Source organism: Leiobunum rupestre, chromosome 7 (assembly GCF_980474605.1).
Source record: "Leiobunum rupestre chromosome 7, qqLeiRupe1.1.hap1, whole genome shotgun sequence".
Lineage (NCBI taxonomy): Eukaryota > Metazoa > Arthropoda > Arachnida > Opiliones > Sclerosomatidae > Leiobunum > Leiobunum rupestre.
The window spans coordinates 5,147,938-5,220,026 of record NC_143390.1 but is presented as its reverse complement, the minus strand read 5'-3'; the positions used below and the strand labels follow the sequence as shown (position 1 = coordinate 5,220,026).

General features: G+C 38.1%; 4 protein-coding genes across 5 annotated transcripts in view; 1 reads left to right on the top strand and 3 right to left on the bottom strand.

The window, feature by feature from the left end:
* The window catches only part of LOC149933957 (G2/mitotic-specific cyclin-B-like), a 3,861-nt gene extending 2,688 nt beyond the window's left edge, over positions 1-1,173 (bottom strand). Inside the window, exon 1 of the mRNA XM_090181154.1 lies at positions 523-1,173. Coding sequence (XP_090037280.1) covers positions 523-1,032 — 510 coding nt within the window. The 5' untranslated portion in view covers positions 1,033-1,173. The remainder of the gene's footprint in view (positions 1-522) is intronic.
* A 9,113-nt stretch (positions 1,174-10,286) lies between these two features.
* Positions 10,287-11,633, top strand: LOC149933956 (uncharacterized). Its single transcript, XM_090153383.1, has one exon. The coding sequence runs from the start codon at positions 10,287-10,289 to the stop codon at positions 11,631-11,633; it is 1,347 nt and encodes a 448-aa protein (XP_090009509.1).
* Positions 11,634-24,788: 13,155 nt separating this feature from the next.
* LOC149933954 (uncharacterized) lies at positions 24,789-56,956 on the bottom strand. 2 transcript variants are annotated; one of them, XM_090154127.1, is made up of 4 exons: positions 56,793-56,954; positions 37,004-37,201; positions 28,807-28,935; positions 24,789-24,999 (listed from the first exon to the last, which is right to left on the bottom strand). In XM_090154127.1, exons 1-4 carry the CDS (start codon positions 56,838-56,840, stop codon positions 24,934-24,936), a joined length of 441 nt encoding a protein of 146 aa, XP_090010253.1. In that variant the 5' UTR covers positions 56,841-56,954; the 3' UTR covers positions 24,789-24,933. The 2 variants fall into 2 exon arrangements, with proteins under 2 accessions (XP_090010253.1, XP_090010254.1); XM_090154128.1 differs by lacking the exon at positions 28,807-28,935 and having other exon boundaries at positions 56,793-56,956.
* Positions 32,528-36,996, bottom strand: LOC149933955 (uncharacterized). The gene is made up of 5 exons (XM_090154129.1): positions 34,342-36,996; positions 34,188-34,275; positions 33,877-34,120; positions 32,675-33,012; positions 32,528-32,615 (listed from the first exon to the last, which is right to left on the bottom strand). The coding sequence occupies exons 4-5, from the start codon at positions 32,960-32,962 to the stop codon at positions 32,565-32,567; spliced, it is 339 nt and encodes a 112-aa protein (XP_090010255.1). The 5' UTR covers positions 32,963-33,012; positions 33,877-34,120; positions 34,188-34,275; positions 34,342-36,996; the 3' UTR covers positions 32,528-32,564.
* Positions 56,957-72,089: the final 15,133 nt, after the last annotated feature.

Here is a 72,089-nt window from a genome sequence, read left to right as displayed (position 1 = left end):
CACCCTATATATTTCCCCGTGCTTCTTCGCTTAGTGCGTTAATTGTTATTGGAAAACCATTAATTTCCGCGCCGTAATCTAATTGGATAGCAAGAGATGGTATGTTTTGACACCAGAGGTCGACGGCGAGAGCATCGTCAAAATGTTCCACGAAGTGGAAATCTGTACGGAAAACAGCGTGTGACCAGTACTAGCGCGTATTTTCGTTACTACAATGACGTCCGCAGCCATTCGTTTTAATTAGATTAAGTGTGTCAGTAAGTCGAAAATGGCGTGGATATGGGGGAAGCTCACCCAACCTTTTTTTGAGTTGGAAAATCGTTAGTGAATTGACACAATCGAAAATTTTAACACCCTCTTCGCGGTTTAGTACTTTTCCCCCAGCTATCCTCACCTTCGGCTTGAGTTGGCAAAACGCTCTTGTCCCCTTCCCCAATAAGCGATTCTTCGCTGTGCCCCTGCACGAGGTCGCGATGACAATTATGGAAATTTCTCAATATGAAAATTTTGCGAGTGACGTACCTGAACGAGCCAGTCCACTAGAATGCACCTCATCCGATTGGAAATGTAAGTCTGCCTCTTCAGGGGGTTCTCCTGCACTACGAACCTAGCTTCCGCTTCTTGCAAGTACTCGTAAATATCAGTAACGTACTCGTTGCACGCGAAAAGGTGCTCCGCCGATCGTATTCGCGATTCTTTCTCCGCAAAAGTCTCTATTTGCATGGGCTCAACCTCGGGTTCGATGGCGTCCTCGAGCCCCTCCGCATCTTCAAACAAATCTTCGTCGACTTCCATAACGCTCTCCAGGCTGGACACGTCTTTGAGTTTCTCGTCAGTACCATTCTTTTTGGACAGCGAGTCCCACTGTTTCAGGACGGTGTTATCGGCGACTTTATGAGCTTCAGCGAGAATGGTTCTATTGCGAAGGCATCGTCGAACGTACACTGGGTCCTTCGCTTTAGCACCTCGTCTCGTGAACGAATTACCAATGCTACCGAGAACGACTCGCTCGATATTTTGCAACGATGCCATTATTACGAACTAACTATCACGACTAATAGAGTTAAAATTATTTTTTTTTTAAATACGTACTCTGGAAATGACAGAGTAGCGACAAATGGACGTCAGATATCGTTAAGCCACGGGGTCAAGTTTCGTGGATTGCAATTAGTAGGAGAAAGTAACCTTTGGTTACGAAGTTTTTTATTTTCCACGGAAATGTTGCTTACCTGTTTTTTTAAAGAGGGTTCACTCTTTCTGGACCAATAGGAAGACAGCGGAGGTGTAGAAGTGACGTCACGTTATTTTAAAATATTTAGCGAAACGATTCTATTGAGAATTTTCTCCAAAGTTTTTGTGACGTATTAGCATCTCTTTTTAGTAGTCTCCTTATAGTATTTCAATAAATAACCCTTTGAAGTTCAACCCAAGTTAAATGTATCTCTGATTTCGTTGAATCTCCGATGCAACAAAGTCGTGGCTAGCTCCTGGGTGTGACCTATTTTCGTTGCCCTGGTAACAATTTAATGTTGGTCATGACATTAAGACGCCCTTGGTGGTCACGTTATTATTTCTCAAAGAGGATAGTATCTTGGACGAATTATTCGCAGTATAGTATTTTACCTCGTGACCAGTGACATAGAATAACGTCATGGGGGCTGTATTAACCCCTGTAGCACATGAAGTCGTTTTAGGGTCGGGGTACGGTCGACCAAATGCCGACCTAAAAACGCCCGAACGTTTTTCGACACTAAAACCGTAAATCCTTTTTTGGGACTATTCATACTTTACATTTAATTATTACCCCTGTAGCACAAAGAGTCGATTTAAGGTCGCGCTTTGCCAATTAACCGCTCAAAACTGTGAAACTTTGCCGATTTAATAAAACAAATTAAAATATTTTTAAAATAACTTCCTTTCTGTATTATATTTTTTTCGAAAAAGATTATATATTCAATCTGAGAATGTTTCCTTATTAAAAATCTCTCAGCTCAAGAAGGTTACATTCGTATAGCTAAATATGTTAGGCTAAGATATTATTAATGAAGATTTATTCGCTACTCTTACTAAGCCCCAAGAAGCTCTAGAACTCTGTACTCTAGATTCAAGAGTTTTGCGATTGACGGAAATAAACTCATTGTTTCACTCCCGTTCATGGGACTTGACCAACTACATATATGTATATAGCTATTTATATAGCTATATTTACGGTTTCATATGGTCATTTTCAGTCACTTAAAATATCAAAAAGTAAGTCGTTTCGACGTAATGATACAGTGCACTCTGTTAAATAAGTCTTCGGCCGGTGGGATTTTGGCACTTATTTGCGATTATCTCAAAAACTATGAAAGATAGCAAAATGAAACCAATTTTATTTTTAATATTTTATTAATATCCTTCATACCTATGTCTTGATTCACGTGTAGCATTTCCATATCCGCCGGAAACGCCAAATATCGTTTTTGACAACTTTTTTAATAATGATGTTACGCCCCTGAAACCTGCATTTTTACCTCTCCGAGGGGACAAAGTCCCCTAGGAGGGGTTATACAACGGTCGTGTCTGTCTGTGGGTCTGTGGGTGGGTCTGTGGGTCTGTCTGTGGGTCTGTCTGTCTGTCAGGACTGCGAACGCGTTCGCATTTTCGGTGCAAAGTGTAATCACTGCGTACGCAGTTTCTCAAAGGGTTGGCAAAACCACCGGGTGACGGTGAGCGTTAACGGATGCATTTGCGGTTTGGTTTGGATGGTGTTTTTTCGCTCACCGTCGTGACGGTTTGGTGTATTACGTTTTTGTAATGTTTATGCGTAGGTTGTGAGTGTTGAATTTGTTGTGTTTGTGTTCTGATGGTTGTGCATGTTGAGTCTGTTGTGTTTATATGGGCGTTTTCTCTCCAATTTCTTCTTAATGACTTTGGGACGGACCGTGTGCTGAGTGTAATGCTACCTCTCAACGTCCAATGGCAGGGTTTCCACCAGTTGTACACGGTATTCATCTTAGTATCAATTTGCGATCGCATCGGGCGGGATTTGAACCCGAGACCTCCTGATTGACAGGCGGACGTTCTACCACAGAACCACCGACACTTGTTACGCCTTATTGGAACGGTGTGGTTATATGCCGGATTAATAATATTGATTAATTAGACCCTTTTACCCCTAGGACATTTCGACCCTAAATCCAAAGGTCGGCCGACTTTAGTGTTTAGTACCTTTTGCCGACGTCGACCCGACTCTAATTTGCTACAGGGGAAGGCGGGGATTCGCTACGAGGAAGCACCGAATAGGACCTAACGCGCTGTAGTTAATACCATAATTCGTTATTTTGCAATAACACATGAAATAACAAGGTATTAAACACCGCACTTTTAATAGTAAAATAACATTAAAATATTTAGCATTGCGGAAACGATAGGGGGCGATACCTTTTGGTGTAAAACGTGAAAAAATCCATTGTGTTTTCCATGGAGTAGCCAAATGCATTAAATTTATCTAGTTAATTGCTCACTCTTCAAATAAATCACGGTCCGAAACCAGTCAAAACACAACACTCGAGAAACCAATGAAAATAAAATTTGATGCCATAATTTCGTGAAACCTGACTGTCGAAAATACAAAATAATTGGGATAAAAAAACTTCGCCTACTTCAGCAATAAAATAAATTAAACAATATTAATACGGTGTTACCAAGTGGAATAATTTGGTGTCACGCGTAGGATGGTTTATCATTTCACAGAATTCTTCGCAGTTGGCACAACAGAATTTTGTATCCAATGCTTCAGATTCCATCCAATTATCTCGTTTATGCTCACTTCGAGCCGACTATTAAAACATCGGTACCATATAGTGATAAATCAGAAATTTTTAGTTAGAATGTCACATTTGACCAACTGTACATCTTGATGTCGGTATTCAAGCATTTATTTGGGCTTCTAAACAGAAACTAAACCAATAACTTTTAAACATTGTATAAAATATTCGATTCGCTGAGTCGTTCAACTGGTAGTTTCAGAAGCGGTATTTCGCAATCTACCCACTGTATTTTTTCGTTACCTAATCTATTGTTTTCCGGATAGAATTTTTGACTTTTAAATGCAGAAAAACGACCATATTCCAGGAATAAATGAAGCATTTTGAAATATTTTTCAACTCAATTTCTTACAAGCAATACAATTACTAATTTGTAATAAATTTACTTAATTTTTTAAGATTTTGCACGCATTAAGTTAGTTGGAAGGTTAATGAAGATCAGTATAAAAATCCAGCCCACTTAACTCCCGCTGGGATCAAGTAAGTGTTAAGTTAATGAGAAACTTCTCGTTTTCCGGAACCGTAATTGGGACCATATTAGGTTAACTTTTAAATAAAGGAATAGCAAACAACGTAATACTTAATCTAAAAATTAATTAACTTTATTTTCCATAAAATGTTAGATTAATGGGATCCCTCACTCACAACAGGGGAAGGCATTAGGGGTCACAAAAAAACTGGTTTTGAAGCACACTGCAAGTCTGGATTTTATGTTACCCCTATGCCTCCCCCTGTTGTGAGTGATGGATCCTTTTAATAACTTGCAAATCTGACTGCGAGCTTTTCGAATGACAATTTAAAACAAATAATTTGTAACTCTTCTTATAGGACCTACGCCTCCATTTTCTCTCAAACTTTTTTAAATCAAGACTTTTGCCCAAATCCGTTGCTCCGTCGGAGTATCAGGGTGCTAGAAATTATATGCTTTGACGGAGAAAAGTTCCAATGTAAAAGACTGATTCACTGATGTGGAATCTGCTCTCTATAACTCAGTCTGAGTAGCACAAAGGTCAGTGCCCCCGCCAGCAGTAGGCACAAGTAGGCACGTGCCTATGTTCAAAAATTTTAGACCTATTTTAGGGGCCTCTAAAAGTTTAAAAAAATTGCCTCTGGGGCCTCCAAATGTGATTTTTAAATTTTATTTATTTTTAAAAATTGGTCATCTAGCCCCCTAAAAAAATAACTCCCATTCAATAGGTAGGTTACACGAGGGGGAGTCTTTTTTTTCGTTGCCTTTCCCCAGTAGTTGAAGTGAGGTAGAATATTAAAAAAATCTGGCAGTAGAAAAATCGTCTGTTTACGTCGGCCATTACGCTACCGCGGCGCTCGGAAGAGTATTTTTCGTTTGGCCGAGGCCTAGGAACTTGAACAGTTGCAGTTACATTGCTGCTAAGATTGCTAATTTCACTTCAAAATGCCTCTGCGTTGTGTTATAAACGGTTGTATTAATAAAACAAGCCAAAAAAATCTGAAACTGGAATAAGTTTTCACAAAGCTCCAGGTGTAATTAAAAATCAGTGTTCAAAAACTTTGGAATATTCAGTTAATCGTCGAAAGAAGTGGATAAATTTCATAAATCGTAAAGACATCACATTTGAAACTGCAAACAACAATTCTATTGTTTGCAGCAAGCATTTTATTAGTGGTAAGAATAATTTAAAAGAGAGGTTCAATTAAGTCTAAGGTAAAATACAGTTTGAAAATGTTTTACGTAGGTCAGCCAGCGAATTTAATGGAGATAAACAACCCAGATTGGGCTCCTTCTCTAATTAACCGAGAATCTGAAGAATTTTCAGTAGCCAAGTCAAAGCTGGAAAGATACGCTAGAAGTAAGAGGAGACTGTTAATGGATAGAACCAATGCTACTTCTGCCAGAACTTCAAACAAACACCTTGTAATATTAGAGCCTGAGAACGTTTTTGAAGATGAGAGTAGTTTAGATAGTTGGGATAACCAGATTGACCAAAATAGTCCCCCATGCAAATTTCGATCGTACAAATTCAGCACACCTCGTCGCAAATTTATTTCTTCAGATCTAGAGGCATCAATCATTGACAATAACAACCAGACAACAAATGTAGTGGTATAGACAGTTTCATGATTGTAGATCATTGCGTAGACCTTTTAGATAATTCTTTGAATGAAAACAATATTGAAAACATTTATATTAACAATTTGGATAACGTAATCAATGATGAAAGTACCAGCAGTAAACCAGAAACGGATATATTTCTAGTTCTTAGAGGCTCATCCAGTGAGACTAGCCCAGATAATCCATCTGTTGAGTGTAAAACTATTTATGTTATTTAATAAAGCTATTATTAAAAATAACATAGTATTTATTTAACATGATATTTACAAGTTTGTTCTATACAAGATTGCATGGCTGTCTGCCCAGCTGCGTTGGTAATGAATGCGCTCGTGTATCGGTAACGCCCCCTCCTTCACTTTACATGATTAACGCTAACAGCGCCCTCTATATAGAGGATCCCTCAACATCTCCCCCTTTTAGTCCTTTTCGCAATGAAAGTAACATTACATCAGATAATCTGACTGCCACACTGGTTTAGTTCTTTGGCTCGTTGGTCTCAATTTTGGCAATTGATTGCTCGTTGTCTGGAGGCGCACTCGCACATCTAAACCGTCCGATACTGCTGATTGATCATGATGAAGCTCTGCACTTCGCGTCCCTGGTATACTGTCATTTGATTCTGCCCTTGGCTGGGCTAGCTGCGTTGACTGAACTGACTGGACCGGTTGAGTCTGGTGTGACCGAGCTGGCTTGAACGGTTGCGCCGGAGGAACAGGCTGGTGTATTCGGGCTGGATGAAAAGATTGCATCGGTTGTCCAAGTTGTTGTGCTTGGACAGGTTGCACCGTCGGTATTCTTGTCCAATACCTCCTATCAGGATGAGGGTGTTCCATCACTTGAGTGTACGTTTGACTAGCTTGCCTCACACTATGAGGTAAATGTTCCGGTGTAGTCTGCTCCTTCTGATTAACTTCAACGCCCTCTTTAGGTATCTCAACCTCGGATTCCAGTGTTACTTTGAGAAATTTTCTGTTTCTTCGAAACAGTTGTCCTTTAGTTGTTTTCACTAGATACGAACGTGGTCCTACTTTTTTTTCTACTATCCCCAGTATCCACGGTGTATGTCGTTTATTTGGATCTATTCGCACTTTTTGACCATTATATAGTGGGGGAAGCTCTTGAGTTCCTCTGTCGTAAAATTTCTTCATTTGCAATTGCTTATGCATTATTCGTTCTGGAACGTCTGGAATCACTTGAGGCATTAATAGTTCATTGGACACTGGTAACAGACCTTGAGTTCGTCTAGCATAGAACATTTGATTAGGACTGACGCCGTCTTCTTTTGGAGTATTCCGCCACTCCAGCATGGCCAATCCAATATCTTGTTTACTATACAACGCTTTCTTCACTAGGCGCTTGGCCACTTTTACCGCCGATTCTGCCTTTCCATTCGACTGACTATGATATGGGGACGTTGTAATGTGGGTAAAGCCCCACTGACGAGAAAAATTGTCGAATTCTTGACTGACAAAGTTGGTCCCATTATCTGTCACTAAGACTTGAGGTACTCCATGCCGCGAGAAATGTTGTTTAGTGGCTCGAACTAGTGCGAGTGCTGTCGTCGATGGCAGTACGTCTAGTTCCCAGTAAAAACTGTAATAGTCCACCGTTATTAGGTAATTGAGTCCATTCAGAGTGAATATATCTTGCCCCACCATTTGCCAGGGGCGTCTAGGTATTTCATAAGGTCTCATGGGTTCTTGACGTTGTTTTACCATGAACGTATTACACGCACAACATCGACCCACATATTCTCGAATCGCGGCTGACATACCAGGCCAGTACACAACATCTTTTGCTTTCCGGACTGTGGCCTCCGGCCCTACATGACTATAATGAATTCTTCGTAAGATGTCTTGTCTGATGGATCTGGGAATTATAATTTTGGGTCCTTTATATAAAATTCCGTCGTGGACTACTATCTCGCCCTTAGCTTCCCAGTACTCTCGGATTTCCGGTTTTACTTGACTTCTAGCCACTGGCCACCCTTCCAAAACGACTTGTTTTAGCTCCTGCAAAACTCCATCTTTATCTGTGGCTGCTTGAATATACTTTAGCGTCTCCGTACTGATTGGTAAATATCGAGCCTGATCCGTCTCAGCTACTTCCTGGAGTACTGATTCCACTCTATGTACCGTTTCTTGGTCCCTATGGTCCGCCTCTGATGCTACGTCGGGTAACGAAGCGCGACTGAGCATATCCGCTATTACTAATGTGCTCCCTGGATGGTATTCCAATCGTAATCTGTAATTCTGGAGCTGAAGAATCATACGCTGTAACCTCTTTGGCGCACTTCTGATTGGTTTAGAAAAAATCGGTACCAATGGTTTATGGTCTGTATGAACTGTTGTTAATTGCCTCCCTCCTATATATTGGTCGAAGCGAAGACATGAAAACAAGATCGCCAGGCACTCTTTCTCAATTTGCGCATAATTGCGCTCAGTCTCTGTTAATGACCGTGAGGCAAATGCCACGGGTTGACCTTCCTGGTAGAATACTGCGCCCAATCCAGATTCTGAAGCATCACATTTAATTGTCACTTCCTTCTGTGAATCGTAATACGCAAGTACTGGTGCTTGTGCTATAAGTTGTACTAAATGCTGTACTTTGAGCTTGTTGCCATGTAAACTTGGTATCCTTTTCTAACAGTACTCGTAACGACTCACTAACTTTCGACATTGATGGTAGAAAACGAGCTAAGTAGTTCACACTACCTAAGAATCGTTGTAAAGATTTTTTATCTGTCGGTGGTGGCATTTGAACTATTGCCCGTACTTTGGCAGGGTCTGGGAGAACACCTTGAGCTGTAATGAGATGTCCCATGTATGTAACTTCTGTGTTTACCAGCCTCATCTTACTTGGATTTAATACCAACTTTCTGTCTTGAGCTCGTTTCAGTAAAGCTGTTAAATTCCTGTTGTGATCTGCAATATATTCTTGCGGCGTGTCCCCTCTTCCTACCACCAAAATATCATCCGCGATGTCTTCCACACCGTCTAAACCGTCTATTAATTCCAACAGTCTACGTTGAAATTCTTCGGGAGCGGAGGTGAGGCCAAAAGGACATCGTTTATATTTGTATCGACCAAATGGGGTCCAAAATGTGGTTAGATTCGAGCTTTCAGCCGTAAGTTCAATTTGGTGGAATCCGTCTTTGGCATCGAGTACCGAAAATATTTTTGCTCCCTTCAGTCGTGGTAGTACCGTGTCTAATGTAGGCATCTGATATTTCGGGCGTCGTACAGCCAAATTTAAGTCGTGAGGATCCAAACATATACGCAACTTGTCATTTCGATATACCAGTACCAAACTGCTAATCCAAGCTGTAGGCTCAGTCACTTTTTCTATGATCTTTCGTTGAATAAGTTCGTCTAGTTTAGTTCGCAATGGTTCGAGAAGCGCTACTGGGACTCGTCTCGGGGCATGTTGTACCGGAATGGCATTCGGATCGACATCAATATGGTAAGGCTTTCCAATACTGCCGATGCCCTCAAACACTGCGGGAAATTTCTCGCCAGTTGCCTCTGTAATTGTCCCGCCTGGGATAAGTGGAGCGATTCTTCTGCACTTGGTGAACTGAGTCTGTATCCTCCGGAAACTTTGTTATCCTGGCCCCCTGGGAATCAATTTGTTGTAATTGGGCTCGGGATCGCTCACCTATGCGAAGGGCATTCAAAGCTTGCTCCGTAGTGACCACTGTGTCTTCACGATAAAGTTTATCACGGGTCTTTAAATCCGTTGTGCTCAGAACAAGCTTATCCCTGACAAACTCATCACTCATAGCAGTGGTATAGTTGCAATCCCGCACCAACTGCCGAAGACGCACATAATACTGATCTATTGTTTCCAACGGTAATTGGGATGCTGCTAAGAAAAGTGATCGTTCATATAGTACATTTACTTTTGGTTGAAAATGGGCTTGTAAAGCGTCTAATATCTTCTTATCTATTTTCAGATCATCCACTGAAATAGGAAGACTTTTCATAATTTTTTTTTACATTCCTCACCCATACAGGAGCGCAGCAACGCAACTTTGAATTCGTCACTCTTGGTAGATAAATCCGTGAACGTTAAATAATCCTCGTAGCCTTCCCGAAATTCGACGAAATTATGTGCTAAATTTCCTTTGACAAGCATCGGTTTGGGAAAAGGGCCGCGTGCCTCCATGATAGCACGAACGGAATGTAGACGTGGAAAAAATTTAAAAAATATACGGGAACCTTGGGCCTTGGCAGTGAATTAATAAACGGAGCAAAGTATGATTTGAATAAATTATTGAACTTCCTTGCCTTGTACTGTGATACTTTGCCGCCGTCCCACTTCTGACACCATATTTATGTTATTTAATAAAGCTATTATTAAAAATAACATAGTATTTATTTAACATGATATTTACAAGTTTGTTCTATACAATATTGCATGGCTGTCTGCCCAGCTGCGTTGTCAATGAATGCGCTCGTGTATCGGTAACGCCCCCTCCTTCACTTTACATGATTAACGCTAACAGCGCCCTCTATATAGAGGATCCCTCAACAAAAACACAATGGCTTGACAACCATAATAACATAGCCACCCTAAAGTCAACTGAATGTCAGACTGAGATGCCTAAAATACCAATTATGAAATCTGCTGAATGTCAAACTGAGATTAAGAAACCCATTTTGAAATCTGCTGAATGTCAAACTGAGATTAAGAAACCCATTTTGAAATCCATTGATTGTCAAACAGATTTGTCAATGATAGATATTCTGAATTTAGAGAAAGATAACGAATTTTGCTCCCTGGAACTCTCGTCATTGAGAGAAAAACTTTTACAAACTGAAATTTCCGAACGTGCGTTTACAGACAGAGATGATTTAGTAAAATTTTATACCGGCATACACACATTCACTCTTTTAATGAGTATATTTAATTTCATTTCATATTCTATTCCAAATTCTTATCGTAACAGTCTAACAGCCTTCCAAGAATTTTTGTTATTTTTGATGCGCTTACGTTTAAATTTACCTCTGCAGGATTTAGCTTTTCGTTTTAATATTTCCCAAGCTTCTGCTAGTCGTATCTTTGATAAGTGGTTAGAAGCTAGCTACAAACGACTATTTAATGTAATTAAATGGCCGGAGAGGGAAGAATTGCATAAAACAATGCCACCTGATTTTAAAGATTCATATGGAAATCGAGTGGCTGTCATTATTGACTGTTTTGAGGTTTTTATTGACAGACCGTCATCATTGTTATGTAGAGCGATTACCTGGTCACAATATAAACACCATAATACAGCAAAGTTTCTAATTGGTTGTACACCTCAAGGCACTGTATCATTTATTTCTGAAGCTTGGGGAGGGAGAACTAGCGACAAGTTTCTTACTGAACATTCAGGATTGTTAGATAAATTATTACCGGGTGATTTAGTGCTAGCTGATAGGGGTTTTGACATTTCGGATAGTATTGGTTTTTGTGGGGCCCAATTAGCTATTCCAGCTTTTACAAAAGGGAAAAAACAGTTGCCTGCTCTTGATGTTATTAATACTAGAAAAATAGCCCATTTAAGAATTCATGTCGAAAGAGTTATTGGCCTCGTCAGAAACAAATATCATATCCTTCAAGCCTGTTTCCCCGTTGAATTTGTTTCGGTTAAATTTGGAGAACGTGTAACACCCCTAGATAAAATAACCCGAGTTTGCTGCGCGCTGACCAATTTTTGTAAATCTGTAGTTTATGTAAAACCATAATTTTTAAAATTGCCATTTCAATAATTAAAAAAAATCTTTCAATTTTTTTTGGCTTTATTTATAATATTTTCTAATGCCATAAGTACCTCAAATCATCAAAATAAATTGTAGTTTCGAATTTGCATAGTTATTTTTTGGATTTTTTATTATTTCGGGGCTTAAGCTGATTACGCTCTTTCCTACAGTCAGGACAAAACCACTGCTTGGTTCTAGGGGCATGCTTTACCCCGATACATTCAAAATGAAACCATTTTTTTAAGCAACGCTTATTATCACAAAATACCATTTCTCCTGATTCTGGTTTCTGGCAGTAACAATATAGCTTTTTGTCGCAATCAAGAGAATTTATTTTGTCATCTGTTATATCCTGCAAAACCCTTTGAGTCGTAAACCACCTAGAAATTATTTTTGGTAAGATAGCAACCTTGTAAAGTAGAGTAGCTTTCTCCTCACATTTTAGGAAAAAATTATCATCAGGAAGGATCCTTAAGACCACTACATCCCGTGTGGTCCAAAAGACAAAATCACAGTAATTCGCCCTAGAAAGCTTTATCTGCAACTGAACCTGATAAAAATATTCATGAGAGTCTTTTAATTCTACATCACCCTTGTCATTATACTTCAGGCAAGACAAATGCTCTTTCTGGTTTAGGATTTCTGGAACTGTCAATTCTTTAAACCCAGTGGTGTAGTTCTAAATAAAAAAGAACCGGGGCGCTACCTGGGCACGGCCAACTTCGGCTGAACCGGACGCTATAAATGTACGTCCAACTTCGATTTTTAGCCTGATAGAAACTGGCCGTACCTAGGTAACGATTTGAAATTGTTATGGTATTTTCCTGCGGGCAAAATTTATAATAAATTCAGTTTCACACACCCTTTAGGCCTATTCGAGAAAAATGATTTACGAATTAGAAGAAGTCGCGCCCTGGCAAGTTGAAAAAAAGAGGCAGGGCGCGCCCTGGCAAAATGGAAAAACCAAGGTGGGGCGGCGCCCTGCCTTTGAAAAAAGCACCGGGGCGACGCCCTGCCCCGACTACACCACTGTTTAAACCTAAAACTGCATTTAATTTCACTAACTCCAAAACCACAACATTTGCAATTTAGGACGCCATCAGGGGATGCTCCTAAGTGCGGATAATTAGTGTTTATGAAAAATCCACAATCAGTAACAGTTAAGCCAACGTGATCCGTCTTCCATACCTGAGAGTAGGCTTGGTTCCTGGCTACATTGTCGTGGTCTTTTCCCCATTTAGTTGCAGCGTTTGAAAATTCAGACTGCTTGGGATAACAAATAGAATTTATCAAACTAATCGAAGGGTTTGCGGGGTCAGAATGACATGCACTTTTAATTTGTGATGCTGTGATCCGGCCTTCCCTGTAACGAAACCAGTCAGCACTTTTGCTTTGATTTTTGGTAGCTCTTTCTATTTTGGTAGCGACATCTTCAGAAATGGTCAGTTTTGTAAATTCTTCCTCGGCTTTCTTTAAAACGTCTGGCCATTTTAAATCCAAATTTTTAGAGTTGTACAACTTTAAAAGGGGGGTGGAAAGGATGTTCAAGTTAGTAACGTACGAGGCGTTATATTTTGGTTGGATGATTAAAATGGCAGAACCTTCGTTGTTTTGGAAACACTGCGAATATAAAACGTCTAGCTCTCCGTCAGTTGCCACATCTACTTGAAGACGTTTCCTAACATTTTTCTGAGACTGTTCTTTAGGACTAGATAAAGACTCAATATTTTCTTCCAGCAACTTTTTCTTTCGTTTCGCTGAAGAAAAGTCCACATCTTTTAGTGGTAAGTAAGGAATCCCCTTGACATTGGCTGGTAACCATGAATTTTCTTTACTTGTGCAAGTGGTGCTGTCTCTAATGGAGACACCAGTTTCAATGCCAAACAGAATTTCGGCAACATGCGAACAAGTTTATCCGCAGCCAGCCATACAGGTACAATGAGCTGTAACTATTTCGCCATTAGGCTTAATTAAGAGCCATACTTTTAATGGAGATTCACTCGCACACTGAGAGTGATTAACCTAATAAAATAATATAATTTTAATTTATTATACATATATGAAAAAGTAGAAACTGAATCCCGTACCTTGCCAAGCATCAAAACATTTCCATTTGGTAAAACCTTCGGTGTTATGTCATTGTGCACCCAACCACGGGTGAAATAATTGTGCGCGTCTAAGGATTTATACGCTTTCATTTTCTCACATGTTACAAAATTCGTGGTTAATACCATATAATTAACAATATCCATATTTTCTACGTTGGGCCAGAGATCAACACTATAACCTAAACTTAGGCCTTGGCTATCGCCAGAAGTTCTCAAACTATCTAAGTTTAATTCATAAGGGTCAATATTACCGCATAAAACTATTTTCTTTAAATACCTATCTTTTTCTATTTTCGAAAGTCCTTCGGCGTACCCCTCGCAAAAACATTTACTTTTAGAGATTTTAGGTGGCATCACATAAGAATTACGCTTAACCGCGGTAGAGTAATGGCCGACGTAAACAGACGATTTTTCGACTGCCAAATTTTTTTAATATTCTACCTCACTTCAACTACTGGGTAAAGGCAACGAAAAAAAAGACCCCCCCCTCGTGTAACCTACCTATTCCAATTTCCAAGAGTCCTAAATGGCCCTAACAAAACGTTCCCTTTTGAACCACCTATACTCGAAATCAATATTACTTGAGTACACAAACAAAGGCAGCGAACTCTGTGGTTTCTGCTTTTGGTAGTGTACTCTGTTAACATTGATATAGAGTATATGACAAAAGACTGGCCCGGGACGGGGAAGTCCGTCGTGCAAGGAAAGCAGCAAAAAAAAAACCACCTGTTCGCCTCAGTGATAACTTAGCTCCAACCAACACAATAAACATAAGCTTAGTTTCTAGGAATTCTACAAAAGGGGGCATAAAGTGTGAAACTGGATTTCTTTAATACGACTTAAACCGTTGCAACGCTTAAACGAAGGGAAATCCCAGTGGAAGTCGAAGCGTAAAGCATCTTACCAGTCAGCTAATTAGCTATTCTAGCTAAATTATTCAAAAAGCCCTTTTCAAGGCTAATTAGCTATTCTAGCTAAATTATTCAAAAAGCCCTTTTCAAGGCTAATTAGCTATTCTAGCTAAATTATTCAAAAAGCCTTTTTCAAGGCTAATTAGCTATTCTAGAAAAAATATTCAAACCGCTTTTTCCAGGGCTTTGATATAGCTGGTATTATTAAAAAGTCTGTTTGAAGACTACATAGCTTTAACTAAGCTTTATTTTCTTAAACCTTTTTAAGGTTATTTCGCTATTAGTATATAATAGTAGCATTTTCAAATATGAGTACCATAAATTTTTTATCTGGGTCCCAAAAATGAGAAAAATGGAAAAGGGAAGATAGTTTCGTTAGTAATCAGAAAGGTGCAATGGCACGTTTTTTGAAATCGTCGGCGCAAAGCCATAACTATAGTTCTGAGAAAAACCTAGTCAAAGAATTGGGAAAGGGTTTAGAATCCTTGGAGACTGATAACAGTCACTGTTTTAGTAATACTGCTGAAGTTCTTCCAAACGTCAGTACTGATATGGAAATGGAACTGACTCATGAAGGAGAAATTGCAGAAGTAATTGCAAACCCCAACTCTAACCATGCACAAAATACATCAAACAACGTGTCCAATTAGCCTTTTCAGTTTACATAGAGCCACGTAGTGGCAAATGAGAAAAGCTCATGAACTACTGGATTTTCGTCTGCTAAGCAGACGGTTTTTCAAAAAAGCGTCTGCTTAGCAGACGAAAATCCAGCAGCTTATGAGCTTCTTGCATTTGCCACAACGTGGCTCTATGTAAACTGAAAAGGCTAATTCAAAATAAATGGGCTTACACGCGTTGAATAACTTGGATATTAGTCTAGATAAAGATTGCCTTCCAGTTCAGCCTAAACTAAATCCTTTTCCTAAAAGATTAATTGGCGGTAAAAATCGAGGTTTCAATTCTTCTTGGTATGACAAATATCAAATGATTGAATATTCAGTTGCAAAGGATGCAGTCAGAAATACATGAACCGAAATTATCAGCGTCCTATTCCTCTAACACGGGAGGCAAGTTCCCCGTTTTCCCCCATCTTAGTGGCCGCGTGCTACCTTCCCCTCCTCGAAAAGAGAACCTCCCCACCTCCGCGGAGAAGGTTTGAATACGCTACCTGGCGACGGCCGAGCGAAACTTTCTCGAAAAACAAATAAATGAAATATGCTGCTGGGGAAAAATTACAAGTGCATCATGTGTCAGTGGAAGAAAGGCTGTCACCATTAGAAGCAACGTCCTAGGAAAGAATAGCTCAAACAAATATCATCGTAATCAGTTGTTATTAGTTAATGAAGCCCAGTTCACGACTAATAAAAACTAGACTAACTTGACTACGTTAAGAATTATAAACAATAAATATTTGTATTATTTTGTTAAAATAATTGTACTTGTTTTATTTGAAATATAAAACTGAATAGCAACGTAAATGTAGCCTTACTCGTAAACGAAATCATCATTTTTATTTCTTATTTCTACTAGCTCTTTTCTCGTGGTTTATTTCAGTTTCTTCTTCTTCCGTAGCCTTCTGTTTCTTTGGTCTTCCCATATTCTTTACTACTGCAGGCCTAAATATTTTAATCTGGGTTTCATATATCTTAAGTAGCTCCATTAAGTAATTGGTATATTTTCTAATTCTAATAAAACTTAAGTATTTATCTGTTCTTTCATACATAAATGGTCTGGTAAGAATAGTTAAAAAGGTTTAAATTTACTTACTTTTAGCTGCAGCTACCGCGTTCCACAGTTCCACTGACCTCTATCAAAAACAAAACACGGCTAAGCCTACGTTTGCAGACCACGTTGCTCACAATTTTCTTCGATGAAATAATTTATCTTAGCCTCACTAGATGGCGGTCTAGTTACCCGTGGTGCATTCGAAATTTTCTCTGTAGTCGCGGGAGGCGGAAAATTAACAAGGTCTCCCTATTTAACCCTCCCCTGTCACACGGGGAAATTGCCGCCCGATAAAAATTTGTTCGCTGATAATTTCGGTTCATGTATTTCTGATGCAGTGTATTGTTTTTGTTGCCGTCATTTTTTAGGCAGTAGAAACACTGCATTTCTAAAGCGATTTTCGGATTGGAAAAACATGGGGACACAATTCGAAGAACACTTCCCCTGTAGCATTTTAGAGTCGGGCCGACGTCGGCTAGTGTCTTAAAACAGAAAGGTCGGCCTACTGTCGGGCCACCCCACTCTGAAAGGTCGAAATGTCCTAGTAGAAAAGTAGTCGGCCGACCGTCGATCGACAAAAAAATTCGACTCACTTCCGATGTATGTCCTACTCAGAAAGGACTATGGACCGACTCAGAAAGGACTATGGGCCGACTCAGAAAGTACTATGGGCCGACTCAGAAATGACTATGGGCCGACTCAGAAATGACTATGGGCCGACTCAGAAATGACTATGGGTCGAGTCAGAAATGACTATTTGCCGACTCAGAAATGACTATTTGCCGACTCAGAAATGACTATTTGCCGACTCAGAAATGACTATGGGCCGACTCAGAAATGACTATTTGCCGACTCAGAAATGACTATGGGCCGACTCAGAAATGACTATTTGCCGACTCAGAAATGACTATGGGCCGACTCAGAAATGACTATGGGCCGACTCAGAAATGACTATGGGCCGACTCAGAAATGGCTATGGGCCGACTCAGAAATGACTATGAGCCGACTTCAAAAAGGCATATTTCCGACCCGGAAACGACGTTGGGCTAACTTCATATACATACAATTCCGACTGTGAAACGACGTTGTGCCGACGTCAAATTAAATCGCACTTCGGAAATCCCACTTAATACCAATTTGATGCCTTAACAGTAATTTAGCTGAGATTGAATCGATAATAATTTTCAATAAAAATGAGCTATTTATATTAATAGAACTAATCCAAACAATATACAAGTCTGAAAATCTTTTGGCGAAGTACACAGAATTAATATAGTAGTGATATAGAAAAGAAACATTTTAATTAAGCTTCTAGATTTTAATACGTAAAAACATTTACAATTCAAATACTTTTAACAAATATCATTATCTTTTGATGTTGTAGTCTATTTTATATGTTATTTATACAAAGAGTATAAAAACTACGTAACCTAGAGATATAATGACATCTGCGTTTTTGTTTCTGTAACGTATTATCATACCCCTAGACATTCTTATATCCGGAATAGTATTGAACGGCCAAAACGAGAATCATTCTTGCCTTTGCTGAAGCTTGGGAAACCCAGCACTAAAAGTAACTAACCCATAATTAAAATACACTATTAGTAGAGTTGTTTAAAATTAGCGCCGCAGCCTATGAAGCTATAGCGCAAATTTAACTTTTTTTGTCATTCTTTTAGAAAATTCTACAGATGGCGCTAGCTAGCTACAACGTTTTGATAATGTACTCTATAGCATTTGACGTATAAGCATGGACCCTGTATTTCTAACCGGACGGGGAAAGCTGTAGCTTCCACCGTACAAAATCACCTGCCGCCGCCACCGTCTCTCTGTAAAGGGGGCATAGGCCAGGCGGCAGGTAGTTTAACAAGGAATTTTTTTTATCGCTTTATTAGTATAGGTCCTATTTAATAGATAAATGTTTCCCCCTCGGGGGAGGTCTGCGTTGGCCGCCATCTTTTGCCGATAACATCTGTTCTATTAACATTTTTGATATACTTCCAAACGGTAGTTTATTCCTTGTGCTAATCTCTACAGAAAAGGCATGACCTTTTCGATAAAAGTGACGCTTTCGGAGATAGAGGCCGAAATATATGTTAGATCGAGATGACGCTAAAGCGCTCAGCAGGACTCAGGGGCGTAGGAACCAGGGGGGGCAGGGGGGCAATGCCCCTCGCTAGAATTTTGGTGGGAGGAGCAACTAATGTTATTGCCCCCTCCAACTTTTTGCTCTGTTGAAATCTTCAAAAGGCTCAAATGCCTATTTTAAACGCATATAAAGCTTATAGAACCAAAACTGTGTTTAATTTTCAGTCTTTTCCGATAAATTCACATAAAAGTAAAAATTACACTTGCACTCGGAGAAGCTACACTCCATTAAAAATTCAAAACCATTCTTTAGACCCCTTTTCATTTCTCTTTGCCCCCTCCAACTTCTAGAACGTTCCTACGCCCCTGGCAGGACTAAAATTTCAATATCTCCGCTTACTATAACTGAATAGCTGTTGTTTTCTAATATTTCAATTGCAGTTTTTACAATAAGCAAATCGGCATCTTCATCGGCTTGTTTTGTTACAAAACCCTCAAATTCAATAAGTCGACTGTTATTTTTATCGTTGATAAGATTTTTTCTTGGGACATTGTAGCAGTCATTGTCTCGTTGAACTGTACATTTGCACAATTTCGTTGACAAAATTAACATCACTTGGTACAGTGGAGAACAAGTCGTAGAAAACGGATTTTCTCGTTTTTATCATTCCAGCTAGGAGCAACAAACACAAGGAGAACGCAACCCGTCAAAAGTCGTGGATTTTCTTGTGTACGTTTTTCATTGGCTAGACGCTTTAGCGCCTGCTGCCGTCGGAAGGGGAAAATTCGGAAATTGTCTTCCCCCCCGCCCGTAAAACGTTCAGCGTAAAGGCTCGTGACGCTCGTCCAAAGAAATTCGTACACAACCCTTCCTTAGCGTGTTTAAAGGCTAGCTGCGTTCTCCTTGTGTTTGTTGCTCCTAGATTCCAGCTTCATCGAAAAGCGATAGTGGATACGGGGGTAGTTCAAATTGGAAATATTACTGTAACTCTTTACCCCCTGTAGCACATGAAGTCGTTTTAGGGTCGGGGTACGGTCGAAAAGTCGCTTTATAGTCGACGACCAAATACCGACCTAAAAACGTCCGAACGTTTTTCGACACTAAAACCGTAAATCCTTTTTTGGGACTATTTATTTCAGTTGGTTTACAGTCGTATGGGATGAAACCTTTAAGGTCGGCCGACCGTCGGCGGACTCATTTACCCCTAGGACATTTGGACCTTCAAAAGTCTATCTCGCCGACGGTCGGCCGATTTTTCCATTTAAGTACAAAAGCCTACGTCGGCCCGACTCTGATTTGCTACAGGGGACCAGATTTGCCATGGAAATTCTCTGAAAGAGTATTAAAGGGTCTATTGGAATATCTTCATTATTAATAGTTACTTTCGACGTTACTGCACGTAGAGGCATTACTCTGCCTTTTCGCTTAAGCTTAACATCATGAAAGTTGTTACCAATTAAACTTGACATGGAAGATTTGCCAATCTCATATGCGTTTTGAGAATTAATCTTTTCGTCCCCTTCTACTACCGTGCTTATAGACATAACATTTGGCCCAACAGGAAAGGGATAATGAGTAGAAAACCAATTCACAAATTTGTTAACATCTCCACCGTCTCGTGTTATTCGTGATATTCGAGCATCAACATGCTGTTCCGCGGTGGCGAATGAGACTTGGCAAAATTCTTAAATTTTCTCACTTAAGTCAAGAAAAACAGGCATTGCAAATATTCATTTTGTCAAAACACTGTCTGTGATCCCACGTCCGTGTGTGAGACCACCAGTGCTCTTCATTAATCTCATCAGTGTTTGCTCTATTACCATATCCGTCCAAATCCCTGACCAGAACTTGTCTGAACGTCTAATGGTAAAGTGCCCCTCGGTTACAAATTGTTTGTATTCTAATGGAGTTAACCTTAACTTTATATTTTGACATATCTTGAAGATACAAATGGCAAGATTTTGCATACCAAAAATGACCACTGGCGTGGAAATAAGGAAACATTTTTTGTATGCATTCAAGATGTAATTGCCAGTTTCCAGTTCTCTCTGCCTGTATAAATTGTTTTAACAAAGTGACCATGTGGAAATACTGAACCCATAATTTGGCGGTCGGCCCATTTTCACTAAGAGTAGCTAATTTTTTAGAGAAATTTCGTGCTATGTTTTTTATAGTTTCGGAATCTGATTATTCAAAGAATGTTGGATCTCCAATGCAAATAAGCTTCCTGTACCTCTGAATCTTCTTCAATGGATAAGTTTAGTGTCTCAAAGATAACTTTGGCCAAAGCTAAGTGCACTAAAACATGTCCCCTTAAACCCTAGAATATGCATGACCGGTCAACATTTTTTTGTAGATGTTGCAGCTTACACGACACGCAGCAAATCTTGCAAACCTCTTCCGTCCATAATGTACCCGATTGCACCCATACACGACATTTTTAGATGAAAACCACCAAGTCTGATAATAACATTGCTGAGTTCGGAACTGGCAATTCTTGACGCTACTATATCCCGAGCCTTGATATACAGAGGCTGATCGAATGTTACAAAACAGCAACCCTGGTTTAAAGATCTACATTTCTCGGATGCCAACAGGAGTACGGTAAAAATGGTATCGTAATTACTTGGTGGCGAATTTACAAAAGGAAGATATGCCGGATTTTGAGTAATTCTCCATGTAACCGTTCCAGCCTGTAATTTGCGGCACGTCTTTCCATTTTGCATATACCCACAAAAATCACTTGATAACTTGATAATTTGTTGTCGAGAGGATTTATTTTATCCAGATCTTCAATTTTTATATCCTTTAAGCCTTGATTTCCGGTTTTTTCGAAGGGTAATAACGGGATATGCCCAAATTCTGCAATGTTTTGCGCGCTGTAGAAATTATGATGTCATTCACGTACTTTTTAAGTAGTTTATTTTTTAAAGTTTTGCCTGTAGGAATATAACCTTGAAAATCTTTAAGAGTATCTTTTAGCGAAAACTGACACTCGTCTCGATTTGATTCAACATAAGAGCAAATGTGCTCAAATGCCGCTTTGACGTCTTTATCTTCTGGACGACCCACGCTTCCAGTTAACGAGCCTGAACTCGCCATAAACCGTTTCATACATGAGCCATGGTATCGACCTTCGGCTGTAACCAAATCAGCTACTGCAGTAATTCGGAAAGTAACAGCCGAAGCGCAGGAGTCATTTCTTTTACTAGCCGTTGCCAGGAGATTATCTTTAAATTTAAGCGTTTCAATGCAGTGCACTGTATCGCGTTTTGAAACGCTTTCTTTAATTCTTTTTTCATAAAATCGTCCGACGCCATTGAATTGGGAATAGTACCGCTAGAATGACAATTTCAATCTGCCTTCCGCGAAACAAAGTTTTTAAATTGAGAACTCTGCCGTTTGTTGGTGGCGCCATCCTCTGTTAGCGGTGGGAACTATATCCTATACAATTGAATTAATAGTACTAATGTACTTTGAAAGTGATAGATGACGCCACCCGTATTATGATAGAGTTGACGGCTGAGTGCGCTGACTCGAAATTACAGAATTTGTTTCGCGAATCCACGACTCCCGAACCTGCTTATGTCATTCTAGCGGTACTATTCCCAATTCAATGTCCGACGCGTCTTCACCACATAGTACACAATTAACCTTAAAATCGAATTCTTGTAAATTTGATCTTTTACGAGAGCTTGGGCCAGTAGGGGGTTTTTCAAACGATTTACACATACAATGGATAGTTGTGCGAAACTATTTGCTTTTTGTTTTACTTTAAATTGAATTTATTTAGACGACAACACGGCGACATCCGCTCTTTTTTACATGTAGGCCTATTTATATCAGTCAAGATAATACACTTTTATATCGGGGCATTTGTGTTCATAATTAACAAAGGCGTTTCGGCGCCGAAAGCTCTAACGGAAACAAAAACGCATAGAGCATGCACGATTTACGAACCTTGATCAAAACGTAGCAACGGACGGGGTTTCTCGGTGCAGGTCGGCCTTGGGAGGGAAAGTGTAGCTACTCGGAATTTATTTTCTCTGATCCTCACTCTCGATTGTAGGGTGACGATACCGAGAAGGCCTGGCGCCCCTGCCGTTGTGTTGTTACTCACCGCTGCAGTGTAAAACAAGGCTAAATTGGGTGATCACGAATGATAAACCATATTTGAAATAAGCCATGCGTCTCCCTTTATAATGAAATAGTTAATCAACTTTTTTTGGTTTTATGCATTTGTAATTTTATTATTTGAACCCGTTTGGAGCTTCGCCGTATCTGACATTTCCATGGTCCAATGATTGATACGGTCCCCTGACAAGATAGGACTCCAATCTTGTCAGGGGACCGTATCAACCTTTACTGGGCCCAAATGTGGCCCGCGGGCCATAGTTTGTGCTGAAACTGGCCTAAATAAAACTTATGAACGCGTGAGATGTCGTGCATACTTAATTTTAAGTGAAACATCGTTTTATGGCGAAAAAAAAACGCATTTTCAACATAGTGGTGTGGCCTTTATCTACGAAAGGGTCACTTTTATCGAAAAGGTCATTAGGATTACCACAAGGAATAAACTACCCTTTGGAAGTAAATAAAAAATGTTAATGGAACAGATGTTATCGGCAAAAAAACGATTTTGGACGCCATTTTTCTAAGATGGTGGCCAACGTAGATCTCCCCCGAGGGGGAAAAATTTATCTATTAAATGGGCGCTACTAATAAAGCGATTAAAAAAAATCCAGATTTCCAAGAATAATTTCCTTATTGGGCATTTTTTTCTAGCTGTCGCCTGGTCCGGTTAGAGATACAGTGTCCATGGTATAAGTTGCTGAATTAATCTTTAAAAATCATTCTTAAAAGCATTACTATATTTTAAAACATAAATAATGTTTAATCCCGAATTAACTTTACACGATTTTGGAACAAAGCTAATTTTCTAAATAGTTTTTAAGAAATAACGTTCTTAGATAAAAAAAAAATATTAGGAATGTCAGGGTCACACCGGCGTTTGAACAATCTGGATGAAAATTGAGGAGATCCACATTTGCCGTGCCTCGACGTGATAGCAAATCCGTTCAATTATATTCCGTGATTTCTCCAGCCTATTTTCGGAGCTGGCGACTCGCTAGTGAAATTGGAACGCCGGTGGGTTTCTCTAAGCGTGGCTCAATCAAAATGCCACAATCGTATTTAACCATGGACACTGTATCTCTAACCGGACGGGAAAAGCAGCCTAAAAGAGGTACCTCCTCACTGTCCGTTTGCGTCCTACTTCGTATTAGCTGAAATAGTCGGCCGTACCAAGAGTAAATAGGAGGAGAAAGTCTACCACTGCCTTCAGATTTTACCTTTTACCATGCTTGACACCCTTTTTGAAGAGCTAGTGATCACGTGATATTTCTAACCAATAAGGATAGCACATTACGCGCGAAGTAGTGCATTTGTGGTATTCCGGTCCGCGCTCAAGATGAAAATTTTGAATTTTATTCCCTGGCAACCATGTCACCGCCTCGCGATTTCAAATAGTCTCTCAGTCAAATGCTGACCATTATTTTCTTCGATAACGGTTGATTTTTATTAATAATTACTATATCAATTGTAAAAGAAACAAAAAAGCTCGTAGCTATAGCTATTATTTCAGTTAAACTTGCAAATTGTTAGGCCTTAACATCGTAGATTTACCAATTAGTCCCGATCTCTGCTCTTAGATGGTGCCACGCTCTCCACGATTTAAGTGAGCGTTATTCTAGTTACGGTTTATTACTTTTCAAAAGTCGTGTTATTATTTTTAAAATGTCCCATTTTAGTTTCTATCATATATCTACTCTATTTAGGAACTAAACTAACCAAATTATCGAAAGCAAAAGTTTAATATTCACGTATTTTATAGAGAACTATTTTTCATCTTGCCGGAGTACAACCGATACCTTTGTGTCCCTGTAAAGAGGCGAGGGGGAAGTCATTTCCGAGGTCCAAAAATTTTACCCCTCAAATAAGACGTCGTGCTGTTGGACCCAAGTGCCAGACTTTCTCCCCCTATTTACTTTTGGCCGTACTCGATTAGCAGGGCCGTCAAGGTCATTCGAAAGAATGTAAACCCCCATTTCAAACGGAACGTTTTGTCGACCACGTGACGAATTATATGGCCTTGACAGCCCGAAACTTTCAAAATTCTTGAACCTCCCCCCCTTTACAGAGAGACGGTGGCGGCGGCAGGTGATTTTGTACGGTGGAAGCGACAGCTTTTCCCGTCCGGTTAGAGATACAGTGTCCATGATTTAACGGAGATTTAAAAAAAAATACATTAAAGGTGAAAAGAGTGATTTAATACATTAAAATTATGAATAACATTCAAAATATTATTTTATAAAAACCATTTGTGATGGTACTTTAAAGGACTACAATTTTGGAACGTGCCCTTCGCGACCGAGTGATATTGACGAGCAAGTTTACATGTGAGAATGTGAGAAGAAAGCTGTCAGTCCGTGAGTTAGACTTCCAATGATTCCGAGCGACTGAAATATTTTAAATGCAGATTAAAATACAAAGATAAAGAAACAAAAATTAGGCGTTCGTATTTAAATTTTAGAACCATATGATAATAATAATAATAATAATATTGCATAGCGTACACAATTCCGAAATCCTATATACAGGTGAAAACATAAGTAACGTAAGAAACATAAGTATGACACTGAACGATTATCTGTCGCGGAGTAATTTACGTAATAGGTAGTTTCGGATGAAGTAACTCGGCACACACTTTTCGATGGCAACATTACTGCCAGCTAGGAGCTACAAACCGAAGGAGAATGCAGTGTTGTGTACCAATTTCCTTGGACAAACCTTTACTCTGAACGTTATACGGAAAGGGGGAAGATAATTTCCGAATTTTCCCCTTCCGACGGCAGCAGGCGTCTAAGCAATGAAAACTGCACACAAGAAAATGCACGACTTTTGACGGGTTGCGTTCTCCTTGTGTGGGGTGCTGTGTTTGTTGCTCCTAGCTGCCAAGCTGATAAATACGGGTGTAAACGCGTTTAGGTTTTAAATTTGAAAATAACTACCTTCAGAAACTAAGATGATATTTATAATAGTCCTGCTCCCGGGCTATGCGTCTGAAGAATAGTAACATTGGTTGCTCTTACCGAGGTAATTATTTAAATAGTCAGTGCCGATACAGACTATTATTAAAAACTAGTATCTGGAGAATTGACAAGTGGCACACTTATGTTATTATGTTACTTCTTGTGGAAATAAATGTTTGTAGCTCAAAGGTTTTGATACTGTAAACAATTTTTTTATACTCCATATGAACCTTGGGATTTAATTTGCAAAATATTCTTCACCAGCTGAATAATTGAAGGCTTTCAGGGTTTTAAAAAACCCGGGTTTAAGAAAAAAACAAACAAAAAACCCAGACCCTGCGGGTTTTATTGTTTTTTTTTTGGTTTTTCTTTTGGGTTTTATTGAAATTTAGGCCAACAAGTTAACATTACAAAAATCGATGTATTTCGACTCACGATATTAATAAAATTTAAGACATTTCTAGTAAAAAAGTATATACATCTTTTAACTAAATACGAATAAACATGTATTAAAACTAAAATAAGTGTGAACTGATTCTTTCTTATACAAAAAACAACAAAATTAAAAAAAAGTAGGTTTTATAGTGGTTTTTTTAAGTGGGTCGTACCCAATAAAACCCGCGGGTTTTTTTGGGTACGAGTTTCTTATTTCGAACCCTGAAGGCTTTTCATTTGGTTATTAACAATGTCCCCTAATTCGATTTTTGTCACCAAAAAGAATACAAAATGCGTTTTCGTCGCTTTTTTGTGCTAATATGCAAACGATGGAAACTTCGGAATCTCAAAAAAAAAAAAAATTCGGCGGCGGGATCAACATTTATCGGCGTCGGCGTCGGCGGTGCGCCAAAAAGTAAATGACTCCCAGGCGGCGGTTCGGCGCCAGAAAAAATGACGGTGGCGTTGGAACGGCGGTGCGAGGCTCTAGTATCAGATTAAAAAAACTGCCGTAGATGGCGCATCAACAATGAAGTGGTGTATTATTTGAGCGGCTTTGTGCCATATGTACCGATAATACGTTTCGGATTTAGATTGATCGTGGTCATTGTGAATATTTATAAATCCAAAAGAGACATTATAATCCCTATCTTTAAATATTGTCTTATACAGGGTGTCCACTAAAAAACGATTCATGGCGAATATCCCAGAAACAGTTTTCTCTAAGAATTTAAATTTTTTATGTTATGTAGCTCGTGCAGGGGGCTAAAGAAGATTGGATGACCTTGAAGACATGATTCAAGGTCATCCAAAAACTATCTCGAGAACCGTAAGTGTTAGAAATTTGTTTATAATTAGAAAAGTGTTCTCCGTCACGTTTTATGTCTACATAGCGTGCACATGCTCTTTTTCGACCAATAGAAAGTCGAGAAATTTTTTACCAAAATCACAAAGGTCGTAAAAGGGAAAATTGCAAGACAACGCTAGACTCCAAAACAAATAGAGCTACATTATCGAAATTTGTTAGACAATTGCATCATGGTAGGATATTTTAATATTCGGAAAATTGTATGACCTTGAACCATGTCTTCAAGGTCATACTAAAATTATTTCGAGAACCATTAGGTTGATAGAACAAATGACAAAATGACGGGGAATACTTTTCTAATTGGAACCAACTTTCTAACACTTACGGTTCTCGAGATAGTTTTTGGATGACCTTGAAGAAATGGTTCAAGATCATTGAGGTTATCATTCTTCTTTGGCCCCCTGCTCGAGCTACGTAACATAAAAATTTTATATTCATAGAGAAAACGGTTTCTGAGATATTCGCCATGAATCGTTTTTTAGTGGACACCCTGTATAAGACAATATTTAAAGATAGGGATTATAATGTCTCTTTTGGATTTATAAATATTCACAATGACCACGATCAATCTTATTCCGAAACGTATTATCGGTACATATGGCACAAAGCCGCTCAAATAATACACCACTTCATTGTTGATGCGCCATCTACGGCAGTTTTTTTTAATCTGATACTAGAGCCTAGCGCCGCCGTTCCAACGCCACCGTCATTTTCACACACCCTGTATAAGCCCCGGTTTTAGAAAATACGAAAGTTAAAGGGCAACGCAAGTGGTCATGCAGGGGGGGGGGGAAATATGTTTTCTTCAACAAGCCGTAAGTAGGTTTTCCAAGGATGATTTTATATAGCGCGAAAGCCTTATTCTCCTTGGTGTAGCCACGTGGCGCAATTTCGCTCTCATTCGCGAATTTTTCGATTTTCTTCGCTGAGTTAGCTCGCAATCAACGAACCCAGGAATTTAGGCCTAGCTTAATTTATTTATTATGGAGAAAAGAACTGGGTTAGTTTCCGAGAGTTGGACTTTGATATTTTCGATTTAACAATGTTTTGGAATAAAATTATTTGTGAATTGAATATTTTTAATAATGGAAGTTGAAACATTAGGCCTTGGACGCGGTAAATCTCTGCCGCTAGCCTCACATTGGATTAAGAAAATTCAACACCACACACACTCCTATATCCCGTCTCCCTTAACAATTTCCCTATCATTATACCCCGACAGAATATTTATCTTTTTTTATTACATTTATTTTGTAGAAGTTTAGGATCCGATTTGTCGGTAAGCACGGAGACTTCACTTTCCTCGGTCATTTTCGCGACTAAAGAATGCATGGATTTTGCGTAAAAACCGCGAGAGGCGCATTTATACAAAATAAATTCGGCAAATATGGTTCTGCTTTTTACAGAGGGAAAGGCTATGGCAGATAGCGCATGCGCAGTCGTTCTTTTTATCTATAAGATAATTTACCCCCCTGCATGGTAAGTAATGAATCAACCAGAATTTCTTTCAAAAGTTCCGTATCTCGACGAGCTTGACTGATGGGAGCGAATAGAATCATTCGCAAATTGCATGTAGGGAAACAAACATTCAGAGTTAAGCCTTTAGAAATTCGATTTTAATGTTTTGTTCAATTAACTATAAAAACTAAACAAAAGTAACATTATTTTAAGCTATAAACAAAAGTTTAACTAAGGGAAAAATCGACATAATAAGAAACACGAGAAATAATGTTTGGATAATTTAAAATTTCTACATTTCATACTGGTGGCGCCATTTGGTAATGAATCGAATATTTTAAAATTGGCCTCTAATGGCGTTATTCCCGTGAAAGTATCTTCTCTGGTGATAAATATGTATCGGTGTATAGCAGTACGTTAACTAGCTAAAATGCACTCTGGAAACGAACTGTAAAATAATCATTTTTACTTACACCTCCAGCTTTAAGAATCGTTGAAACGTCTTTAAAGCCAGTGAAAGAAAACGTTCCCGCAACGAGGTTTAGAAGTGTGATACTGCAGGAGAGAAGAGTGGCGGCGAGAAAAATTTGGTGCAACACAAACTGTCAAATAAAATCGTACATATACACATTACTGAACTTTCGTCAACGCAAAAAAGGAACAAAATTTAGAAAGAGCGCGAGTTATCAATCTGCCTCTAAACGCTAAAAAAATTTACAAAACATTTAGAAAAATCTGATACGTCACTGATAAATAACGTAACAGACTATTTTGTTTTGTTCAGTCAAGCTCATCTTGTTAATTTACATAGTTAATAATCAGTTAAGCTATAATACCCAATTAACCACACAGGCCTAAGTCAACTAATGACTTGTGAAGCCAATTACCGGTGTCCCCACAAAGTTTAACAGCGGGTAGACGTGATTGGCGCTAGTAACGTTAATACCTAGGGCTTAGCGTGTGTTAGCATACGATTTAGTTCACGCTCACTTTAATTCCCACTCGGATCAAGGAAATTTTAGCAGTGACGTCATCGTGCGTTAGACAGCAGCCATAGCGAATTTCCAAAGTGTAACCATTTCGGGGGCAAATTTAGAACAAATTTTGAATAAAGGCCTAAGTCATCTAACGACTTTTAATTAAGTTTCACCCCGTTCTATGCGTAGGAAAGTCCTTCATGCCAGGCGAGCCAACAGCTCCCTATACTCCATATTACCGTATAAATAATATAATTATATGATATATCCGATAAGTAGGTAACGTAGTACTTTATCCGGTTTCATCTGTTTGTTTGTCAGTGGCGTCGCTTCAGTTTCTAGCCCTAGTTTCTAGTGTATCATATATATCTTAAGAGGGAAGGGCACATCTCCCTATATGCTGGATATGTTTTTCATTTGTAACATGCACCTTCGCAAGCGCCCGCTGAGTTTTCAAAATGCTTTTTGGTATACGGTGTTGGGTATACGGTTGTGACTTCTTCTCGCGTTATCCACGTAAAGCTTACTCTTATATTTTACTCTTGTTGCAATCATAAGTAACAGAAAATCTCTAAGTTTGACATTAGGGATTTTTTTTACTAAATCCTTTCTTCACAGTGACGCGAAATATGTTTTAAATAGCGCCCCTCGGTAGCGGCGCCATGAACTAATCGAACAAAACTTCTGTTAAAGTTCTATTCCGGGAACTTGGCGCCCGATTTTGAGTACCGCCATATTTAGGCTTAATGGGTCCTTTTGATGACCATTAGAAAAATTCAAATCACAAATAGGGTTACACTTCCGGGATATAGAGTTGCTAGTCGTTTTACGGATTTATCTTTGGTGAATGCCTACTTAGAGGTATTATATTATTTATGTTGAAATTCATGTAATTGTCCTTTCGGTACAATTTTACTCGATAGTTTCGATAGTTACATTGTTGTGCACTTGGCGTTTCAATTCGCTAGCGAAACGGGTATAGGTGGCACTGCCGTCGCTACCCCTGCAGCTTGGTTTTCCGGCGTATAGTGGTAATCAAAATTAAAACCAATCCAAGAAATATGGCGGTTCACATTAACGCTAGAGGTGGGAGAAGTTGTGCGGTCCCTTTTTGCAATAATACTGCGCTTAAAAAACGTAAAACTGAAGAAAATAGTGAAGAACCAAAGCCAGGATTATCATTTCATAAATTCCCAAGTTGTAAGAAACTTTTAAATGTATGGTTAACAAAGATAAAGTCGGGGAAAGGGCCTAGTAAGTGGGCCCAGATTTGTAGCGCCCATTTTACAGATGATGACTTCTTGGAAAGAAATGGTGAGATGCAAATAATATTAATTATTTTAAAATAAATTAATCGGAAAACTCATCAATAGATGGTAGATCTGTAAGAAGACGTTTGAAATGTAACGCCATTTCCTCCCAAAAATTGCCATGTAAGCCAATTAAAGAATCAACCGAAGTTAGAATAAAAGAAAGAGCTCAACGTTACGTAAAGCGTTCTAAAGGTATTCTTATTTTATGGTAAACTTTTGTGAAATAATAAATAGAATAATAACATAAATTTAATTTTAAATCAAGCAGTTCTATGTTCAACATCGCCAATAATAGATTACATTGCTCCAAAGGTTGTTGAAAGCGCAAGTGAACCAGCTCCGGATGATAATGTTTTGTCATTATCGAACTTAGCTGTGCTATCTGAAGTAACAACTGAAGCTCAAGGAAAGGACAAATCTCACAAACCATCTAGAGTAACGAATGCGTCTATTGGTGTTCAAGTTTATTTGGACCATGGAAAGTATTTTGCTGGGTCAAGAGTTGGAATTTCAAGCAATGGAATGAAAAATGCTGGTTTTCTGTCTCTTACTGGCATTGGGAAAGAACTATTTGAAAGCCTTTCAAGTGAGGTTTTAGGGCTTGAAAACCAGAGCAAGCTCTCTAATTTTCTAATGCCTGTAAAAGATAGGGTGTTGTTAACCCTAATGAAGCTTAAGTCAAATTTGACATTTGACGCTTTGGCTTCATTATTTGTCATTTCGAATCGAACAGTTTCAACATATTTCAAAAGAACCCTTTGTGCCCTTGCTGAAGTTTTAAAGTAATTTATCTTTTGGCTGGATATAGAAAATATTAGAAGTAACTTTCCTAAATGTTTTAAAGAGTTTAATAATACTCGCATTGTGTTGGACTGTTCAGAGACCTATGATGAAGCCCAACACATTTCACGACAGAGTGGCAACCTACAGCCATTATAAAGGAACTCACACAATAAAAATTATCATTGGAATTTCACCTTCTGGCATGATCACGCTCTTTAGCGACCCCTGGGGTGGAAAGGTAAGCGACAAGGAAGTCACCATTGAGAGTGGGGTCGTAAATCTTTGTGAACAATTTATTGATGGAATTATGGTTGACAAAGGTATGCATAAAAGTGTAATATGTTAAAAAAAAATATTTTAAAACTCATTTCAACTTAAATTTAGGCTTCCTTATTGAAGATGAATGTGCGGCCAATGGAATAGCTCTACACATCCCTCCATTTTTGAGGAAAAAAAACAGTTTAGTAAGGAAGAAAGTGTAAAAATCAAAAAATTGCATCCGCTCGTGTTCACGTGGAGAGAGCCATTCAAAGAATTAAATTATTTAAAATTTTAAATGATAAATTTGACCTTGATTTAGTTCCCTACTGTGATGAAATTCTGAAGGTCATATGTGGATTAGTAAATTTACTAAAACCAATTCTAGCAGATGATAAATTTGATGACTAGTTTAAATCTTATTTAATGACGATGGTGATTATTTTATTAATTTTTATGAAATAAGTTTAAAAATCTTTTAATAAATAAGACTTCAAGTAAAAATTCATTTACAACATTAATTGATCAAATTCCTTTTTTTTTTTTATATAATACTAATTGGCACAGTGCAAAATAGGAACTTTTTGTTTTAAAAATCACTTACTCTTGACTAGTAATGGTAAATATAATTTGAAATAAAAATTGAACAATTTGACTATGTTTTGTTTCAAATAATCTTCGTCTCTTTGAATATCAATTAAAAGATAGCCCTTTGGAGAATACAAGAAAAATGAGCATGTTTTTATGTTTAACACATAAAGGCCAAGCTGAATTTGTGCATAGTAGCCTCTGCAATCGTTAGTTGGTAAATAAATTCCGTCTTTTCCAATTTTCAAGAAGTTTAATTTGTTTTGAGCGACAGCATCTTCAATTGATATTTTCTTTGCTACATAAGGACGCTTAATCTCGAGTAATTTTATCTCTCCATTTTCCATATATAATCCATCTGGACTAAAAGCTAGAAATGAATTTTTTAAGTTAATTAAGAGGCCATATTCCAATACTTGTACTTTTTTAAGCCACGAAAATTTGGCCCGAGCAACTTTCTCCATTTTGTTCCCGTAGACTACCGAAGGCACATTTAGTTCTCTACCAGACAAACGATTTTCTAGAAGTTTTGAAGCAGTATTTGCTTTATTTTTGGATGACAAAATCTTCTTAAAAGTAGTTCCAGTTAATCGCACTTTTCTTCCCTGTTTCCACTCGTCTGATTTTTGGTCTAACTGAGCGTGCATTTTGGCTTCTTCTAAATCTACTTGAACAAATTCCCTAAAGAACTCGGCTTCTTCAGTTGACATGTTATGAGTAAAATTGTTCTCGTAGTGTGCTGGAACATTAATGGTATCCCCTGAAAGGTTACCAATAAAATTATTTATGTCCAAATCAGACGGGTCAATTTGGCGCCGTTTAGTAGGATTGTCAATAATTTCCCCATTTTCTTCTATAGTTGGAATATTAGATACAGTTCCTGTACCTACTAAGTTTTTTTTTTGGTTTTGCATTCCAATTAACAAATTCTTTTAGACTAGGGGGTAAATGCCTTGCACACATTGGCTCGTAAGGGAGACTAGATAAAATTCGTTCTTCACAATTTTCTAAGCTGCTAATGCAAAAAACAGGTTTCACAACTTTTCTAACGCAATCTAAATCTTTAATTTTTTGTGAATGATAGTGAGCTTGCACGTTAGCCTTCATTTTTCCCCATTTTTGAGGTTTTGATGTACAAGAGATCTCATTAGGGAGCTGGTCTAACTCTTCATACCGATTTATGTAAAATAGACCTGCTACACTGTGTTTACAAAATCCAGAGTTTCTAAAAAATTATTTTAAATATGTTAGGGTAACTGCGCTTAAGGAGGCAGATATCGCGTACACAAGCTCTGGGTTTCCAAAGGCGCTTAAAAACTCAAAAAGCCAATCTTGGGCGGTTGACCAAACTTTGTCTATGGAGATTTTGTATGCATCAGCAGAAGTTCCCATTTTCGTATTTCCAGCGCCGCTGGAAACCGAGCTTTTGTATATCAAAAAATCTCAAGTATAAAGAGGAGAGTGAAGCTTGAGCAACATGGTACTAAAAATAGCTAACTGCTATGCCTCAATCAATACTTTAACTAAGGGTTGCTTTGCTAATTATTATTATTATTACATTTTTGGGATATGATGTTTATTCTTCATCCCACCACAGACAATGATTATAAATAAAAACATTTACCCGCTTTTACAGGAGCAGTTGACACTTTGAATTACATGTTTTTTATCTTCCAATTTCAATACTAGCTTTAAGGAATGTGGTTCCCCACTTGGTGCGCTTGACTGAATTACAAATCCTTCGATTGAAATTAGGCCATCTTCTTCGTGAGATAAAAAAAACTTTAAAGATCCTTTTGGGCTTTCTCTAAACATCCGTTCTCCTTCTTCCCCAATGTATTTCCAAATTTCAACCATGGTGAGATTCACTTTTATGGAATAAATAGAGGTTAAAATAGGATAATATAATAGAATACCAATTAAATGTTAGCATACCTTTTTGAGATGTCATCTTTTATTTGAACAATATTGCTCCAAGGCCCACTCTAACAATGTTTTAAGTAAATCCAAAACGACTTCAAATCTTAATGACAGTATATAATTAGAACCAAACATTATGTCTTTAAACTTGACATTCAATCCTACTTACCAAGAAAACACTAATTCGCTGTTAAAACGTATATAATCCCATCTCATCAGTGGCACACCACTATTTGCTGAATGCTGATCAACACTATATAGTTACGCGCAGTGTGGATAGGGGGCGCTGCCGGAGTTTTCGTTAGCGATAGTTTCGATAGTTACATTGTTGTGCACTTGGCGTTTCAATTAGTCTTTTCAATTTACATAAAGCCACGTTGGAGCTAAGCCTCGGTCAACAAAACCGACTGTTTTGACAAATCCCGTTTAGGATATTAAACCGTTATTCGTTGATTTTTAACATCATGACTGTCTTCCCTGGCAATTTTAACCGTCACACTTCTTATTATTTTGATTATTATTGTGCATGTTACGAGAAGTGTATGAAAATATACAATGATACAAAGTCGTCGACACGAAAAAATGAAACGCTAATGCAATGGAGCCGTGTCTTTACGCGGTTTCACCATGGATATGTATTAATACTGCGTATTATGGATTCCAAACTCTGAGAAAAAGTAACCAGCAAATGTCTTAATAGCAGTCAGCGCCATCTAGCAGGGTTTTAAAAAACGGACCGGACGTTTCTCCAAAGTGAGCCGGAAGTTAGGCAGGAAATGTCGTCTGCTCGCTAAACCGCGTGTATGATTTCCAAAGCTCTAACTATATTAACGCGAATTATTATAAATGTCTTTAATTCATCTATTCCTAATTTTATTACACTGGTGAAACTTAAGGTAAGTTTATCAGACTTTAGTTAAACAGTGAAATTTTAAAGAAACATTTACAAAGAATTTTTATCAGGACTTGAAATGAGTAACAATGAAGTACCATCTACAACTCCTAACGCTAACGGAAAGAGGTTTGAATTTTCGGTCATGCGCCGAAAATCTAAATTAACGTATTAATACATATCCATGGTTTCACCTTTAACTTAAGTTTGTAAATATAACGCGCTACAATATAGCAAACTCCAAAACTTTTCTATCGCCGAAAAATGGCTTTTCCAACCAATAGACGAAGCCGTGAATACCCATAATTCCGCCATGGACTAATTAACAACAGTATTAACGCGTTTAGCAGTGTTGCCAGGCAAATATTTTTTATCCTGGTGATTCAAACGTCATAAACTGGAAACTGATTTTTGAAATTTCGCCATCTGTCGGGAAACATTTTTAACGGCTTTAGCGGTTGCGATTTGAATTTTCAGATTGTTGTTTACAAAGGAAGCTCCAAACGTGTCTCATAACCATCCATTTTATCACGTTAAATAAGTATTATTATCAGAGTTGCCAGATGGGCGGTTTTCCGCCCAAATTGGGCTGCTTTGCGGAGGCTGTTGCGGGGAAAAAACCTTTGGGCGGGAGGCGGTTTTTTGGGCTGGTTCCCAAAATTCGAGGCGAAGTAACGGGGTACCGGTTTTCCCCCTTTCAACCCCATCCTTCATAACGGGAATCAACGTTCCTAGAAAATATAAGCTGGACCCAGCTTTGCAAAGTGTGATGTTTTCAATAATTTTCCAAAATTATTTTCAAATAACGCGCCAATTCCAGTTCTAAAGCAGAAATTGGTAATTTTTCTTGGGCGGGAATTTGGGCTCTTTTGGGGTTAATCCGATTTTGGCTTGTGCGGGAATTTGGGCTTGTTTTAAAGTTGGTTTGTGCGAGATCTAAAATATTATTCTGGCAACTCTGATTATTATTGCTATTACTTTAGTATAATTGGTATTGTTAAATGTTTCCACCTCCGATTCTAAGATATTTTCTAAATTATTCATCATAACAAAGGTAAACAACTATTAAGCCATGGTACAATCATTTATATTTATGAATAATATTATATTATGATAATAATAATTACCGTAACAAATTTGGGGATTGCTTCCAGACGATAAGCAAAATATTTTACTATAAGTATGATCGGAACAGCTCGACATTCTAATTTTTTACGACACTTATTTTGAATCACCAGCCTATACAAGCATTTCCTGTTATGCTCACGAGTACTACTAGAGTGCGTCGATGCTTGTTCTTTTTACTTTTTTCCCGTGGCGGACCGTCCCTGTTGTTAATTAGTCCATGATTCCGCTAAGCATTTATTTTGGAAGAATACACTCTTTTTCGCGCCTTTATTTTACGCTTCTTACTTGCCTCCCGCTCGTCGGCCATTGCCTCTGCCCTCAGCGGGAGTCTAGCATCCACTCTTTGGGTATTCGTAATGGGGGATGGGGCTGAAAGGGGGAAAACCAAACATGGACGCGCCCAGGAAAATACCGCGAAAAAGAGTGTATATGAAAATTCTAAATTTAATTTAATTTTATTATTGCATAAGTGTATACACTTTGTATTTTCTATAAAGTAAACTCCTGTTATCAAAATAAAATAGGCATAAACAGCCAGGACTATGTATTATGAAAAATTATTTGGTTAGGGCCTCAAAAAGACAAACCAGAGAGTTTACGCAAAGTCCCGCCGGAGTCGCTAGCATCGTCTGACACTTGATCACATTCCAACCCATATTTCAAACTTTGAGGAGTCTTCTGATTGGTTGGAGCTCTTAGGGGGGAGGAAACTGCGGGCTTGTATCTCTGATTACTTGGAAATAATTGGCATAGGGGGAACCATCTTCATATTTGAGACTTACGTCTATTTACTTTTGCTATTATATATTACCAGTTTATTTTGCAACGTTGCAGTTCCATCTCCTGTGAACGAGGCGATGATAGCCAGCAAATGAAATACCAGAGACATAGTAGCGGCGAAAAAGACGCATATGGAACTACTATAGCCCAATACAAGCCAATTTCCATTGATAGTACCGGAAGAGGTAATGGCGTCTCCGATTACTCCCATTATACAGGCATCTACAACCTAAATAGTATAAATAAATGAATATCATGCATTAGCAGTTAGTTTAATCATGGACACTGTATCTTTAACCGGACGGGAAAAGCTGTAGAATTTTGAAAGTTTCGGGCTGTCAAGGGAATATAATTCGTCACGTGGTCAACATAACGTTCCGTTTGAAATGGGGGTTTACATTCTTTCGAATCGAGTAGGGCTGACTATTTCAGCTAATACGAAGTAGGACGCAAACGGACAGTGAGGGGGTACCTCTTTTAGGCTGCTTTTCCTGACACTCTCGCGCTGTTCTAACGAGTACTTGCAATTGAAATGAGTAGTTTATTACCGAACTTAGTGAATGTCTAAAACTATGTTTTTTTTGGGAATAAGCAATTTTTTTTGATTTTATGTCGGTAAATTATGGCATTTTAAGTTAGTTGTTGCTGTTTTTAGAATTATTTTGCGACAAAAAAGTTAGTATTTTAAAGTTCAAGTCTTCCGAAAATAAATCTTGCTAGTGCGATTTCTGTAAAAAGCGAAACCGATAAATGTTAATGCATGCCGCCCTTACAAAGGCTTAATTCACTCGAAAGCAGTTGCGCTCCTACGGCAGCTTCGGATTTTTAGACAATCCTCATTTTTTAATTCTTCCATTTCACCTTAAAAAGATATAATAACTTTATCTACTATAACGTTGAACTTTAACATTCGAGGCCTAAATGTTACTCAATAAGTCAATTTGAAAATTGCTCCACTCGTGAATAGGCCTTTCACTAACAATTGTAAATGCCACTCTCTTTTGCTACCCCCCCCACCCCACGCGCATGCGCTCCAATCACCGAATAAAGTAGTCAGGTGTTGATGTTAGTTTTATTTGTAAGCAGTGGTGTAGTCCTAAAAAAAGAACGGGGGCGCTACCTGGGCCAACTTCGATTTCGCGCGTAATCGACGTTGGCTGTACCTGTCGCTATAAATGTACGTCCAACTTCGATATTTAGCGTGGTCGAAGCTGGCCGTACCTAGGTAACTATTTCAAATTGTTATGGTATTTTCCTGCGGGCAAAATTTATAGTAAATTGACACTACCTTTATTCGAGAAAAATGATTTACGAAATAGAAGCAAGGCGCGCCCTGGAAAGTTGAAAAAAGAGGCAGGGAAAAACCAAGGCGGGGCGGTGCCCTGCCTTTGAAAAAAGCACCGGGGCGACGCCCTGGCCCGACTACACCACTGTTTGTAAGGCTAAAGTTGATAGCGCGCGCATTTTTTTCTTTCAGGTGGCGTATGCGAAATTGAACGAGCCCTTCTGCATTGAAAAATTAAGCAGCGAACGCTTTAAAATATAAATCTTTTACAAATATGTCCTGGCTCTCTAAATTACTACATCTAGGCAAATCGCTGAACAGGTTTTATTAAAGCGCATATTAAGCGGAAACCAAAAAGGTGTTTTCATAAAATACAGGAGGTACCATGTAAATGTTTTTCTAGGTCACTAGCTATAGTTATTTAAGATAGAGAGCGTGAGCTCGAGTCGATAAAGATTTTAAAATTCAAAGTTCACGTGCGAAACGCGCTTGTCAATAAAGTACTAAAAATCTTAAACATTTTGTACTTTATTTTTTTAAGTTTTATTTTATGGACACACCTATTAAATAATATAACCTACAAAACATCTGGGACTGGAGCTCGTGATCCGGCTTGGATCGTGTTTTACATGATATTTACCAAGTAATGACATAATTCCTTCGTTTCATAAAATTATAATCCAATAAATTTCGATCTTTATTACGTCAACTTTCTTCTAAACAAGTCGGCCAAGGCCGTAATATTAGTTCCACATGAATGGATGAATTAATTAATTATTCTCTAAGCCTTGGCGCGTGGCAAAAGGTTTAAGCATAACGCCAGACGTAAACTTCTTTATCTGTATTCTAAGTTTGAGCTCCGTATCTCAAATCCAATAGGAACTACGAAGAAAATTCGCATACGCTCACTAACCCTTGGCGCGGGTTAAAAGAGTTAAACATAGGGTCAGACTTCAGCTTCTTAACTGTATTAAAAGTTAGAGCCCCGTATATCCAATTCAGTCCAAACTACGAAGAAAATTCGTGTAGGAATCCTTGGCGCGTGTTAATATGGTTAAGCATAGTGCCAAACGCAGGCCCCTCTCCACCATTGGGCTAGGTAGGGCTAAGCCCTAGGGCGCCGCGCCCAGCAGGGGCGCGGCGTTCCCTCGGAGGGGCGCCGTCTATATAAAAAATACTATAAAAATAAATAAAAGGGCGCCTAATATAATTAGCCGAGGGGCGCCTGAAAGCTAAAGACGGCCCTGTCCAAACGTAACCACCTTTACCTATATTCAAAGCTTAAGCCCCATATTTCAAATCCAATGGGAACTACGAATATTATTAATTTTTCTCTAAGCCTTGGCGTTTGTCAAAAGGGTTAAGCATAACGTCAAACGTAAGCTTCTTTATCTGTATTTTAAGTTTGGGTTCAGTATCTCAAATCCAATAGAAACTAATCTATTAATAACGCTTTACCCGGGAGATTTTTGGGAACTTTCGTACTCTGCGAAAATCAACGCTCAAAATCGGAAAAGGGGGGCTGTTGCGCCCCCTGTTTACCTGACTGAGCTCAAACTTGCACACAGTGCAGAGGTATAGCAGTAATATAGATTAAAAATTGAACATGATTTACAAGTCAGTCGAATCCAAAATTATAAGACTGCGTAATTGTTTTTACATGGGGGGGGGGGCTCTTGCGCCCCCTGTTCACCTGACAGAGCTGAAACGTGCACACAATGAAAACGTATAGCAGTAATATAAATTAAAAATGAAACGGAATTTATAAGTCAATCGGATCCAAAATGATAAGACTGCGTAAAAATGCTAAGCCTTCGTTAATTTAAATTTAAGTCTGGTAAAATATCCGTAATGCCCATCCTAATAGCTACATTGTATTATGACGGTTGTGGGTGTTAAGTCTGTTGTGTTGGTGTTTGCTGAGTCTGTTGTGTTTGTGTGTGTTGAGTCTCTTGTGTCTATGCGGCGTTTTCTCTTCAACTTCTTTTTATTGACTTTTGGGACGGACCGAGTGCTGAGTGTTATGCATCCTCTCAACGTCCAATGACAGGGTTTCCACCAATTGTACACGGTATTCGTCTTAGTATCAATTTCCGATTTATGTGCGCCGGCCGGGAATCGAACCCGGGTCTACTGCGTGGAAGACATTTACTCTAACCACTAAGCCATCGACGCTTGTGTTGTTCGAAAACCGCTTTGGCGAATATCCTTTACGAAGTTATAACGTTAGGTACTATAATTTAATCTACATCATTTTAAATATTTATAAATTATATTAATCTTATATTTAATTAAATATTTATAAATTATATTAATCTTATATTAAATGAAATACTTATAAATTATATTAATCTTATATTTAATTAAATACTTATAAATTATATTAATCTTATATTTAATTAAATATTTATAAATTATATTAATCTTATATTTAATTAAATATTTATAAATTATATTAATCTTATATTTAATTAAATATTTATAAATTATATTAATCTTATATTTAATTAAATATTTATAAATTATATTAATCTTATATTTAATTAAATATTTATAAATTATATTAATCTTATATTTAATTAAATATTTATAAATTATATTAATCTTATATTTAATTAAATATTTATAAATTATATTAATCTTATATTTAATTAAATATTTATAAATGATATTAGTCTTATATTTAATTAAATAATAATTTAATCTACATCATTTTAAATATTTATAAATTATATTAATCTTATATTTAATTAAATACTTATAAATTATATTAATCTTATATTTAATTAAATACTTATAAATTATATTAATCTTATATTTAATTAAATACTTATAAATTATATTAATCTTATATTTAATTAAATATTTATAAATTATATTAATCTTATATTTAATTAAATATTTATAAATTATATTAATCTTATATTTAATTAAATATTTATAAATTATATTAATCTTATATTTAATTAAATATTTATAAATTATATTAATCTTATATTTAATTAAATATTTATAAATTATATTAATCTTATATTTAATTAAATATTTATAAATTATATTAATCTTATATTTAATTAAATATTTATAAATTATATTAATCTTATATTTAATTAAATATTTATAAATTATATTAATGTTATATTTAATTAAATATTTATAAATGATATTAGTCTTATATTTAATTAAATAATAATTTAATCTACATCATTTTAAATATTTATAAATTATATTAATCTTATATTTAATTAAATATTTATAAATTATATTAATCTTATATTAAATGAAATACTTATAAATTATATTAATCTTATATTTAATTAAATACTTATAAATTATATTAATCTTATATTTAATTAAATATTTATAAATTATATTAATCTTATATTTAATTAAATATTTATAAATTATATTAATCTTATATTTAATTAAATATTTATAAATTATATTAATCTTATATTTAATTAAATATTTATAAATTATATTAATCTTATATTTAATTAAATATTTATAAATTATATTAATCTTATATTTAATTAAATATTTATAAATTATATTAATCTTATATTTAATTAAATATTTATAAATTATATTAATCTTATATTTAATTAAATATTTATAAATTATATTAATGTTATATTTAATTAAATATTTATAAATGATATTAATCTTATATTTAATTAAATATTTATAAATTATATTAATCTTATATTTAATTAAATATTTATAAATTATATTAATCTTATATTTAATTAAATATTTATAAATGATATTAGTCTTATATTTAATTAAATAATAATTTAATCTACATCATTTTAAATATTTATAAATTATATTAATCTTATATTTAATTAAATACTTATAAATTATATTAATCTTATATTTAATTAAATACTTATAATTTATATTAATCTTATATTTAATTAAATACTTATAAATTATATTAATCTTATATTTAATTAAATATTTATAAATTATATTAATCTTATATTTAATTAAATATTTATAAATTATATTAATCTTATATTTAATTAAATATTTATAAATTATATTAATCTTATATTTAATTAAATATTTATAAATTATATTAATCTTATATTTAATTAAATATTTATAAATTATATTAATCTTATATTTAATTAAATATTTATAAATTATATTAATCTTATATTTAATTAAATATTTATAAATTATATTAATCTTATATTTAATTAAATATTTATAAATTATATTAATGTTATATTTAATTAAATATTTATAAATGATATTAGTCTTATATTTAATTAAATAATAATTTAATCTACATCATTTTAAATATTTATAAATTATATTAATCTTATATTTAATTAAATATTTATAAATTATATTAATCTTATATTAAATGAAATACTTATAAATTATATTAATCTTATATTTAATTAAATACTTATAAATTATATTAATCTTATATTTAATTAAATATTTATAAATTATATTAATCTTATATTTAATTAAATATTTATAAATTATATTAATCTTATATTTAATTAAATATTTATAAATTATATTAATCTTATATTTAATTAAATATTTATAAATTATATTAATCTTATATTTAATTAAATATTTATAAATTATATTAATCTTATATTTAATTAAATATTTATAAATTATATTAATCTTATATTTAATTAAATATTTATAAATTATATTAATCTTATATTTAATTAAATATTTATAAATTATATTAATGTTATATTTAATTAAATATTTATAAATGATATTAGTCTTATATTTAATTAAATATTTATAATTTATATTAATCTTATATTTAATTAAATATTTATAAATTATATTAATCTTATATTTAATTAAATATTTATAAATTATATTAGTCTTATATTTAATTAAATATTTATAATTAATATTAATCTTATATTTAATTAAATATTTATAAATTATATTAATCTTATATTTAATTAAATATTTATAAATTATATTAGTCTTATATTTAATTAAATATTTATAAATTATATTAATCTTATTTTAAATTAAATATTTATAAATTCAAGTTTATCAGTTGAATATAATACGAAGCAAATTTTAATGAAAGAAATATCTAGAGAGGGTATTTGTATTTTTCTCGCTTACGACATACATACTTGCCGCATCTTTAACGCTCATTACCTCTCCGAGGGGACTTTGTACCCTAGGAGGGGTTATACAACCACCGTGTCTGTCTGTGGGTCTGTCTGTCAGGCCTGCGAACGCGTTCGCATTTTCGGGGCAAAGGGTAATCACTGCGTACGCAGTCGAATAACCGTTTTAGCAGTTTAAAGGTTGGCAAAACCACGGTGTGACGGTAAGCGTTAACGGATAAATTTGTGACTGCGTTGAGTTTCGTTGGTTTTTTTTCCGTTAACGCCTACCATCGCGCTGGTTGTCGGGGCTGTGTTTATTCCAACTCCTTCTTATTGACGTTTGGGACGGACCGAGTGCTGATTGTAATGCTACCTCTCATTGATTCTAATTTAGTGATTTATCTATTGATTAAAAACAAATGCGCCACCCACGTTTCGAACCCAGCCCATTCGGCTTGGCAGTCGAGCGCTCTACCACAGAACCACCGCTACCTTCTAAGGTTCACTGAAATTAAGACACTCATCGTAAGCATAATAGGTAATAAAGTCTTGAATTGTTTTATGAATGAATTTATGAAGGCCTAATCTGGTTTTTTACGAATGAAATTATGTTGATTTAATCTTGTTATTAAATAGAACGAAATTTCGTGTTCCATTTAAATTATTGCATCGAAGTAATTCTAATGTAGCGTATTCTCTGTTGATTAAAAATGAAAGCGCCGCCCAGGTTTCGAACCCGAGCCCTTCTGCATGACAGGTGAATGTTCTACCACAGAACCACCGATAGATGTTCCGCTTTTTTGAAAATTATAAACTCAGCTTAGCGGAAGAGTATATTAATGGTTTTTAAAGTCTAAATGTTTTATGTATGCAATTTTAAAGGTCAAATCTTGCTTTAGCCCAGTCAGCCGAGATAAGAGGGTTAAATGGTAGACCCTGTGGGTGGTCCACTTTGTTATTTTTTTGGTATTTATTTACGGGTTTTCTTATCGACTAATATATAGTTGTGTTAATGCAAAGCCAATAATTTAACGTTTTTTGCTTTAAGACCTGTCGGTTAGTCAAGTGGCTCTCTGTGCTTTGTTGATGGTAAGGTTTTTGCTTCTTGTAAATATATTTGGTGTGGATATTTGGATATCTACGATTTCTAACGCAGTCAATGATTTCCTGGGTGCGCGAGTCATTATATGATATTGGAAATTTGATGGTATTGGTCTTTTTCATGCGGTATGTGTCACAACGTCAATTGGAAGTCTACGAGTGTTGAAATAAAATGAGCGTTAAAGATGCGGCAAGTATTTCGTAAGCGAGAAAAATACAAATACCATCTGTAGCTATTTCTTTCATTAAAATTTGCTTCGTATTATATTCAACTGATAAACATGTACTGTAAAAAGGGTTAAATTCAATTGTGCATTGTTTTAGTAAATCTAACTCGCTGTTGTAACTACTTAATTTATAATATTCTGAATAAATTAAACTCGGTTGTTTCGTCTCAATTATTTAAATTAAAATTAAAATTTTAAACCGGGCAGGGATTGTACCGAGAATACGTTTTTCGTAAATAACTCTGAATTCCGGTGATATCTTTGAGGGTCGTCTCGAAAAATTAATACCACTAGGGACAATTCTTCCGAGGAGAGGTATATTTTGGCTTGCCAACTTGTTTTATTTCAACACTCGCCCCTGATGATGATACCGTAGAATAGCTATATTCGACATCTGGTAGTGGACGACACGTCGACTTCCAGTTGACGTTGTGACACATACCGCATGAAAAAGATCAATGCCGTACAATTTCCAATATCATATAATGACTTGCACACCCAGGAAATCAATGACTGCATTAGGAATCGTAGATATCCAAATATCCACACCAAATGTATTAACAAGAACAACAAAGTACATAGAGCCACTTGACTAAACGACAGCTCGTATATCAATAAACGTTAAATAAACGCTTTTGCATTATTACAACTATGTTTAAGACGATAATAAAACCCGTAAATAAATAACAAAAAACTACAAAGTCGATCACCCTCTTATTTCTGCTGACTGCGCTAAAAACAAGATTTGACCTTTAAAATTTCATACGTAAAAAATGTAGACTTTAAAAACCATTAATATACTCTTCCGCTAAGAGTGATATTCCTACGCAAGCTGTGCTCTAGTAAAATGGCACCAATTCTCTGTGCATCTAAAATGTATCAGGTTGCGGTTTAAAGAGTTTCAAGCTAATGGCCAAGTTATAAAACAATGTGATGCTAAATACATTGAAACATTTTATTTATAACAAAGCTTTAACAAAGTTAGCCTAACGAAAAAAAAAACAACCAAACCCAACCGCAAATTAATCCGTTAACGCTCACTGTCACACGGTGGTTTTGCCAACCCTTCGGCAGTCCTAGCAACTGCAAACGCAGAGATTTCGAGAAGCTGCGTACGCAATGATTAAGCTTTGCACCGAAAATGCGAACGCCTTCGCAGGCCGGACAGACAGACACGGTGATTGTATAACCTCTCCTAGGGGACTTTGTAATAATAAGACTGCGTTTTTTTAGGAAAAATTAACCGCTCAAAATCTAAATCAAGTAAAATAATTAATCCTATAATAAATATTCAATAATATTTACTAAAATGTTTTTTTTTATGTTAGATCGTAAACTACCAGGAGAGTCGGCAACTATATTGTCTAAGCGTTTCATTCTACCAAGACTCATTCTCAGCAATTACAACAGCTAATGAGGAATCTCTGAATTTAATTGATGGAGAGTCTTCTACCACTTAATTATGTGGAATTACCATCTATCATTAACGACGATTCATCAGCACTTCATTGAAGATGTCCGCCAACTCGAGTCTCGGAACGGGCTACTATCGGACTTTCTTTTTAGACGTAAATTTTGCATATAGAAGAACGAATCGTGTCTTCATCATCGAAGGTGAAATCTACCTTAGGCTGACCTGCAATTCATGGCATTAAAGAAACACGAAGCGAGAAACCGCTGACTCTAAACCACTTGGCCGTTTGGGGATTTGTCTCCACCGGCAGCGGCAGGGGCGTAGGAACGTTCTAGAAGTTGGAGGGGGCAAAGATAAACGAAAAGGGGTCTGGATAATGGTTTTTAATTTTTAATGGAGTGTAGCTTCTCCGAATGCATGTGTACTTGTTACTACTATGTAAATTGGCGGGAAAAGACTGAAATTTAAACACAGTTGAGGTTCTATAAACTGTATATGCTTTTAAAATGATAATTTGAGCCTTTTGAAGATTTCAACTGACCAAAGGTTGGAGGGGGCAATAACATTAGTTGCCCCTCCCAGCAAAATTCTAGGGAGGGGCATTGCCCCCCCTGCCCCCCCTGGTTCCTACGCCCCTGGGCAGCCGTTACGCTAACACGGATGAAGTATTGTCGGTACTCAGAATTCCAAACATGTGCAAGCCTTCTTATTTGAAAAGGGAGATTAAAATCTCAGAAGTACGTAAAACAATTGATGTTGTCAGAGGCTACGGCAGTGTTTCCCAACCCTTTTTTGGTTCGTGCTCCACCTGACCACTCGAAAGGTTTCACGCCCACCTTTAGCTAATTCAGATAATGAGAATGGTGAAAGCGCTTAGGGCTAAAACATTTCTTTGACATAATTGTAGAATTTACTATTTGCTCTCCATTATATTCAAAATCCCCGCCCCCCCCTTCAGAGTTGGGAAAGACTGGGCTACGCCAAACCGGGCGCGATAGAGGAAATTGAATATTAGAATTTGTATCGGGTGTAGGCGTGGGCCGCTTGGGTAGCACTTTCGCTTCGCAGCAAGAGGAGCCGGGTTCGATCCCAACTTCTGGCACTAGTGAAACCTCGGAACTACTCCTGCTGCGTTGAGTTTGCAAGTTCTCTCCCCACTGGTTTAAGGGGTCCCCCCCGAGATCTTCGGTTTCCCCTTCCATAAAAACTTGCTGAGGTTAACGGTAATAGTTAGTGTAGCTGTTGGCTCACGTGGCATGCAGGGCTTTCCACCACCGTCCTACACATTGTAACCCGGCCACCTGAATTAATGGCTTTAAAAGTCGCTTGATGACTTAGGCCTAAGGTGGTACCTTGCTTGTTAGCCTAGCTGATTATTATTATTATTATTATTTTATGAAGTAATGGTTTTTATAGCTTTGGGCTAAATCTCTCTCCGATGAAATGGCTGCCGCTGGAGAAATGGAGAAAGCGGTGGCAATTGAAAGGGGTGACGTTGACAACGGTGTGCCTTACATCGGTGTCGTTATTGATGGATGGTGGTTCCAAAGAAGCCACGGTCATCGCTACTCCGCCAAATGCGGGGTAGCTTGTATCATAGGCGCTACAACCAAAAAAATAATATTCCTTGGAGTACGGAATAAATATTGTTGTATTTGCGCTAAGACAGTTACCGAGAGAACATAAATGTTTCCTCAATTGGATCGGCTCTTCACCAGCAATGGGATCCGACATCATAGTAGAGGGGTTCAACGAAAGTAAGAATATACATGATGTGAGCGTGGAAGATTTCGAAAGAAGGATATGTGAAATATTGAACGAGCTGAATGTAACACCCAGCGAGCGAGACGCGATTCAAAATCGAACGATTGAACAGACGAACAGCGAAGAATGGCACCTGCGACGGGCGAAATGGATCACGGCTTCCAGCTTTGGAACTATCGCGAAACGGAAAACGACAAATGTTTACACGAAATTAGTCCAAAGCAACTTGTACCCCAAAAGATTTTCTAATCCCGCTTGTTCTTACGGAGTAGAAAAAGAGGAACGAGCCTTTGAAGAGTATAAACGAAAAACGGAAAAAGAAGGTCTCTCGGTGAAGAAATGCGGTTTGTTCGTTGACACTGAATATGGATACTTGGGTGCCCCCCCTAATGGATTAATCGGAACTGATGGATTATTGGAAATTAAAGGCCCCTATTCAGTCAGATATAACCATCATTGTTGAAGCCCCCGAAAAATTGAAATTTTATTGCTTAAAGGTGGTTGGCGACTTTTTGATCTTAAAGTGTAACCACGACTATTACTACCAAATTCAAGGTCAACTATACATCACCAAAAGGAATTACAGCAACTTTGTAATTTGGACGCCACTCGGCTCGGTAACTGAACGAATTTATCCTGACCCCGCATTCTGGAGAAAGGCGTTTGGAAAACTCAAATTCTATTTCGAATGCTGTATTCTTCCAGAATTGGCTAAACGCCGCCGCCGCCGATAATTTTGAACTCGCCGATCCCGCCGCCGCCGATAGTTCGAAAATCGGCGCAAGCCGACGCCGCCGCCGCCGATGCAAAGAACGGCGCGCCGCCGTTTCCTTTTTACCTCTCCGAGGGGACAAAGTCCCCTAGGAGGGGTTATACAACCACCGTGTCTGTCTGTGGGTCTGTCTGTCAGGCCTGCGAACGCGTACGCAGTTTCTCGAGATCTCTGCGTTCGCAGTTGCTAGGAATTAGGGAACAAAGTCGAAAAACCGTGTTTGCAAAACTACCTTGGGACGGTGAGCGTTAACGGATTAATTTGCAGTCGGGATTGGTTTGGTGGTTTTTTTTTCGTCAACGCTCGCCGTCACGACAGGTTTAATTCAGTAGTTTGGATATTTCGTTATTGTAATGTTTAAGTGTAGGGTGGCAATGTTGTGTTGTTGTTATGACGTTTGTGGTATTTGTGGTTTGTATGTACGGGCGTTATCTCTCCAACTCCTTCTTATTGACTTCTGGGACGGAACGAGCGCTGAGTGTAATGCTACCTCTCAACATCCAATGGCAGGGTTTCCACCAATTGTTCACGGTATTCGTCTTAGTATCAATTTGTGATCGCATCGGGCAGGTTTCGAACCCGAGACCGCCTGTTTATTTATTTCTGATTGGAAGGCTCAGAGCGTCAGTGGCGTAGCCAAAAATTCGTCAAAGTGGGTCCAAGAATGTTAATATTAAGAGGGGTGTCGAGAAGGGGTGTCAATTTAGAATAGTCAATGTAGGCCCAGGGGGCTGACATTGAACCCTCCTTGTCTACGCCACTGCAGAGCGTTATCGTGGAGCACGACCAAAAAAATAAAAAGCCAATATCGAGCCTTCAACCGAATTTCGACCCGGCATAACTGCGAATAATTTTGGTTGACGTTTGACGTCAGGCCAGTGGCCTAACTCGGAAGGACCATGGACTTATTTTCCCTCCCCTCACCCCTTTTCCTTCTTCCCCGGTTATCATTAGTTAGTTAGTTCCTAACTCCGCCGTCAGAGCGCACATTTAACAATTGCTCGAAGCAAATATTCCGGAACGGGGCGTCCCTGTGCAAAGTACATTAATTATTCCATGGAAGGACTAGTACGAATTGGTATTTGCCCTTGCCCTTCTGGTCGCGTGTTTTTTAAACTGTCGCTACAAGAAATAGCTCTAAAATTTATACAAACGCCGGCGTACGCCGCCGCCGCCGGTCATATTGGCCACGCCGAAGACGCCGCCGCCGTAGGCCTAAACGCCGGCGTAAGCCGCCGCCGCCGGTATATTTTGGGTCAAACGCCGCCGCCGACCCATATCAGATTGGCGCAGGCCTCTATATATTATGAAGCGCGCACCCTAAGAAAAAACGCTTTTATCTAAGGGGTGCTTGCGAACCGTATGTGTGTTTGGGCCTTTAGAGACGTGTTTCTGCGCCTTTTCTTATTTTTCCCAGAAACACAAAACCACTTACTTCCGCCTTAAAGCATATTGAAACCGAAATGTTAAATTTGCGTGCTCGAGGAAGCGTCACACGTGTCCACGCTCAAAAAGAGATTTACAACATTAAATAGATCTATATTACAGGGTGTCGCGATACAAGGTACATTATTAGCCTGTGATTTCATTTTGGAATTTTACTTGATATTTGCCTACGCAAAAAATGGCCGGAGGGAGCGCGTGAAACTTTTTCTGTCGAGACAAAAGAACAATTTATATTAAAACCATTTAAATTAATCAATTATGTGTCATCACCTTTGTTTTCTTAAATTCTAGGCATTAAATTTCTTTAAAGAAGCTACAGTGGGCACGTGACCCCCCCCAAAAACTAACATTGGTTAGGTTAGACCTCTTCTAGATGGATTTTGGAGCCCTGTCCTCATTTCCGAAAGCTAGAAATATTTTCATCTTCAAAATTTCAATATCTCTGATCCTTGTAATAAATTAGAGCTAAATTTTAATTAATTTAAAATAGAGAGAGCGCATGGTTACAAAACACCCGAATTGTTCGGAATTGGTATACAGCTCTGAAAATTGATTTACACGTGCCTTGACTCTCGACTACCTAATTTTTATTTTTCAAGTTTATAAGCAAAGAACCCACCATGCGCTCTCACTAAAAGTGTATAATAATAATAATAATAATAATATTAATCAGCTAGACTAATACCAAGAATGTATTTATTTATACTCAGGGAGAATGAATATGTCGAGACTATCGACGGATACGTTGAGGCCCTAACCCCGTCACGCTAAGGGGGGGGGGGAGGGGAAAAGGAGGCGGTCTTATTTTTTGCGTCCTCGTAGCAGCGGTAATCTCGTCGAAAAACGTAATTTTCAAGAACCAATGAGATTGCAGTATTATTTGATTTTATTAAAGCGGAGGAGCATACCGGGGGGCCCAACGGGTGGAATTGGAGAAACGCTAAAAATAATCTCGATATATTCATTCTCCCTGAGTATAAATAAATAAATAATAATAATAATAATAATAATCAGCTAGGCTAATACCCAAGGCACCACCTTAGGCCTAAGTCATCAAGCGACTTTTGATCACAGACAAATTACTATTTTACTTATTAATTAACAATAAAGGTGTAAGAATTCTGAGCTTCATAACTACTTTGGGTAATGAGAAAAACATTTTATTCCTTTCACATTTTATAAATTTCTCTTAAAGAGATAGTGTCAGTATTTTCTACGTATATGAAGTTTTTTCATCAATTATTTAAAAATATAGTAAAGAAAAATATCGCTTTAAACATTTGGTATAAATATAAATATTCACGATTATTTCAAATTTTAAAATAGAAAGATAGCGTAACTTTTTCTTATCACATACTGTCTACGTCAGAGATAGGTTGATGTTTATTGGTTGCTACTAGAGCGAGCTGGAAAGATAATTTTTAGGGGATTACAGGAGGAAATTTTACTCCCATCGCTTTCTTTTGATTCGAGTTTCTCGCTTTCACACGCTTTAAGACCCTCATTCGATTTAAAGTAATGGAAAGATAAGCTACTTTTGTCGTTATTATTACTGCAGGAAGGAACTGCGCAATACACTGTGGCGCCCACGGTCTTCGGTGCTTTCGGTGGCATCTTTCCGTAGAATATAAATATTGTTATAATGACTACGTATAATAAATAATGATATAATTTATAAACAATACCTTGTTATCGATTTGTTCTTCAATTTCTACTTTGAAAATAATATTTTTACACGTAGCCGGCTCGTGAAGTCGTGATTCGAGAATCTCGAACCGCGTGGTCCGCGAGAAGAAAGTCAAAAAACGCGCTTACAAATCCTCTACGCGATAGTAGAAAGGAGACTACTGGAAATTCCCCTCCGCTCGAGCTCGCCGAAATCGACCAAACTCATGACGTCAACAATCTGTAAAGTTTTGCGCGGCTATTGAAATACCATTATTTTACATTAAAATATAAAACTAAATACTAATTGAAAGTGCTTATATGTATATATATTCTGATTCAGGACTTAAAAATCTATCATAACCTGTAAGCCAAAGAACAAAATTTTAAATTAATCTGAGTTGGCACTATCTCTTTAACTATGGTCCAAATAAAACGTTTTGATCAAAACTATTATTTGCATAAGTTAGAAAAAATATAGTTCGATAAAATTCATAAAACAATTGCCTTACTATTTTATAATTAAATATTTGAAAATTATTTTTAGCAATAATTTTAGCAAATAGCATTTCCAACGCTTTTTGTTTGAGGGAAAAAATTACGCTGGAAGGGTCTTAGTGGTTTTAGATTTTTTAAGGGTTTCAATCACTTCACTATGCCTTTTTGGGATAAAAAATAGTGTCGTGTGAAATTACATTTTTTAGAATATTTGTAAATTTTGAAACATTTAGTTGTCAAAACCATTTTTTTTTCTACACAAATTGGCTTCCAGCTAGGAGCAACAAACACAACACCCCACACAAGGAGAACGCAACCCGTCAAAATTCGTGGATTTTCTTGCGTACAGTTTTCATTGGTTAGACGCTTTAACGCCTGCTACCGTCGGAAGGAGAAAATTCGGAAATTGTCTTCCCCCCGCCCGTAAAACGTTCAGCGTAAAGGCTCGTGACGCTCGTCCAATGAAATTCGTACACAACCCTTCGTTAGCGTGTTTAAAGGCTAGCTGCGTTCTCCTTGTGTTTGTTGATCCTAGCTTCCAGACTGAAAATGTTTGGGTAGTACTCAATTTGAGAACTACCCAAATACGGCAGAACTGCCTACTAAAATAGGTCCTGGGTGAAATTTATTATATATCGAGTATCTAAAACTATTACATCGGGGAAATGATTTATTAATTAGTACATATACGTATACATTGTAATATTAACACATTACATGGCTAGGAAAAGTAATACCCACTGTATATCTTGAGCCCTGTAGACATCCGCGGTTCGTCGGTAAATTCACGCCCAATGGAGTCGGCGTCGATTCTGAGAAAGTACTTCTGGAGTTTCGATTAGTTATCCGTTAGATAAGTTTATTAAATACGTTAAACTAGTGAATTAGGATTTCGGGCGGTGTATTTATATTTGATCTTGAATTTAACAGTTAGCATGAAATTTATGTTATATATTTGTGCCCGCCAGGGCCGTAGCTAGAGAAAATGGCGCCAGGGGTGAGCTGCAATTTTGGCACCCCCTAATATAATAATATGGCCCAATTTTGGTGCCCCTATACCCTATCGCGGGGACGGTGGCCGCCCCGGCCGCCCAGCCCTAGCTAAGGCGCTGGTGCCCGCGAGCGTTTAAAGAGCCTAAAAAATACGATTATTTTGACACGATATAAATGAGACCATTTCTTTGTGTAGGTATATAAAAAAATACTGTTCAAACAACGGCGGATGAAAGGTTTTTCTATGGTAAAAACAAGTTTGCGTATTCATATATAGTATACTCAGTTGCAGGTTAAGAAAGGCCAAATATCTAGTACATTTGGCGGAAAGATACTAGCGCGACTTTCCGGTAAATCGTCGGCGGGAATTTCGAATTTCTGTTGAATTCCTAAAGGTTCCTGCGCGAGTTAAATTAATCCATTTTAGAAATGTCTATTGCGTAAATTTCAAAGTGATCAATAAATATTTAATGTAGATTATAATTTTTAAGGTTCATTATAGCGTATTTTTAGAATTATGCTCTTAAACAATCATCAAAACACACGGAATATTTTTAGGTATGCCTCACTTTTAGTGCTAAAAATAAATTATTACAGTGGTTTTTAAATCTTATCAATGTTAGTAGACGCTTCAATAAAACATCTCCAAGGAAATTGCCAAGAAGTAATATTTCCGAGAGCCAGGACCTGCAATTTACTGTTTATATAGTGCTTGTTGAAATAATGGAAACGGTATGCGAAAAGTGTTTCCTTTTAACCAGGTTGCTTTTTTTAGACATATTAAGGAAAAGTTTCCATTATTTCAACAAGCACTATATAAACACAGACTTGCAGGTCCTGGCTCTCGGAAATATTACTTCTTGGCAATTTCCTGGAAGATGTTTTATTGAAGCGCCTGTTGCGTTATATTTTAAAGTGATAATTAATTGATAGTCGGTATATTCCAAAAAATAAATAAAGGCGCCGGTATACTTAGAAATTCAACCTTAAACAAGCCAAATTCGAAATTCCCGCCGCCGATTTACCGGAAATTCATGCTAGTTTCTTTTAGCCGAATGTACTAGATATTTCTTAACCTGCACTTGAGTATAGCAGAAGTTCATGATACATCTTTTAAGATAAATGTATCATCAAGATAAATAAAACGAAATATTTATTCACAGGCTCGACGCAGATTCCATTGGGCGCGTGTATCACGTATCGTCTAACCATGTCTAACATAATCACTCATAAATATGCCTTAAAAGCATTTTCCTGAATAAAATCCTATTTACGGGATACGAAGTAAATTGCGACACTTCCAACTCCGAAAAGCGCGTTCTCAACTTCATAGATCGGAAGTTAGTTAAACGGATATTGAAAATGCGAGATCTAAGAGAACTTCTCTCGTAAGTGGTATTTTATATACTTCTGGTATTAGCAAGGATCCATGAAAGCTACTCTCGGCTGCCCGCCGCTTCCCAAAAACGCTTCCGAAAGCTGCTGCTAAGTAAGGAATGGTGTGTACAGAAATATCCTTGACTTATTTCCCGCCTTCCTGCAATAGGCCTCGCTTTATCTTTTGTTACGCTCTAACTACTCGTTATCTGAGAGAAAACGCCAAGCAAGTCGAGATACGAATCTATTGAAAGAAATTAGAAATACTAATACTCTCGTGTTTAAGTCAAAGACAACATAGACCTCGTACCTTAGATTCGCAGTTACTGCCTCGCGCTTAGTCACTTCGTATCGGAACCCTGAAAAAATTAGCTCCAGAGTTACCATGGTAACACACAATAGATAGTGCCCTACAGCAACTTCCAGGCCAGAAGTGGGTAATCGTTTCTTTACAAACTTTCTGAATTCGAATCTAGGGTACGGGATTAAACTTTTAAATATTTAAAAGTTTTCAAAACCCTTTATCAGTATATTTCCATTATTTTATTATTATTGTTATTATTCTAGATTTTAAACAAATATTAGTTTTTTTAAATAAGGGATTTTGGACTTACACGACCTTTGCTCTCGGGCTGCATCATCGTCTAGCTGAAAGTTGGACAATAAATAAAATGGCGGAAAACCCAGGGGAAAAAACACGCAATGAAGTTCGAATTTGGCCGGGAGTAGTGGCGTACTCCTGTAATCCCAAGCGTCTGGGAGGCAGAGTTTGTGGAAGACCACCAATCCCCCAACGGGTGGTCGGAATACTTCCGCCACGGGTGACCTCACCCCTGTCCCCACTTATCCCCCCGTTGGGGTGGCCGTTACACATATCTCGCCCTGATTAATCAAATGGACGAGAGGACTGAATTGTCCCACACGTCACAATCGACTAAAAAAAAAAGTTCGAATTTGGCTGTGCCCATAATATACAGGTAGGAAGCCTCAGCCGTGGTCCAGCCTCGGTACTTCTCCTAGTACACCAGAGTGCTGCGTGTGGAACACTTCTACAGGCGCTGCCTTGGCTATTTAATCCGTTATTTAGAAAAAGCAAAGGTTGGGGAAAATGAACAATACGGTTCGGTTCAGTGATCGCTTTCCGAAAATGGAACAAGTCGTCGAAGAATCTGCAAAGGCTCCAACCTTGTATATGCCCCAGAAAAGCTCCACCTGAATTTCAACTATTTTTTTCAATAAACCTGCTGCTTCTATTTGGCAATGCAAATTTATTTTAGAACCTGAGTCTCCGAAAACTTCATTAAAATGCAAATTAATTAACAGCACTTGACAGAATATTGTAGTTCATTTTAGCTCCTAAGCCTGTGTTGTTCAAACAGGTTTGTTTACTAAAATAATGGGAGTCGTTTTATCAGACGTAGAGCTAATTGCGCAACGGCAATATCGAGATTCGATGACGTCCAATATGACATCAAATATAACGTCAAATATTACGTAGGGTACGGATGACGCAACATCTGTAAAACAAACCGTTACAGAAGAAATAGAGGGAGTGGCATACTTATGACTAGTTATGTTACATATGCTAAAAGGTATAATGCATCATTTTTAACTTTGATATAATTATAGGTTTTATCTAGCCTCTCCAGGGCCTCTATCTCCCAGGCGTACTGGCCACGTGGGCTGGCGACCCAATTTTGCTTGGTGGCCGGTTGTCATGTTAAGGTGGATGGCTTGTGGTTTTAGCTTACGAAAAGTGGGTCCCAGGGGTACAATACCCACCGGATTAAAACAAGGCTTACGCCTACTCAAGCTAATAGTTAATCAACCTATAGAATAGTGGCAATCTCTTCAGGAGTCTCAGGAAATCAATTTAATGAGTTTGTTGTCGTGGCGCATTGAGTATTTAAATTACTAATGCATATTAATGGGTTAATTGTACTCAATCGTTTCGATATTTTCAATTTATCGCGTAAATTCGAATATATCCGAAATTACATTTACGTCGAATTTTTTTAACGAATTGCTCTTAAAAATATTTCCAATGCTAAATGGATCAAAAATGTTAAATGAGGGAAATTTTAGATTTTGAAGAATTTCTCTTTGAATTTAACTCACGGACAATTAAATTGTAAACTAAAAATAATTAAATGAAACTTACGATGTTCACCACTGAAAGTATTCCTGTTTTTGTGCTTAATAACGACATTGTAGCGCGAATAGAAAAGTGTAGTATACTCCAAAGTGGATACTGGCAAATGGATGTACGCGCGGCTTTTTAAATGTCTGCAAATCCCACTTTCCGGCCTCGAAAAGAAAGTAATACTTTGTGCCTTACCTTACATCTGTCACTTGAACCACAAATCCGTCAAACTTATCTTATCTTGACTACATATTATACATAAGATACTAAGCGTTGTGGAATCATTACAAAACATACTAAACACCATTTTTGAATAATTTGAGATGGAAGTAAATTTGAACCGCCAAAACTATTACTCGGTTGGCTATATATGGGTTTCTTGGTTTAAACAATGTTTTTGGTTTCTGCCTGGTTTATTTATAAATAACATTTTAAATGAAATTAAATAAATTGTAGATCCGTAAATGATGTTTAACTGATTATTTCCATTCGCCATTAACTAAAACTTTAATTCAAGTAGAAAAAGTACCAAAATTCCGTGCGTAAATTAAACACAATTTTTATACTAAGTGAATATTCCCAGCCATTGAATAATATCCAGCCAACCCTGAAAATGTGTCCCGCGCGTGTGTTCAAAAAGTGTAGCATACATGATGGATAAATGTGAGATTTTATTTGAATATCTCGAATCATTCTAATAAATAAATTCACCACAAACTGTAGTATCTGAAATTTAACGTTTGACGCTTAAAAGGTTTTGGCATGGAACAGTCGGTATTGCGTAATAACGTTTTCCGAAAAGATTTGAGCATTGAGTGCACCTTAAAATGACAAACCTGTATTCACAGCAATTCGATAAGAAATATAAAATTTCTCATAAGCCGTGTTCACACTAGATACTTTGGAACCGTTTTTAAACGGTGTCGAAAGCTAAAATTGAACATTTTCGGTGTCAACAGTATTAATAGCCATACGATAAATACACTCGATAGTAAAATTTTACAATTTGTACTTTCGAAACTATTTTAAAACAGTTCCAAAGTGTCTAGTGTGAACGCGGCTATAGAGTATCAAAAACGATAATTGCAGCTAACGTTTGTTGCATAACGATTTGGTAAACCTAACGAGCCTGAAGCGAGAGTGCATTTAGGAGTAGCACTTGGTAGCAACCGCCTATCTGCCTCCCTCTCTCTGAAAACCTCCCACTGAAGAGAGATTGCTTGGCCTGAACATATATCCCAGCAAAATGACGTCAGTTTCAATCAAAAAATATTTGATAATTTTTGAATATAGAAATAAAACTTTGGATTTAATATATATATATACAATGCAAACTTTTATAGATTACACGCACTTTTAGAGTTTAAAATTAAAATTCATTAGTTTTTCTATAGCACCAAGAACTTATTTATATTCGTAAGAACATACCAGTCTAGAATCCTAAGATCATCTTTCAAACCAAAACAGACCAGTTTCGAAATTGTGTTCCGCCATCTAGTTTGATAAAATGCGTTGCGGAGAACCGGGATAAGTTTGACTTAACTTTTAATTGGTTTTGACAACTGTTTCAATTTGACCCTGGGCCAAAACACAAATTTATTGACAACTTTCTTAAAATTAGCGCTAATGCTTGTCAGTGCTAAAGTTAACTGAAATTACGATCTACATTATCTCCTCTTGTTCCGACGCTCGGCGGCGGCGATCGAAAAAAATCCTGTCGGGGCCCGGCCTCATTTTTTTTATAAAAAAAATTAATATACTAAAACTTAAGCAAGAAAATGTAAAAGTTTAAATCCTTAAAAATATATTCTAATATCTAATTAATTAATTGAGAACAAAATTTATGTCGATATCTCTATGTACATGGCTTGATCATTAGGCCTTTTTTGGCCACATACATTATGCATAATTTAAGATAATGCTGAAAGACAGGCTACACTATTGGGCGATTTTCTGTTTAAACCAATCTATCGAAATCAATTTTAGGCTTATTTCATCTTAATGTTAGTTGAATCTTAAATATCAAAACATTTTCTATAAAAAAAATGAATTCGGACCAAAATAATGGTTGTGAGATTAGAAATTTTCCCTGATTGCTCTTTATCCTCAATTTTATTTCTGTGAGTCTCTGCCCCGTATATTTTTTCTGTGGGGGCTCGAGCCAAAAGCAATGCACCAAAATGTTCCTATTGGTATTGCAATTGTTCTTTTCAGGGAAACAATAACATCTAAAATAAAAAGGATTAAACCACCATCTTGACGGGGATATTTGGAGGAGATTAGATTGTACACAAGTGTCTACACTCCAAGTTTTTCCGTTCACGTTTTCAATGAGTGACATCACCCGTCTATTCCTTTTGAAATCTGGAGATTGTTTATGCTACATTTAATTTTGGGATTTTTTTACCTTTTCATTGTATTGAATTTACTTTTAATGTGTAGTTTTGTAAATTAGTATTATACAACATTTGGTAATGCTATTTCTATGCTCCTACAAGTTTCAACTACACGTTTTCAGGAAGTAGTTTAACCTGTCTATTAGCTATATAAAAGCCATACGTTAGTTAAATAACGCATTGTAACCCGGCCACCTGTTTAAAAGCATTAAAAGTCGCAAGACGACTTGGGCCTAAGGTGGTGCCTTGGGTATTAGCCTAGCTGATTATTATTATTATTTATAATTGTTAGGCGTACTTTAAAAGGCTGTTGCGACCGATTTCTCCAGAAAAAGTATTCTGGATCGCGATATGTTCCCGGAATTTCTGCAATAAAGATAAAGATATTTTAATGGTATTATCTTTCCTTCACTTTGAAAGGCGTTTAGAATGTTACTAGCATTCCACGCCATATGCATACGGATGCAGATTACACCTTTGTCGGCTTTGGAAATATGTAATTGGCTATATCTTTTCCTTGAGAAATTATCGGAACACATCACGGATTTCGTTGTTTTGGGAAAACTTGATGACGTTTTAACATCAATGAAATCGTTTGTTTTCTAAATCTATTTAAAAATATTATGTTAAGACTAAGAATAATCTAAGAAAAAGTGTTTGTTATTTAACATATACAATTCCTATTACATTAAATGCTTTCATGGTGACTAATTACCACTGTGTTATAAATAAGTTTCACCAAAGATATTTCTAACACGGTGGGTATACCTGGCCCATTCTCTAATATACACCCAAACTCATGAGCCAATATCACCATTTTAATTTACATAGGAAAATCTGCGTTTTCAGACCAATTTTAGTCTTCATTTCATTTTATTACTGAGAAACTGTATAAACAATCTAAAATAAGCCAACGCCTCTCTTTTCTACGTAAATTTATATTAGAGTTTTTTAAAATTTACATTTTTTTGTTTCGGGGGTGGAAACCATTGAAAATTCCGAGACGCTAAATTTCTCAAATGTACATTTTCTTAATTGCCCTCAATCGGACACTGAAAGCAAATACATAAACAACTACATATTAGTGAAATAATGTTAATACTTTTTAAAATGACTTTTCTAACCATTTATTTAAATTTAAATTTATTTTATTGCAATTGCTTTTAGATAGTACCATCAAGTTATTCCCTGTAAAATTTCAATTTTAAAGTTACGACTACGGTAACAATCATCAATTTCGGATATGAATAGTTACTAATAAAGAGTAGACTAATTCGGTTTAGATTCATTATCGTAGTTAAAATTACCGTAAAAACTTCAAACGTTTTATTTAAATTATTTCATTTTCAGATAAGAGTCGAAAGGTAATCCTACAGATAGAGGGTTATTGATGACGTTGATAGCGCCATATTTAATACTTGACCGTCTCTAGAACATTTCCTTTATAAAAATGTACTTACTTACTTTAATGCAAGTCAGAATTACCTTAAATTATAATAATTTGAAGATCATTTTCAGATAGGTATTCATTAAATCTCTAACCTTTGGGTTAGCGTACCAACGCCACTATCATGAGAAGTATAGTATTCCTTGTTAAAAATAAACTTCTAAAAATTTAACTAATCTCTGCGCTATATACAAAATAATCTCATTGTTATGACAACAGGCTGGGAGCCGGTACAAATTTGCGGGGCACGTGCAGCCTTGGTGGCTCGATTTGGAACAAACGAGGTCAGGGGCGTAGGAGCGTTCTAGAAGTTGGTTGGGGCAAAGAGAAACGAAATGGGGTCTAAAGAATGGTTTTGAATTTTTAATGGAGTGTAGCTTCTGCGAGTGCATGTTCACTCATTACTACTATGTAAATTGGTGGCAAAAAGACACAGTTGTGGTTCTATAAGCTTTATATGCGTGTAAAATGAGCATTTAAGCCTTTTGAAGATTTCAACAGACCAAAATGTTGGAGGGGGCAATAACATTAGTTGCCCCTCCCAGCAAAATTTTAGGAAGGGACATTGCCCCCTGGTTCCTACGCCCCTGAACGAGGTGATCTCCAATAGTAACGGCTCTATTAATATTATTTCGGAACCCGGGTATCGCATTGGTTCAATAAAACGTAGTTCTTCTCCTTAAGTATAAATAAATCATTCTTGGTAAAGCTTTATAATTATAATAAAATAATAATCAGCTAGGCTAATACCCGAGGCACCACACGTCTTGTTCAAAGTAGACAGTTTCCCAGAAATTATGTCGGCGATTTCTTCAAGAGTTTTGCAATCGTAATAATCAGTTCCAAGAAAATTAATATTCCCTGAAATTACCGTTGCTAGAATGAAAACGTGAACTCTCGAAGAAGATAACACAATTTTGGGGGTTAATTTCTGTGAGGGATAAATAAAATTAAACGTTTAACAACAATAGATAACGAAGACCCGCGGGTCGAAAGCTCAGTTGTTTTTGGTAAAATTGTGGACTCTTTACACCCCAATTATTGATTAAATAATATTTTTGAAAATTCCATGCGTGTCTCTGTTAAAAAAAAATTTTAGTTAAACAATTTCCAGGGATAGGTTAAAATCTTTTAATATTTATAAGATAATTAAACATATTGTATTTTCCATTCAAATTAAAGTATACAGTTTTCAGTATTTGTCGCATGCTATTTTGTTCCTTTTCCAAAACGCGTATTATTTTAGAAGTGTTTTATTTTTATTTCGCATAATATAATATGAAGTAGAAATATCATAATTACTTTAAAATTATTACCCACAAAGGCTCAGAAACTAAACATAGAAGAACGTAAGAATAATTAATAAGCCTTGGTACAAACAGAATTGATAATTGGGTATTTGTTTTGATAAAACGTTTTTGAATGGAAATGTACGCGTAAGGTGAAAGAGAAAGTCGTTGAGGTCGAGGGCGGGGGCGCAAAAACTTGCTGGTATTGTCCATCCCGAAAACGAAAAAACCCTTTCAACCCCCCACCAAAAAACCCGTGCAACTTAAAAAAATACAAGTTTTTTTCCATGTTGGCCGGCAAAGTGACGGACTTAGGACAGCAGTCGTTTGGGATTCGTTTATCGACTCCCAGCCGACTTCGACTCTTCCCCGACTCGACCGTCAGTGGGCCGACTACAAATAGGACTGTCAATGCTACTGGGGATATATTATTTTTTAATTTATTATTTAAGATGTGTTAGAAGAAATTAAGGGTAAAAATTCTGTGATATCAGAAGAAGCGTTAGATTTCTTATCAGTCTTTGTAGATAGTGAAACTGGGATAAATTTACAATGAAAAGGTACAAAGTGAAGAATTTCAGGAAAAGTTCAAAAAATAATTTCTACCAATAGAGTCTTTTAGAAATCTTCCAGTCAAAGACCAACTCTTCGTGCCAACAATTTTAAAGTAGTTAGTGTGTCACAAACAGGAGCACCAAATTAAGCCAAGACGAAACAAAAATAACAATAAGAAAAGTGAAGTAAAAAAAATTTCCACGAGTGGACGATAAAACATGATAAAGGGGATCTTTGTACCTCTCAGAAATGGGTTTTGGCTTTGTGGAATGTGTAGGTGGCCGAATAGGCCTTTCCACAAAATAAGGTACGCTTGCTGAACTGGTTTTTATGTAGCTCATTCGTCACGAAAGACGTAGAAGCTCAGTTCAGTTTATACTTACATGTAGAAACCGGGTGCGTCGTCGAATTTACCCTTATGCCGAGGGCTTTTCGTAGAAAAACATCATCGATACGTCACCCGTGACGCAACAGCAACATCATAACAAGAACGCCAATGTTTCTTTATAAAAAGGCCTATGGTCCCTTCTGTAAAAATACAAAAAAAAGATACTCAAAAAGTACTGATGCTCTGGAAAAAGATAATTTCCTTGTAGGAGCATGGCAAAAATTATGGGGAGATGAAAAAGAAAATTACAAATCGGTGAGGAAAAAATACTTATGCATTCGTATTAATTGTCTTCTAAAGGGATTAACCAGAAGGGAGAAAAAGGACAATTTATCCAGAAGTGGTATAAAAAATAACAAAGTGCGAAACAATACTTATGAGTGTAAAGACAATCTAAATTGTTTATTTTGAGTTAATAAAATGCACTATGGGCTATTTTTCTCCTTTAGCCCTTTTCTGTTTGGTGGATGTTCAGTTTCCATTCATTACTTTTGGTATTAAAGATTTCATGAGTTTCATTATCTTGGCCGCTTGCCCATATTCGTTTTCCCTCAATTTTCGCTGCTTAGAATCATTTTTGATTTGTCAAAATCTTCACCTACTTCGCGAGTTTCAAGGTGACAGCTCCGTCTTTTGTGACAGCTCCGTCTTTTGTGACAGCTCCGTCTTTTGTGACAGCTCCGTCTTTTGTCTCTCTCTCTCTCTCTCTCTCTCTCTCTCTCTCTCTCTCTCTCTCTCTCTCTCTCTCTCTCTCTCTCTCTCTCTCTCTCTCTCTCTCTCTCTCTCTCTCTCTCTCTCTCTCTCTCTCTCTCTCTCTCTCTCTCTCTCTCTCTCTCTCTCTCTCTCTCTCTCTCTCTCTCTCTCTCTCTCTCTCTCTCTCTCTCTCTCTCTCTCTCTCTCTCTCTCTCTCTCTCTCTCTCTCTCTCTCTCTCTCTCTCTCTCTCTCTCTCTCTCTCTCTCTCTCTCTCTCTCTCTCTCTCTCTCTCTCTCTCTCTCTCTCTCTCTCTCTCTCTCTCTCTCTCTCTCTCTCTCTCTCTCTCTCTCTCTCTCTCTCTCTCTCTCTCTCTCTCTCTCTCTCTCTCTCTCTCTCTCTCTCTCTCTCTCTCTCTCTCTCTCTCTCTCTCTCTCTCTCTCTCTCTCTCTCTCTCTCTCTCTCTCTCTCTCTCTCTCTCTCTCTCTCTCTCTCTCTCTCTCTCTCTCTCTCTCTCTCTCTCTCTCTCTCTCTCTCTCTCTCTCTCTCTCTCTCTCTCTCTCTCTCTCTCTCTCTCTCTCTCTCTCTCTCTCTCTCTCTCTCTCTCTCTCTCTCTCTCTCTCTCTCTCTCTCTCTCTCTCTCTCTCTCTCTCTCTCTCTCTCTCTCTCTCTCTCTCTCTCTCTCTCTCTCTCTCTCTCTCTCTCTCTCTCTCTCTCTCTCTCTCTCTCTCTCTCTCTCTCTCTCTCTCTCTCTCTCTCTCTCTCTCTCTCTCTCTCTCTCTCTCTCTCTCTCTCTCTCTCTCTCTCTCTCTCTCTCTCTCTCTCTCTCTCTCTCTCTCTCTCTCTCTCTCTCTCTCTCTCTCTCTCTCTCTCTCTCTCTCTCTCTCTCTCTCTCTCTCTCTCTCTCTCTCTCTCTCTCTCTCTCTCTCTCTCTCTCTCTCTCTCTCTCTCTCTCTCTCTCTCTCTCTCTCTCTCTCTCTCTCTCTCTCTCTCTCTCTCTCTCTCTCTCTCTCTCTCTCTCTCTCTCTCTCTCTCTCTCTCTCTCTCTCTCTCTCTCTCTCTCTCTCTCTCTCTCTCTCTCTCTCTCTCTCTCTCTCTCTCTCTCTCTCTCTCTCTCTCTCTCTCTCTCTCTCTCTCTCTCTCTCTCTCTCTCTCTCTCTCTCTCTCTCTCTCTCTCTCTCTCTCTCTCTCTCTCTCTCTCTCTCTCTCTCTCTCTCTCTCTCTCTCTCTCTCTCTCTCTCTCTCTCTCTCTCTCTCTCTCTCTCTCTCTCTCTCTCTCTCTCTCTCTCTCTCTCTCTCTCTCTCTCTCTCTCTCTCTCTCTCTCTCTCTCTCTCTCTCTCTCTCTCTCTCTCTCTCTCTCTCTCTCTCTCTCTCTCTCTCTCTCTCTCTCTCTCTCTCTCTCTCTCTCTCTCTCTCTCTCTCTCTCTCTCTCTCTCTCTCTCTCTCTCTCTCTCTCTCTCTCTCTCTCTCTCTCTCTCTCTCTCTCTCTCTCTCTCTCTCTCTCTCTCTCTCTCTCTCTCTCTCTCTCTCTCTCTCTCTCTCTCTCTCTCTCTCTCTCTCTCTCTCTCTCTCTCTCTCTCTCTCTCTCTCTCTCTCTCTCTCTCTCTCTCTCTCTCTCTCTCTCTCTCTCTCTCTCTCTCTCTCTCTCTCTCTCTCTCTCTCTCTCTCTCTCTCTCTCTCTCTCTCTCTCTCTCTCTCTCTCTCTCTCTCTCTCTCTCTCTCTCTCTCTCTCTCTCTCTCTCTCTCTCTCTCTCTCTCTCTCTCTCTCTCTCTCTCTCTCTCTCTCTCTCTCTCTCTCTCTCTCTCTCTCTCTCTCTCTCTCTCTCTCTCTCTCTCTCTCTCTCTCTCTCTCTCTCTCTCTCTCTCTCTCTCTCTCTCTCTCTCTCTCTCTCTCTCTCTCTCTCTCTCTCTCTCTCTCTCTCTCTCTCTCTCTCTCTCTCTCTCTCTCTCTCTCTCTCTCTCTCTCTCTCTCTCTCTCTCTCTCTCTCTCTCTCTCTCTCTCTCTCTCTCTCTCTCTCTCTCTCTCTCTCTCTCTCTCTCTCTCTCTCTCTCTCTCTCTCTCTCTCTCTCTCTCTCTCTCTCTCTCTCTCTCTCTCTCTCTCTCTCTCTCTCTCTCTCTCTCTCTCTCTCTCTCTCTCTCTCTCTCTCTCTCTCTCTCTCTCTCTCTCTCTCTCTCTCTCTCTCTCTCTCTCTCTCTCTCTCTCTCTCTCTCTCTCTCTCTCTCTCTCTCTCTCTCTCTCTCTCTCTCTCTCTCTCTCTCTCTCTCTCTCTCTCTCTCTCTCTCTCTCTCTCTCTCTCTCTCTCTCTCTCTCTCTCTCTCTCTCTCTCTCTCTCTCTCTCTCTCTCTCTCTCTCTCTCTCTCTCTCTCTCTCTCTCTCTCTCTCTCTCTCTCTCTCTCTCTCTCTCTCTCTCTCTCTCTCTCTCTCTCTCTCTCTCTCTCTCTCTCTCTCTCTCTCTCTCTCTCTCTCTCTCTCTCTCTCTCTCTCTCTCTCTCTCTCTCTCTCTCTCTCTCTCTCTCTCTCTCTCTCTCTCTCTCTCTCTCTCTCTCTCTCTCTCTCTCTCTCTCTCTCTCTCTCTCTCTCTCTCTCTCTCTCTCTCTCTCTCTCTCTCTCTCTCTCTCTCTCTCTCTCTCTCTCTCTCTCTCTCTCTCTCTCTCTCTCTCTCTCTCTCTCTCTCTCTCTCTCTCTCTCTCTCTCTCTCTCTCTCTCTCTCTCTCTCTCTCTCTCTCTCTCTCTCTCTCTCTCTCTCTCTCTCTCTCTCTCTCTCTCTCTCTCTCTCTCTCTCTCTCTCTCTCTCTCTCTCTCTCTCTCTCTCTCTCTCTCTCTCTCTCTCTCTCTCTCTCTCTCTCTCTCTCTCTCTCTCTCTCTCTCTCTCTCTCTCTCTCTCTCTCTCTCTCTCTCTCTCTCTCTCTCTCTCGAATGTCTTCCACTCGGGATGGCTCCGAAAAAAGTTTTATTATCAAATGTTAACCCCGTTATTGAAGATTCTATGCTTACCTCTATTCTATCTAAGTACGGTGTTGTACAGGGAGCAGTTCGTACTCTCCCCGCCGCCGTTACCCGCCAGGAATTTAAGCACATAAAGAGCGCTCGACGCGAACTATCGGTAATTTTCGATTCGGATGACGATTTTCGCGCTCTTCCGGATTTTTTCACCGTTTTCGTGAATCACGAAATGTTTGTACTACCGGTTAACGCTCCCGTTCGATGTATTACGTGCGGAGAAACGGGTCATCTCAACCGCGACTGTCCGCGAAATCGTGTTGTAACATCCCGTGCTACAACTACTTCGACCGCGACTACAATAAACGCTTCAACCACTACCACCTCATCTATCGTGACAACAAACGCTATCACCACCTCCAATAAAATTTGTTCTCCTGACAATACGCAAGTAAAAACCGTGTCATCGCCGTCTATTACTATGGCTTCGACTGTCACGGAAACCTTACCAGCGCAATCGACATCTTCAACTATAACTCCTCAGTCACGTGACTCGTCCATTGATCGCCCCACCAGCAACGTCGACCCGTCTTCAATCGTTTCAGGTTCTGAAGCTGATTTCGAAGACGCGAACATGGATTTCGACACAGACCCCTCCGTTAAAACCGTCGAGCGCAAACCGCGACGAAAAAATTCTCAGACCGACAACAACTCCAAGAGGAAGCTTCCAATGGATCCGCCAACCGAAAAGCCTAAACGACGTCCAGAGCCTAAGAAGTATCACTACGACCAAGTAAAAAACGAGTGGATCGATCCTAAGGGGAATTTCAAGCCAGTCTTTTCTTACGACGAAACCTTAAAATTCGTCCGACGCACTTTGGGTCAACCGGCTCAAGTCGCTCGTACCGTGTGCACCGAATACGCGAGTGACCCCGCGACCGTCCGTGCCTTATCGCGTCAGGTGCTCGTTGCTGCCTACACCGATCCCGCTATTATCGCTATCGCCAACAATAACCAACGACGTAACGAACGAAACCGTTACTACCGTCTCTCCGCCGCGATTCGCGCAATATTTCCTGACCTTTCTGATGTGGAAAGTGCCTAAGATATTTAAATCGCGTACACTCCTTTTGATATTTTTAATGGTTTTTAATATTATGTCTTTAAATGTTCGCGGAATGGGTCAACCCTTGACCTCAATCCGTGTGCGCGATTTTGTAAATCGCTTCAAGCCCGATATAATTTGCTTCCAAGAGACTTACGTATCTTCCATTTTTTCGAAGTCATATATTTGGTCTCAATGGCCATACGTGTTTTATCACGCTCCCTCGCTGCAACCTCGTAGTTCTGGGGTGTCGATTGCGATACGTCCGTCTCTTCGTACTTACGTTCACTCCGTTGATTGCTTTCAAGACCGATGTCTTTACATTCGTCTTAATACTGGAGTTTTTCAGTGTGATAAGGCAATTCATTTGTTTTGTACGTATGTTTCGTCGTCGAGTGACGCTGTCGCCATCGATACTCTTAACTATATTAAAAACCAATTAGAAGCCATTGACCCCTCCGATACTGTTATGTTATTAGGCGACTTTAATTGTTGTTTAAGTTCAATCGATCGTAAGAACTGTAACGAGTATAGAAAAAATGTATGTACTACTTTATCCGATCTAGTCGCCAATTTTGATTTTATTGACGGTTTTAGATTTTTAAATCCAAACGCCAATAGTTTTACGTGGCGAAACAAAATAAGACACAAATTGTTTTCCGCCCGCCTAGACCGTCTCTATTTACGTTCGAACCTACGGTTGAAAAGCGTTCGCCATATCCCTTCGGGTTTCTCGGACCACGACGCTGTACTCTGCTCCTTTTTCGACATATTTTCTATCCCTCGTTCTCCGCCCTTTTGGCGAATGAATATTCGTTGCCTCGAAGACCAGCAATTCGTAAACGAATCCCGCCAATTGTTACTGGATTTGATTGACGCCAAGCCACCGATGAGATCCTGGACCTCGTTGTGGTTTGACGTTATGAAGCCGGAAATTAAGTCGTTTTCAATGATTTTTTGGCAGCGTCGCCACTTACGTGAAAATGCCGCGATTAATCACCTCGAAGCTATGGCGGGCGCTTTCCCCTCTGGCTCCCCGGACCATCTCCGGCATAGTGAAAACCTAAAAGACTTATTACTAGAACGCTCTGTCGATTCTCTCGTTCGCGCGCGAGAAACGTTTTACAAATCTATCGACACTCCTAGTAAGGATTTTTATAAGCTCGAAAAAAAGGCCGTAGCTTCCAACGTAATACCAGCAGTTTACGATTCCCACGGAATTATAATCACCGACCCCGACGCTTTACGAGAGGTTGTTGGTAACTATTACGGTAGTCTTTATTCCAAAGACCAAAACGTCACTCAGTCCAATATTTCCAAATTTCTGCCCAATGACTTACCTACCCTGGACGATAGTGAATCCGCTGCCGTCTCAGGCCCTTTTACCCTCTTAGAGACTACCAACGCTGTAAAGGGACTGTCACGTGGTAAGGCATGCGGCCTCGACGGTCTTCCCTTGGAATATTTCTTGGTATTTTGGAATATTCTTGGTCCGATTTTAGTGGATGTTTTTAACGGACTACTTTCGTCGCCTACATTCTGGAAAAAATTTTGTTGCTCCATCGTCTCCCTCCTCCCAAAGACCGGAAATCTGATCGATTTATCGAACTGGCGTCCAATTTCATTGTCAAATTCCGATTACAAGCTGTACGCGAGGGTCCTCGCTAATCGCTTAAACTCGGTAATTGCCAATATCGTTCATCCTTCACAAACTTATTCTATCCCCGGGAGAAGCATATACAATTCCCTTTCGGTCTTACGTAACTTGATTACCCTGGCCAACTCGAAAGCCGAGAAGTTAGCCGTAGTCAATATTGACTTTCGAAAGGCATTTGATCGCGTCGATCATGTGTACCTTTTTGAGGTGCTTTCTCGTTTCGGTTTTCCTAGCGATATTATGGATTATTTAAAAGTTATTTACACTGACCCTGTTTTTCGGGTACGCGTTAATAACACTATCACTCGTGCAATATCTTTTGGCAGTGGAATCCGACAGGGATGCCCACTTTCTGGCTTACTATACGTTCTGGCCCTTGAACCTCTTCTATTTTCATTACGTACCGCTATCAGGAGACCTCTCGGGTCCCCTCATACACGAATCGTTAACGCTACCTTCGCCGATGACCTCAACGGCCTCCTTCGGTATCCCGCGGAGTTCAACACCTTTGATCATTGTCTCACCGCGTACTGCGTCGCCTCCGGCGCGGTGGTAAATACCGATAAATCTTTTATACTCTGGTGTGGCGAATGGCGCCACAAACCACCAGACCTCCAACTACAATATCCCTCCCGTTCAGACGGTGGAAAATTTCTAGGTGTCTACTTAGGAAATACCCCCGCCTACGAGGCTCAGAACTGGCCAGAACTATCTACGCGCATTTCGCGAGTTTTAGGGCGCTGGATTACCTATCGGCACCTATGCTCCTTAACGGGTAGAGTGTTATTAATAAACCAACTAGCGTCGTCGATTCTTTGGCATAGGTTAAAGGTTTTGACCCCACCTATGTCCTTCGTACGCGAGTGGCAATCGTCCTTTATTAATTTCCTTTGGGCGGGAATTCACTGGGTGCCCTCCCACTACCTTTACCCCCATACCTTCGCGGGTGGACTTGGAATCGCTAACATTGAACTTAAGGTCAAAGCCTTTCGAGTTCAAACTCTCGCTCTATATCTATCATCCAGCGATCGTGATGATCCCGCGATCGTATGTACCAAGTCGATCTTCGACTCTTTTATGCCCCGAAATTTATCGCCGACCGAGATCCTAAGTGACCAAACTAGCCAAAATTTTAAAATACCTTTTTATTCGACGGCTCTCTCTTGTTGGTTTGCCATGCCTCTAAGGCTTCAACCAACGTTCTCTTCTCGCGATATTTTCTTAGACGTCCCTTTTGCCTGTTCTACGTTCCTGAGGACCGTTGAAGGCATCTGTCTGAAAGCTAATGACGTTACCTCATTATCCACGCGAGGCCTTACGCGTTTATCTCATCTGCTCGACAGAAACGGTTGCTGGCTCACGCAGAGGCAGCTTTTTTCTTCCCGCGCGCCGTCCCGTCTTTTCGTCCAACAACAGAGAAAACTCGTTACCACCCTGATACATAGCTTTCCCGAAACGTTTAACGCCTCTGGTATTAAACCAGACGCGCTATTTAGTGACGATGACAAGCTTTCGATATCAATCGAGTGGTCTACCGGTTCTCGGGTAACTCGTAGTATGGTAACTGATGCGCCAGTCACCCGAGACATCTACTGATGTCTCGTTAGCCAAAATTTTCCTGGAAAACTGCCATCTATTCCTATAGCCGATCCAACACTGGTCTCTTTCAACTCCTGGAATTTACAAAAAATTTCTAAAATCAGCTCGAGAGCTGAACTTTGTGTGCAGTGGCGAGCTTTTCATTTAGCTCTTCCCGCCCCGGCTAGGCTTTTCCACGTTGTCGAAAGCTTAGATTCGAATTCTTGTCCTTTTTGCCCAACCAAGGGAAGGCCGGAACATTGTTACTATCAATGCCCACTTTCCCAAGCTATATCGCAATTAATATTAGAGTTTGTCTTTAATTGTAATTCCCACCATCATTCGCCGACAGAAATTTGGACGTTGGTGAGTGACTCTAACGCTTGTCATAACCTTTGTAATTTTGTTTTCGTTCTAGTAAAAGTAGCGCTAAGTGAAATGTACAGCGATATTCAGCAAATATCTTTAGCAACGACCCCTTTCGAAATATTTTACCACGGACACAGTCTTTTTCAAGACTATCCGTTTTAATTCCAAATATATATTAGTCGCGAAACGCGTTTTATAGTTAACGAGTTACGCGCCTTTGCGTTAAGCCTTGGTTAAACCATGGCTGACGCAAAGTCGGACGGTGACGCGTACCAGTCCGCGGATGATGCTGTCCTCGGAACCGGCACGCGCCATTTTTCCCCGGGCTCAAGGCCAAACAACTCTCTCACCTCCGTCTCCAATTCGGGCAACGCTGCCGTTACACTTACGAGCGTCACCCCTTCACCTGCCAATCATATCGCTGCCGTTCACCTAACGGGCGCTCCTCCCACCACCTCGTCTCTCTCATCAGCTGGTCACGCCGCCGTTCCATCAACGAGCGTCACCGCCACTTCCGCAACTCTCTCTACCGGTAGCGCTGCTGTTTTCGCCACAGGCACTACTCCCTCCACTTCGTACGCTAACATCGCTTCTTCAACCGGTGATGTGACGAACACTAAACCGAAGGTACGCCACTTTCAAGCAAATAACACTCATTTAAAATCCTGGATGTCACGAGCCGTAACATTCAAAGCTCCACATCCAAACACTTCGCTAAACGAATATTTACAAGCTATCTCCCACGTTGTTCCGGCTGACCAAATCACGGACTCTGCCCGTATTTCTGGTTCGGTACAAGTATATTTCCAAAACGCAAGTTGGGCTCAGCAGCTGATTGCCACTGGGCTTGATTTCCGGAATGAACACATTGACATTCTTCCGGTGATCGTTGCTCCC

Bases quoted from the DNA above. Each gene is read 5' to 3' on its own strand.
- LOC149933956 (XM_090153383.1), top strand. From the start codon at position 10,287: ATGATATTTACAAGTTTGTTCTATACAATATTGCATGGCTGTCTGCCC.
- LOC149933955 (XM_090154129.1), bottom strand. From the start codon at position 32,962: ATGTCAACTGAAGAAGCCGAGTTCTTTAGGGAATTTGTTCAAGTAGAT. The intron at 32,616-32,674 runs GTACAAGTATTG...TCTAGCTTTTAG, and splicing joins AATTTTCGTGGCTTAAAAAA to TCCAGATGGATTATATATGG.
- LOC149933954 (XM_090154127.1), bottom strand. From the start codon at position 56,840: ATGTCGTTATTAAGCACAAAAACAGGAATACTTTCAGTGGTGAACATC. The intron at 37,202-56,792 runs GTAAGTTTCATT...TATACTATTTAG, and splicing joins TACTTTCAGTGGTGAACATC to GTTGTAGATGCCTGTATAAT. The intron at 25,000-28,806 runs GTAAGTAAAAAT...AAAATATTTCAG, and splicing joins CGATTCTTAAAGCTGGAGGT to TCGCTCGGAATCATTGGAAG.